General features: G+C 33.2%; 3 non-coding genes across 3 annotated transcripts; all 3 read right to left on the bottom strand.

Moving 5' to 3' along the window:
• Positions 1-38,471: 38,471 nt before the first annotated feature.
• Positions 38,472-38,555, bottom strand: Trnal-uaa (transfer RNA leucine (anticodon UAA)). Its single transcript has one exon. It is a non-coding gene; the product is annotated as a tRNA-Leu (tRNA).
• A 7,281-nt stretch (positions 38,556-45,836) lies between these two features.
• Positions 45,837-45,920, bottom strand: Trnal-uaa (transfer RNA leucine (anticodon UAA)). The gene has a single exon. It is a non-coding gene; the product is annotated as a tRNA-Leu (tRNA).
• A 2,476-nt stretch (positions 45,921-48,396) lies between these two features.
• Trnal-uaa (transfer RNA leucine (anticodon UAA)) lies at positions 48,397-48,480 on the bottom strand. Its single transcript has one exon. It is a non-coding gene; the product is annotated as a tRNA-Leu (tRNA).
• Between the last annotated feature and the right edge of the window lie 23,609 nt (positions 48,481-72,089).

Raw genomic sequence — 72,089 nt, 5'->3', positions numbered from 1 at the left:
GATGCAATCATCAGTTATCCAAGTTTGTTAATTTTATACGAGGTATGTCAATAATATGAATTTAGAAAGAATTTAGAAATAATTATTTGACACACTCGTATAAAATTAACAAACTTGGATAACTGATGGTTGCATCTTGAGGTTTAGACCATGCACAGATTTTTATGAAGAATAACTTTTTTTCCTAAAATTATTAATAAAAGAGTTATTACATGTCTAATAAATAAAAATGATGTTCGGAATCGGTAATTTAGGAAAATTTCAGAAATTTTTTTTTTCAAGTAGAAGGCTGTGATTGTATATTTGAATACGGTTTTTAATTACAAATAACTTTTCATAATAAAATTGTTTGATATTTTGAAATATAAAGGTAGTTTTCTCTTGAGCGAAATTTATATTTTTTGACATACCTCGTATACTGTTGACAAAATTTCATATCTGATGATTGCATCTTAGGTTTTAGACCATGCAGAGCACTTTATAAAGAATAACTTTTAGTCGTAAAATTGATATAAAAAAGTTTCCCATATGGTTCCAAGTTACGCAGACACCCTGTATATTATATATTATATATTATATATAATATATTATATATTATATATTATATATTATATATTATATATTATATATTATATATTATATATTATATATTATATATTATATATTATATATTATATATTATATATTATATATTATATATTATATAATACCTAGTATAAAAAAATATTATTTTACATTTTTACGATTATTTTTGAAATTTCTCATTATAACTTTTTTTCTTCTACATTTAGGATTTTATTATATTATCTAATAAAAAAGCTTATTTTGTTTACTTTAAAATGGTGTATTACAAAAAAATTCTAGGATAATTTTTAAATAAGATATTATTTTTCAAAATGTAAGAAGTAGGATCTTTGATTTTAGGATTATTTTTTAAATTTCTCATTATAACTTTTTTTTCTTGTACATGAATATACTATATATTGCTCAATAAAGAGGGCTTACTTTCTGTTCTTTAAAATGGTGTATCATCTATATTTAAACAGTGGAAACCGAGTGATTCTTTGATATTTTTACCTGTATTATTTAAAGTTATTTCTTTTACAAAAATTACATAAACATTAGTCTTAGAAAACATCACTTTAGTTAAAATTATTTAAACGTTGAAACGTTAAAAAAACTTTCAAAATCAAAGTCCATCTCTTCGTTTGCATTAACTTCAATATCTTCCTCTGACACCTCAGATATTTTAGAGTTCCCACAATAATTAGTACCCATGCACATTTGCACATGCGCCCTTTGCAGAATATTGAACAACTAATTCCTATCTTCCTACAACCGCAGTTTTTTGTACATCTTTTGCTACATTTATATGCTATTTTTTTCAAGCAAAGCTTATGGTGCATGAACTTTGACAGTAAATATTGGAATTAATCCATATTTTGAAGTTCGCCCGGCCGAGTCAAGTGCATCCAAAGTATTACCTATGAAAAATAGGATTCTATCATAACACACAATCACATAAAAATATTGAGAAATTTAAAAAATAATCCTAAAATCAAAAATCGTTGCAAGTACGTATTACATTTTGAAAAAGCATATCTTATTAAGCTTTCTTTTTTATTATATAATATATACCTAAATGTAGAAAAAAAGTTCTAATGGGAAATTTAAAAAATAATCTTAAAAAATCGTACAACATTATACAGTAGAACATTTTAAAGGTAATTTGTTTCTATTCCTCTTACATGTACCATTGCATATGCCTAAAGTTACGTAGAAAAAAGTTACAGAACAATATTTGCGAAATAACAAGGAAATTGCCCAAAATTGCTGTGAGTGGCGAATTTAAAAAAATCATATTTCGAAAACTGTATATCCTAATGACCTCTACTAAACATCATTTTAAAGAGAAAATATGTAAGTTTTTTTTCTTTGAAGCAATATCTATACCTATATCCCCGTGGACAAAAGATATGGGACAAAAAACAAAATTTCTTTCTTTTGGGTTTCTTTGTGCTTTTTCTTTTGAATATATTTTTGTAAAAAAAGTATCTTTGACTTTAAAAAGTTATATTTAGATAGGAAATTTAACCAGGAACAATTTCTATGTAGATATGTTTGTACCAAAAGTGCATAGAACTCACCCTAATGTAACCTGTGCCCAGGGACTAATTCACCCATTTCTCAAAAATGCACCCCTTTAAATGGTAGCACACCGCGGTTTTTTTAAATATAGAGATTCATTGACCATATGAAATAATAAAACCCCGTTAACGTTGTAGTTCCTTTCTATAGTACATAATCAATAGCCTATGGCACTATCGAACAAGTACATAGAATAGTTAACAAGATTAACGATGACTTTCAACAAAAACGTTATTGTTCTGTTGCATTTATTGATATGTCACAAGCATTCGATAAAGTTTGGCATATTGGCCTCTTCTACAAAATTAAGAAACTACTTCCATATCCCCACTTCCTGTTACTAAAATCATACCTAACCAATAGACACTTACTTGTCAGACAAAACCAAAAATACTCTTCTCTGAACGACATAAAATCAGGGGTACCACAGGGCAGTGTACTCGGACCGATCCTGTATTTGTTGTACACAAGTGATCTTCCTACTACACCGTTGGTTACAATAGCCACATTTGCGGACGATACAGCTGCTCTCTCTTCACACGAAGACCCAAAGATTGCATCAAGACAACTTCAAATCTGCCTTAACAAGATACAAAAATGGCTGTCGAAATGGCGCATAAAAGCTAACGAACTAAAATTTACACATGTAACATTTACACTCCGTAAAGAAACTTGCCCACCAATACAACTTAACAACAACAATTTACCTCAAGCTGAAGATGTAAAATACTTGGGAATCCACCTAGACAGAAGACTAACATGGCGAAAACATATTTTCACTAAACGCAAACAGTTAGGACTAAAGCTAAGCCGTCTATATTGGATTATCGGCAGAAACTCGAAGTTGTCTCTAGAAAACAAACTACTGGTCTACAAAGCCATTATAAAGCCCATTTGGACCTACGGTATCCAGCTCTGGGGAGCAGCTTCTAATAGCAACCTAAATATAATACAGAGGTTCCAAAACAAGACGATAAGGCTGATTTTTGATGCTCCATATTACGTACCCAACTACGTGATCCAACGAGACTTAGCAATTCCAACAGTGCAAGAAGTGATAAGTGAATATAGTGCAACATATCGCGAAAGAGTGTCTGAACATCCTAACGAGTTAGCCAAGCGGTTGTTTGAAGACTTACATGAACATGAGGAAAGAAGATTAAAAAAATTCAAACCAAGAGACTTAATTAATAGGTTTAAGTAATTAGTACTAATATACATATTTTTGTAAATAGTAACATATTGTAAATATTAGAGGTAATGCCACAAAGTTAGCAATAGCTACATTATAAAACAAGGTACTTAATGGAGCATCCTGTACATGTCATAATCATTTATCAACAAAGACGCTTATTGTCATTACTGATAGATTGCAGAATAAAGGAGTTAAAAAAAATTAAACAGTTCGTGAAGTATGCTTTTTGCGAACGCACGCGATATTTAGAGCACGAGCGCCAACGGAGCGAGTACTATAAATCGCGTAAGTTGGTAAAAAGTACTTCACGCAGAGTTTCATACAATATTTTATCTACGATAAACAAATATAAAAACTGTAACTCTTCGTCACTGGAATTCATTTCTATTCTACAATTTTTAGAACTTTGACATTTAAAAATCCTAATTACTTTCAAACCACTAAACTGTCAAAAATTTTGTTGTAAGTCATTGCTCATATTGTCATCACCATGACAACGCGAAAGTTAAGGATATTTGATTATATGAAAGTGTGCCAAAAACCCATCGAAAGTGTGCGAAAAAGTAAATCCCATTTAAAATACATTGTTACTTCCCGCACACTTTAAACTCTTCACGCACTGCTATCTATAATGACAGTTTTCACAAACTAATAACTTATACATAATATGGCAGAATAGATAATAGTTATTTATGAAACAGTTGAAGTATGCTTTTTGCGAACGCACGCGATTTTTAGAGCACGAGCGACAATAGAGCGAGTGCTATAAATCGCTTAAGTTCGCAAAAAGTACTTCACGCACAATTTCATACAATATTTTGTCTACGATAAACAAATAAAAAAGCTGTAATCTCCGTCACTGGAATTCATTTCTATTCTACAATTTTTAGAACTTTGACATTTAAAAATTATAACTAATTTCAAACCACAAAACTGTCAAAACTTTTGTTGTAATTCATTGCTCATATTGTCATCACCATGACAACGCGAAAGTTAAGGATTCTCACCATGACAACGCGAAAGTTAGAAACAGTGCGAAAAAGTAAATCCCATTTAAAATACATTGTTACTTCACTCACACTTTAAATCCTTCACGCACTGCTATCTATAATGACAGTTTTCACAAACTAAAAACTTATACATAATATGACATAGAGTAGAAAAAGTACTTTTTATAATATCACGGTTTTGTTATTGTACATGTACATAATATGTAGGACACAACATATTTGGAAAGAATAATTAAATTATAAAATATGAATTTTTAGTAGGTGTATTAACTGTTATTTATAATTATGATTCCAAAAATTAAAAATTACACTAGTATAAAATAGTATTTTTTAAAATACCACTGTTGTTTAAAATGGTATATATAATTTTAAGTATATAAAGTTTTAATTATTTATTAAAACAATTAAAAAAAGATACGCAACAGCCGGGTTCCAACTGGGGACCTCTCGATCTGCAGTCTAATGCCACTGAGGCATCATCAATTTGTAGATATCGATTTATTAACGTACTTTAAAATATCATTGCATTAGTCATATTTTTAAAATAGTTTGAAATTAAAAAAAATCGATTTATCCATACAGTGTGATTGGTCAGTAAAGCTTTGTAGATCCGTTATAAGATAAGTAATAGATAGTAATAAAAGTTAATAACAAAAATTGTAGACAACTTTCATTACAGATTGATAATCAGTAATCGTAAATTGTAAGTTTTAGACAATTATTCAGTCATGGCTTACTTAAAATTTGGAATGATTTAGACCCGCAATTATTAATAATTTTGCTCTGAAAAATGAAAATATCTCGAAAACTAATAAATTTACACATAGGGAATGTTATACAAAAATTATAGTATGGTAATGGTACTTTTCGATAATGATATAAAATACAGGGTGTTCTATTTAAAATTACTGAGAGAATAATGTACTTGCGTTTTGACTCACCCTGTATTCAATTAAAGAAAATTAGCAAAACAAACATTTAAGAAAATTTTGACAATAAATAAAAAAATATGACGTCAATAAACCATTGACCTTGTGCTTGCTTTTATTTATACAGGTAGTTAAACTTGTTACGATTTTCATATAAAATTGGTTATAACTTTGTAAATACCCCATATAACATACCAAACCTTTATATTTTTGTAATCGAAAAGTTACGAAGATATCGAATATATAATAAAATATAGGGTGTTCTATTTAAAAAAAACATAAGTTTGGTCTGCCACTTTGTTATCGAACACCCTGTAACATTCTAACTAATTTTGTAATGTGAAGCTCAAATTTCGCTACAATTTTTGTTATTAAGTTTTATCGCTATACATTACTATAACGGATCTACGGAGCTTCACCCCACTAATAATTAATCACCCAGTATAATAGCAGTTGAATATTGCATTGTTAGCTAGTTTTAAGCTATCCTGAAAATTTCAGGTGTCTAGATAGCCTAGAACTATTTTTAAAATGGATTACAAAATTTGCGAAGTCTGTGACACCAACCAAGCCAAGTATATAAAAAGGTTTTAATAATAACTATGATAGATTTTTTCCAACATGTAATAATAAATACTATTATTTTTTCTACAAATTGTCCGTGGATTAGGCCTATTGGGGATACCACACAAAAAACACGCCTCCAGACTATACCTCCTAGGTGGCGGGAAAAAGGGTCAAAATAGCTTAATAATAGCATAGCAATGTTAACATCATAATAAATAAATACATAAGATTTTGTTTTTATTGTATTACCATGAGAATTAAAGAATCTGATCAAATTTGGAGCACTGTAAAATCTAGATAAATAAATAAAATTAAACAACTTTACAGTGGAAATTCTTCGTTGAAAAATTCTCTACAAAATCGCTATGTTATTTTATTCTGAAATGAATGGAAAAAGTTATAACCTCCAAAAGGAAACTTATTACAATACTTATTATAACTTTTTTGTTGGTCTTCTTCTTTGAGTGCCTCTCCTATCGGAGATCGGATATCATTAGGGCGATTCTAATTTTATTTACTGCTGTTTTGAACAATTCGTTAGTGGTACAGCCAAACCACTCTCTCAAATTTCTCATCCAGGACATTCTTCTACGGCCTGGATTTCTTCGTCCTTGGATTTTTCCTTGCATTATGTTTTGTAGGAATGTGTACTTTTGTCCCCTCATCAGGTGGCCTAAGTATTCAAGTTTTCTCTTTTTTATATTCAGTAGAACTTCTGGCTTGTTATTTATTCTGCGTATTACTTCTTCATTTGTAATTTTATCCACCCAACTTATTCTTAGTATACGGCGGTAGCACCACATCTCAAAGCTTTCAAGATTTTTAATATTCCTCTGTTTAAGAGTCCATGACTCAACACCGTAGAGCAAAGTACTGAATACATAGCATTTTAACATTCTAGTTCGTAGATGAATACTAATATCACGATTACAAAATAATTTTTTCATTTTTATAAAAGTAGACCTGGCAATTTCAATACGTCTTTTTATCTCGTGATTTTGGTCACCTGTTTCATTGATAAGGGTTCCCAAGTATTTGTATTCGTTTACTTTTTCAAGTTGGGTACCGTTTATTGTGATACTAGTGTCATTTATTGGATTCTTACTGAAGGTCGTATATTTGGTTTTTTTGACGTTCATCCTTATGCCGTAGTTATTACATATCTCATTCATACTTTCAACTAGATGTTGTAGATCTTCCGCTGTTCTTGCCATTATCACAGTATCGTCAGCATATCGAATGTTATTGATAACTTCTCCATTGACAATTATCCCTTCGTTTGCATATGAGAGAGCTTCTTGGCATATTTGTTCGCTGTAGATATTAAACAAGAGCGGTGACAATATACAACCCTGTCGTACCCCTCTACGTATTTCTATTTCGTCCGATGTTTGGTCTTCTATTTTTATATTAGCTCGCTGATTCCAGTACAGATTTAATATTATTTGTATGTCTCTGGTGTCAATGTTCTTACTCTCCAGGATTTCTTTGAGTTTACTGTGGCGGACTTTGTCAAAGGCCTTTTCAAAGTCTATAAAGCAGGCGTGTACCTCTTGGTTAACATCTAGGCATCTCTGTGTTAGAACGTTCAGGGCAAAGAGAGCATCCCTTGTACCTAATCCTTTTCTGAATCCCATCTGTGTATCGTTAATATCGATGTCTAGTTCTTGATAGATTCGGTTGTGGATGACTCTAAGAAATATTTTAAGCAGGTGACTCATCAAGGAGATTGTTCGATGATCTGAACATTGCACTGCCTTAGTTTTCTTCGGTATGGTGACAAACGTAGACAGCAACCATTCTTGTGGTATTATACCAGTACTGTATATTGTATTGAATATATGCAATATTATGGTTACGGATTGAACATTCAAAAGCTTCAGCAGTTCTGTAGGGATTTCATCAGGTCCGTTTGCTTTTCCATTTTTAGCGTTTCTTATTGCGTATTCTACTTCTTCTTTCAATATGTCTGGCCCAGTTGCATTGATTATCTGAGTTAAGTTGTTTCTATCGTCTTCAAATAATTCATTCAGGTATTCTGTCCATCTTTTAATTTTATTCTCTAGATCTACAATAAGGTTTCCATCTTTGTCTTTAAGTTTACCTATTTGGCATTTCTTTATGCTTCCTGTTATCTCTTTTACTTTTTTGTGCATATTGAACGCATCGTACTTTTTCTCATAGGTTTCCATTTCTTCACACTGTTCTTTAATCCACGCTTCTTTGGCTTCTTTTATTCTCTTTTTTATGTGTTTGTTTATTTCTTTGTATTTGTCTAGGTAATTCTTCATATTTCTTCTTTGTTCCATCAAGTCTAGTATGTCCTGTGTCATCCACCCCTTGTTCTTTGTTGTCGTTTTTGTCAGATGTTTCTTTCCTGCTGTTTGTATAGCTGTATTTATGTACTTTAATTTTTGGTTAACGTTATCTGTATCATTAATTTGTTGTTGCACTGAACTGAGGTTTTCATTTATTTCTTCTCCTGTTTCTTGTTGTATATTTTTGTTTCTAAGTTTAACTAAATCTAGTGTCTTTCTTTGTGGTCTCCTTATCTTTTTTGGTCTCGCCTCTATCACAGTAACTACCGGATTATGATCTGAGCCTATATCAGCTCCTGGGTACGTCTTAGTACATTTAACAGCATTACGATACCTCCTTGCTATCAGAATGTAGTCTATTTGATTTCTCACTATTTTTTCTTTGGTATGTTGTGGAGATGTCCATGTATATAATCGCCGAGGAGGTAATTTAAAAAGGGTGTTTGTTATTACGAAGTCTTCGCTCTGGCAAAATTGAATCAATCGATCTCCTCTGTCGTTTCTGTTTCCAAGTCCATAGTTTCCTACATGTTCTCCTACCTTACCTTGACCGACCTTGGCATTAAGATCGCCCATTATTATGTTAATGTGTTGCTTTTTTATTGCTTTCAGCATCTCTTCTAAGTCGTTGTAGAATTGTTCTATTTCATCGTCATCTTTATCTGCTGTTGGTGCATAGGCTTGAATAAGATTTATTAAGTTATGTCTTTCTTTAATTTGTATTAATATTAAGCGTTCTGAGTAAGGAGTACAGGTAATCAGAGAATTTTTCCATTTCTTTGAAATGATGATTCCAACTCCGTACCGATGGGTGTTGTTGTCGATTCCGGAGTAATAAAATACGCCATCATTTCGTGTTGAACATTTCCCGGATCCTGGCCATTGTGTATCGCTGATTCCTAAAACATCGATGTTTTGTTGGTCACTTGACGATAAAAAGTAATCGATATAAAATTGTAGAAAATTTAATTTGCTAAATTTTATGTGTCATTAAATTTTCTGTAGGATTGCTAGTTTAGGAGATACAGCGCGATAACGCACCCCTTCTTCCAAGATGGGGACCGGGGGACAAGGGTGGCGACCCCAAAGACTTGAACTTAAGCTTCTACTGAACCCTCCTACACATTAAAAAAATAAAATTGACTCCTCTAAGAAATGCAACCCTAAATGTAACATTTCAATGGATTATCACACTTTTCGAAGTTTGCAGTCTTCATAGAATACCAACGAGTCTAACGGAGTAAAAAACTTTTTCTACCGAAAGTCCGTAAAAACTTCTATAATGTTTATTTTAATAAGTTACAGGGGTGAAAAACTAAGAGAAAATTTAGTGTGATTTTTAATTTCAAATATCTCATTCAAAAGAAACTTTTTATTCATTCTAAGGGACTTTTCGCCCTCGGTAATAAAGTAATCTTTTATTCTGCGTTTAAATTTTTCAAAAGTACTTGTCAAAATTTTGGATTTTGTTCCTTTCCCCTTAAGTAAAAAGAAATATTTAAAATTAGGTAATTTATAATTAATTCTAGAGTCAAATATAAACGTTAGGAAAATATTGACCTTTTCCTTTTATTATTGAGTCCTTTACGGGAAAAACACAGTAACCGTTAATATAAAATATTAGGGTGATTCCATTTCAAATCACTCAATTTTGGATCAAAAAAACTTTTTGATCTCCGATTTTTCTCAAAAATGGTATATAGCATCTGCGGGATGTAGAAATAAAACATTTAAGGTCGAATTGTCTTCTTCTTCTTCTTCTTCTTCTTCTTTTTCTTCTTCTTCTTCTTCTTCTTCTTCTTCTTCTTTTCTCAAAATGTTATTTTAAGCGATTTTACAGTGAATTGGTATTTATTTAAACAAATTTGTATTTTCTATCGTAAATAATCAATGAGAAACCTAATATTTTAATATAAGGGACTCAAAAATGTCATTATATCGCATTGTAACAAGTTATTTTGATTCAAAACAACATTTTGATCAAATTTTATAGTGCAGAAAATTTAAAAATTCCGTTTTTTACATTTTTATCCATTCCCAATATACATCATAATCGATTTGGCGGAAAATTTCCCCACAGATAGCCAAACCATAGGACTTTAAGCGGTTAGAAGGATTTGAATTATATTACAATACCAAAAAAGTTATATGAAATATCATAGTCAAAAATATAGGTGTCTACTGTAAGTACAATTAACTCGGAAAATAGCGACCTCACGACGAAAATTGTTATAAAGAAATTATAATAATTATAAACACGATTTATTTGAAACAATTTCAGTTCCTACCATTTTTGCCGAAAAGTTAAAAATGGCGGGGATATTCAGCAAAAATGGTTCTCCTTTAAAATCAATATGGCGGCTAATGTAACGGAGTAATTCATTCGCGATTTTAAATTTAGGCTACTATTGACCCCCTAGGTCCTAAAGATTAGAAAAATAAATTTTTGTGCAGCTCGGCATGCAAGGTCAAATGCTATCCCGATTGGGCTAATATACCTTTGAGTCTGATATTATTACATGTACCTTTTTTGGTATTGTAATATAATTAAATTTAATTCAAATCCTTCTAATCATTTAAAGTCCTATGTTTTGGCTATCAGTGGGCAAATTTTCAACAAAATCGATTATGATGTATTTTGGTAATGGGGGAAAATGTAAAAATGTATTTTAACGTTTTCTACACTATAAAATTTGATTAAAAAATTGTTTTGAATCAAAATAACTTGTTATATTGCCATATGATGACATTTTGGAGTCCCTTCTATTAAATATTATTTTTTCCATTGATACTTTACTATATAAAATGAAAATTTGTTTAAATAAACACCAAATCACCGTAAAATCGCATAAAATAACATTTTGAGAAAAAAAGAAGACTTTTTGACCTTAAATATTTTATTTTTACGTCCCGCAGAAGCAGAAAAATCGGAATCCAAAAGTTTTTGCCTGAGTGATTTGACATGGAATGTACCTTTACAGGCGAAGTTTTAAATAAAGTTTCCCTTGCTATTAACGAATGAAGTATTCAAAGTATTTACTTCTTAAATAACTACAAAAATATTTCCTTTATACTTGTTGCGATGAAAAACAAAGTACGGAAAAATGAAAGAATACCCATGAACGAACATATAAAACACGCTGTATTTTCCTGTCACCGTGTCACAAAGAAAATTTTCCAGTGCAAGTACATGTAACAATAATTATTACATGTACTTGCGCTGGCCAATTTTTTGTGTGACACGGTGACAGGAAAATACAGCGTGTTTTATATGTTCGTTCATGGATATTCTTTCATTTTTCCTACTGTATAAGACCTCTGGTGGAATAAATTTAAACTTCTATAAGTGGTATAAACAAACCAGAAAATTGTTGATTTTAATGGAATTTGATCAATATTAAGAAATTTTTAGTAAATTTTAGCATTATGAGTACATTAATAGTTATTTATGATATAGGTGTTAAAAGTACACGTTTAAGGCACGCATGTGAAAGTTTGCAGAATGAGCGATAGCGAGTTCTGCAATTCACATAAGTGCCTTAAAAATGTACTTTTTAACACGCATATCAGACAATATTTTTTCTACAAACGTAATTACAGGACAATATCTACAAAAACTTTTACTTGAATTTGACTGACATTCCATTTTTATATTTTTTTGACATTGCATAAAAATTGCCTATACGGTCAACACGAATTGTAGTGCCATTAAAAATTTAAAGCACTAGTGCCTTAAAGTAGCATTTTTAACGCTCGTATGGAGTGCTAATATTGCATTTTTAACACGGTTGTAGAAAAAATATTTTAAATCAAATCGGTATTGTTCTGTTCCTCGATTGACTGTTTGTTTATACTGGTTTATACCATTTATATCGGTCATTTTCAGTGGCGTAGCTGAAGATTGGGGGGCCTCCCCGCGAAAATTATAGTGGGCCCCCGTATTATAAACATAACGACAACAACTAATATCAGTATAATTCTTAAAATATGTGTAAATGACAATATTTGGCCTTTCTTTAACCCGGGAGTTGTCGCGCTCACTTCCGTAACGTGAATAGTCGCGTGTTAGATTCTATCTCACAATACGAATCTAAACACGAATTTGCAATAAATTTTTATTTTATAGTATTTTTATTTACTTGTTATGTTAAAAATATTATTTCTAACAGTTATTAAAGCTAATTAGCTCTTCCCAAAGCCATAAAATCCACAAAAAGAAGAAGAAAAATAAAAAAATTCCTACGCATTACTACATCCTTCCTCGAGGTACTTACGAAAATTTTTCAAAATTGCAAAATCTTTCATCAAGTTATCGCAAAAAAGGATAAAATGTGAGATTCTATCTAACAGCGCGACTACTCGCGGGTTAATAAGTCTTCATCAGTTAGTGTAAATAGATTTTTTTGGAAATAGACACGACAATCTATTATAGGTACATGTCTCTTAATCCGACAAACGTATTAGTAAGTTATTGCAATATTATATGTATCTAAATTTTCATTGAAAACATTACAGTTTATTCGCATGAGACATGCATTGGATATAAACATTAGTTTATAGCGATGTCGTCACCGGTAACATACGAGATAGTTATTTCCGTTCAGGTTTTAAATATTTTTGGATAGCAGTTACTTGTATAATCGCGTAAATTATTGAATTATTTCTTTTCTTGTATATCAAGGGGTGCTGATTAAGAGACTCACTTTTTCTTAAAATATTTTGCCCCGGAACACCCACATATTTGTGATTAATCACCGCAGGGTTTCTTCTTGATTCCTGTTACAGTTGGGGAAAAAATTATTTTTCTAAAACATCTTTTTTAAAAACTTGTCAATTTTGGGGCGCCAACCTCGCTAAACGGTGGGTGATAGACATATGCTGTCGGGAAATAAATAGTAGGTAATATAGTCCTCTACATTTTACTATCAAGTAAATTTTTTGCAAAACGTACAGGAAGGGCTACGTTTCGCAAAAACTAAAAAGTACCTCATTTAAAGGGATGAAAATGGTTATTCCGGGGCGTAATCTTAAAAAAAGTAAGGCTCATAATAAGCACTCCTTGATATACCAGAAAAAAGCCGGACTTGTGTTGAGTTTGCTAAGTTCAACCTCTGTTTCCTACGCTAGCAATAAAATCTAATAATCGAGAAAAAAACAAAGTGATAACGTGATGTTAATAATATACTGTTATTATGGAACGAGTAGATTCATTTTAAGTACCTTAACAACTGTAATCTTTGTTTATATGAAATGCATGTCTTATTTGAATTTAGTGTAACTTCAAAACTGTTTATTCTACAAGTTCTGCTATTCTTGCTGCTTCTGCTAAAGTTTCGGAAAACGAATTTGTCATTTCTCGAAGATTATCAAGAAGACTTTTTTCAAAAAGTTGAAGGGACAACTCTACCGTTTCAGATTGCAAAAATTTTAATCCTAATTAATAAAGTTAAGTATTTTAGATTGAATAGTAATGTTAACGGAAAATTTAAAATTATTCATATGCTCCAATAATATATTAGTTCCTAATTTTTCATCTTTTTTTTTTGTTAGCAATGAAATTTTTGATAAAGATTTCATTACTTGTCGGAAAGCTCAACGCAAAGCCTAACAGCATCATGTCAAAGTCGTAATAGTACCTACATAGTAAATCCCATCTTTTAATACTTGCACTAAAAAAATCATATAATCTCTTAATTATATCGTAAAAAAAAACAAATTCCTATACACCAGCAACGGCATCATTTAACACTAGGTTCAGGTTATGGTATGCACAATGAACATAGGAAGATGTTTTTTCAATGTCAGTTATGCGCCTTTGTACGCCAATATAAAGAAAGCAAGTATTAAGCTTGAAGGCTTTAAGGGACCCCTCCTAACGTCGGAGCCCGTCAGCTACGCCACTGGCCATTTTCCAGCATTCGACCTGCCCTCTATATTCCGTTTCAATCGCGAGGAAGACATCAGAGATCCAAAACAAATTGTCACTTTTAAAATTTTCATTTTGATTTGATGTTTAGTAGTTTAGTTAGGATGTGTTTCCCGAAAGAGGATTCAAAAATTGCTTGCATCATTCAAAAATCGTGCTAAAGGCTATAGCGGGATAAGATGGTCAAAATTGCACCAGGATCGATTCAGTTTTGGGTTTAGCCATTCGAAAATATATAATTGAAAACTCACTCAGCCAAATTTTCAAGTCCCTAGGTGATCCGGGGGGTCCGCTATGGAAAAAAACGTGTTTTTTTAAAAACATTTTTTTCCAGACGCTGTATTGCTGCAAAAAATCTAAAAAAATTAATGAATGCGTATCTTAACAACACAAAGCTGTCTGATTTTTTTTCAGATCTTTAGCTTCCAAATTGAGCGCAGAAAAATTTTTTGAAATATTCAAAAAAATTTTAGGTTATGTTGTAAATTTTTCGCCAACAATTTTTGTATATTGTTATTTTGTGTATTTTTCCATTCTTTTGAATGGCATAGGCATCATTATCATTTTCGACGTGGAAAATACCTAAAAATCGAAAAAACTGTTTTTTTTTTGGCATTTTCTGAAGTTTTTGACTCATAAACTCAACAACATACAGCTAAATTATCATCATTTACATTTTTATATATATTGTTACATTTACAATCAAAATCAGCTATTAGAACTTATTTTTTTTCCTACAGCATGCTCAAAAACCCCGTTTTTCGGAATTTTTATTAAATAGCCTCATAAATCAGTAAAAAAATAATTCTTTTAACGTTTAAAATATTAAATTTTGTTGCTCTCGATAGAATGTAATACAATTTATACTTACATAAATTATTTTTTTTTGTTTTGCACGATTGTTTGAATTTCATATATAATAATATCGTCCCATAAAGGGTACCCTGCCATAGGCTTATAAAAAAAATTAATAAATTAATTTTTTTAACGTTTTAACGTTTAAAAAATAAAATTTTTGTAGTATTCGATAGAAAATGTTGCCCTTTATAAAATGCTCGTTGCGGTTGTGATTTTCAAAACGCGCTAAGGTTAAAAAAAGCTCGGCACTTTGGTGCCGTACGTAAGTAAGCGCTTCTAGCCACGTTTTTGGAAAAAACTCAGGATAAACCAGTCCTCAAGTACCCGCCGTCAAAGCCACTAACTACTTACGTAATAAAAATATTTTTAAAATAATAAAATAAGAAAATCTGCGGTTTCGTTTTGATTAAAAAATAAAAAATAAATAAATTAAAATAATATTTTTATTAAACATTATTGAGGAATTATTATTTACATAAATAATTATTAAATTATTTGAATTACTTAATTGATTAAATAGTGCAACCTAAAGAGTGCAGAGTGTTTAAAGGGATTAATAAATTAATTATTGAAAAGTTACTACACAGTCATGAAATTACAAAATTCAAATTAATATACAGCATGGTGCAAAGAAAGGAATAAATTCGTTATTTCGTAAACTGGCGATTTCGGAAAAATCCCGAAACGGGTCGAGTGTGATACAAGTGACGTCATCTATCTGGGCGTGATGACGTAATCGATGATTTTTTTAAATGAGAATATGGGTCGTGTGGCAACTCAATATGGATATTCAGTTCTCTATTCATTAATATAAACACTAACACAATTATTTATACAGGGTGACCAAAAAATAATGAATTAAATTAATTGACATAAAAAGAAGAATTTAAGAAATGTATTTACTTCAAAATATATTTTACTGCTGTTAGAAAACAGAAGAAAATGTTTGAGATATAAACATTGCTTTTCACTTAAAGTCAATGTTCAAGCCAGCTCCTGCCAGCCACCTGCCTCTTGGAGGTTTGAACATTTTATTTAAGCGAAAAGCAATGTTTATTGTTCGAATAAACATTTTTTCCCTTTTCTGAAAGTAGAATATATTTTGAATTAAATAAATTACATACATTATTTTTTTGTAAATTAATTTATTTAAAAAAAATTTGGTCACTCTGTATAAATAATAAGGGTAATGTTTCCATTGTTGTCAATCTGGTGGGATGTAGAGTAATATTTTTGATGTTATTTTATATGCTATTAGATTGAAAACTTAGTCCTTTCTAATAATGGTAATGTTTATACTACTGAATAGAGAATACCTTTCGAATAACCAAATTATAGTAAAGTCCCAGTGATTGGCTGTGTACCACATAGTTAAAAAACTTCACAGAAATAAAAAACTTCGGTTTGTATAATGGTATAAAATTCTATTAAAAAACTTTTAAGAAAGTCATCCAAATAGATTATAGAAAAACATCAGAACATTTTCTATCTAGTCAGATCATCTTCAGTGACATTCTGTATAGTAACTGAAACTAGCCCGCTAGTTGATATATTAGTATGTATTTTTCAAAATTACATAATTATTTATTAAAATTTCCCATATAAATAGTTAATCATAAAAATGCCACAAGGAAATAGCTTCAGAACAACATCAAAATTATACTTTTGAAATGCGGCACAATGTCGATATTAATGGATTTTACTAAATCTCAAAAGCAGCATGGCTTCCCTGTTCGAAAAACTGAAGGGGTACTTGTCACAACGAGTTCGAGGTCAAGACGGAATTCGGTCTGTGTCAAGGCCGCGTCTCACCATCAAATAATTTGATCAAACAGTTTGAGCAAACTCCGGAAGTACGTCAAAGTGACGTCACAATTGCAGTTTTTTTGAAATTCTAAAAATCTGTGCTCTCACTATCAGTCTAGTTTGATCAAATTTTTTGTATTGAGTTGTCTAACTTGTTTGTACTTTATTTAAAATTAAAATTTTTCATTATCCACAATGAACACTCAGGATGTGACGTCACTAACTGTCACTTTCAGTTTGCTCAAACCAGTTTGATCAAATTGTTTGATGGTGGGACGCGTCTTGATCGTCTTGACTTGTCATTCCAAAAGTATAATTTCCTTGTCTTCACTCGTCTTGACTTGTCATTCCAAAAGTATAATTTTAATAAAATTTTTATTTTAATAAAATTATGTAATTTTAAAGACTATATATCAACTAGTAAGCTAGTTTCAATTACTACACAGAATGTCACTAAAGATGATTTGACTAGATCGAAAACGTTCTGGATGACTTTTTTAAAAGTTTTTTAATAAAATTTTATACCATTATACAAACCAAAGTTCTTTACTACTATGGTTTTTCAAATAACCGTAACTCTCATTAAAAAATTCATCGATTACGTCATCACGCCCAGATGGATGACGTCACTACTAGTATGATATATATGCCAAAAAATCACAATTAAAAAATCGACCTCTTTCGGGATTTTTCCTTAGAGTCGACAGTTTAATAAATAACGAATTTATTCCTTTCCTTTGCATCCAGTGCCGGATTAACCATTAGGCAAAGTAGGAAGTTGCCTAGGGGCCTCGACCCCAAAGGGGGCCTCGCAGCCCTCGCAGGGCCGGAAACGAAAACTACTTATAAAATTGTTAAAATATAAAAATTTGCCAAATTTTTACCTTTACCCAAGTGACAATATAATCTAAACAATATGTTTCTACGAGTTGTATCTGTTTTGAGTAATACCTATTTTTATACCTAAACTGTTGAAAAACATTTCAGGTAACCTAGTAAATATAAGATTTTATGCATCGTACACATGAGAGCGATTGACTGGCGGTCTCAGGGCCGATTCTCACTATATAGGCTATTGATTATATTCAAAATAAGATAGCTGAAAGGAACTACAACGTTAACGAGGTTTTATTATTTCATATGGTTAATGGACATCTGTATATGAAAAAACCGCGGAGTACTACCATTTAAAGGGGTGCGTTTTTGAGAAATGGGTGAATTAGTCCCTGGGCACAGGTTACATTAGGGTGAATTCTATGCACTTTTGGTACAAACATATCTACATAAAAATTGTTCCTGGTTAAATTTCCTATCTAAATATAACTTTTTAAAGTCAATGATACTTTTTTTAACAAAAATATATTCAAAAGAAAAAGCACAAAGAAACTCAAAAGAAAGAAATTTTGTTTTTTGTCCCATAACTTTTGTCCACGAGGCTATAGGTATAGGCATTGCTTTACAGAAAAAAAACCTACATATTTCTTCTTTAAAATATTGTTTAGTAGAGGTCATTAGGATTTATAGTTTTCGAAATATGATTTTTCAAAGTTCTCCACTGACAGCAATTTTGGGCAATTTTCCTTGTTATTTCGCAAATATTGTTCTGTAACTTTTTTCTACGTAACTTTAGATATATGAAATGGCACACGTAATAGGAATAGAAATCAATTACCTTTAAAATGGTCTACTGTATAACGTTGTACGACTTTTTTTAAAGAGATTATGGTTTTTCAATGCTTTATACTTTTAACGATTTTTTATAATATAATATAAAAATAAAATAATATTATTATATAATATATAATATAATATTATATTTTATATACTATATACCTAATAGATACCGTAATAATATATACTAATACCTAATATAAAAAAATATTATTTTTTACATTTTTTACGATTATTTTTTAAATTTCTCATTATAACTTTTTTTCTTGTACATGAATATACTATATATTGCTCAATAAAGAGGGCTTACTTTCTGTTCTTTAAAATGGTGTATCATCTATATTTAAATAATGGAAACCGAGTGATTGTTTGATATTTTTTTACCTGTATTATTTAAAATTATTTCTTTTACAAAAATTACATAAACATTAGTCTTAGAAAACATCACTTTAGTATTTAAACGTTGACATTTACAAAATTTTCAAAATCAAAGTCTATTTCTTCGTTAGCATTAGCTTCAATATCTTCCTGACACCTCATTCAGTCATCTTAGAGTTCCCACAATTAGTACCCATGCACATGCACATGCACCCTTTGCAGAATATTGAACAACTAATTCCTATCTTCCTACAACCGCAGTTTTTTGTACATCTTTTGGTACATTTACATGCTATTTTTTCAAGCAAAGCTTGTGGTGCAGGAGCTTTGATAGAAAATGTTGGAATTAATCCATATTTTGAAGTTTGCCCGGCTGAGTCAAGTGGATCCAAAGTATTACCTATAAAAAATAAGATTCAATCATAACATACAATCACATAAAAAAGTTATAATGAGAAATTTAAAAAATAATCCTAAAATCAAAAATCGTTGCGAGGACTTATTACATTTTGAAAAAGCATATCTTATTCAAAAATAATCCTAGAATTGTTTATAATACACCACTTTAAAGTAAACAAAATAAGCTTTCTTTTTTATTATTATAATGTACATATACCTAAATGTAGAACAATAAAAGTTATAATGGGAAATTTAAAAAAATAATCGTAAAAAATATAAAAACTCGTTAAAAGTATAAAATCTTGAAAAAGATAACCTCTTTAAAAGAAGTCGTACAACATTATACAGTAGAACATTTTTTTTTATTTATTTAACCTCCTTTAATACACAAAATAATTGTTATTACATTTAAATGGTGCTTACTACTGCTAAAAACTAATTCCTATATTAAGTACTAAACCTAAACAGAATAGAACAAGTAAAAACAAGTAAAAAAAACACTACAAATACATCTAGACAAATAAATACATCTAAATACAAATAAATACATCTAAATAAAATTTTACAACAACTTTTTTAGACTAGAAATTTGTTTCAGAAGCAACTTTTATTTGTTTCACAGAAGAATTTAAAAAGTATATATCACAGTTAATTATCATATGGTTACATTCTTCTAACATCTTATTTATGGGTGAACAATCAGTCTTATTAGTTGAGAACAGTCGTTTGTTATTAATTCTTAAATGTGTTTTTGGAACATGAAATTTAATATTATTTATAAAAAAGCAATCTTTATATTTAATGTGATTTACAACATAGTATATAAAAAGGGCTGAATGAAAATGTCTTCTATTATCCAGTCGCTGAACTTTAAAACAAGTTAGCATAGCATTATAGGAAATCATGTAGTGATAGATACCAAACTTTCTGACATAAAGAAACTTCAAGAATCGTTTTTGAACTTTTTCAATCAGATCAACATTGAATTCGGCTTGTGATGCCCATATAATAGAGGCATACTCCAAATGAGGTCTTACAAGTGCATTGTATAATGATATTAGAGTTTCAGTTCTTTTAAAAAGTTTTGAATTACGAATTACGAAGCCAAGAGTTCTGTATGCCTTTCCAATGATGATCCGATAATGTTCACTAAATCTCAAATTTTGCTGAAACATTACTCCAAGATCTTTGCAACTGTTCTTTCTTCCAAGTACAGTGTTAGAAATTTTGTATTGGTTCTCCACGTATTGTGTTTTTCGAGTGATAGTAAAAACATGACATTTTAAAGGTAATTGATTTCTATTCCTCTTACATGTACCATTGCATATGCCTAAAGTTACGTAGAAAGAAGTTACAGAACAATATTTGCGAAATAACAAGGAACATTGCCCAAAATTGCTGTGAGTGGCGAATTTTAAAAATCATATTTCGAAAACTGTAAATCCTAATGACCTCTACCAAAGATCATTTTAAAGAAAAAATATGTAAGTTTTTTTTATGTGAAACAATATCTATACCTATATCCCCGTGAACAAAAGTTATGGGACAAAAAACAACATTTATTTCTTTTGGGTTTCTTTGTGCTTTTTCTTTTGAATATATTTTTGCAAAAAAAAGTATCTTTGACTTTAAAAAGTTATATTGAGATAGGAAATTTAACCAGGAACAATTTTTATGTAGATGTGTTTGTACCAAAAGTGCATAGAACTCACCCTAATGTAACCTGTGCCCAGGGACTAATTCACCCATTTCTCAAAAACGCACCCCTTTAGATGGTAGCACTCCGCGGTTTTTTCATATATAGAGATTCATTGACCATACGAAATAATAAAACCCCGTTAACGTTGTAGTTCCTTTCTATAGTACATAATCAATAGCCTAATACCTTCCATTTACTTTCCATATCCGCGGCATTCCGTTTCCATAAAATATTATTAAATACAAATCATATAGTATATGCCCACTTTCCGTTACGTTTACCTACCATTCCCGAAGCTTTGCGTTCAATATCGGCCACGTATTTTTCGGCGACGTTTCGAATACTCTATCGATAGTGTGAATATTGCTATTACCTCGCGGTTCAGTCACGTATTTTTTCTACGACAAGGTGTGACTTGTCGGGTAGAATATGGATTGGGAGAATACATAGCGGTTATGGATAGGGGAATGCATGTTGAGAAAAATTTGGACAATAAAAAATTTATAGAACTTATCTGATATGACTTTTTAATTTTGAAAATAAAAAATACAGTGATAATACATTTAAAGACGGCAATATTTTGGCCGGCTGTTGCCAAGGAATTAAAATATTTTCTTCATCCAATATTTTCTTATTCCTCTTTATAAGCAATTCCGCTGGTTCATCGGCTGATTGATAACCTCTACGGAATATTGTCACTCCATCTTTTGCTTGGTCGGCCGATACTTCTATCGATTGGTGATTTATTTCTTGCTATTTTGACCACACACGTGTCTCTCTATTCTGCTACGTGGTTGTTCCATTATTTTTTCTTCTATTTAGTGTCCATTCGTTTATACATCCTGAAATATATAGTCCTGAACATTTCAGGGACTACTTTCTTCGCTTTCCGGTGACATAATTATAATATGTCTACTTATTCCAACTGCGTCTCTTCACTAGAAACAAAGTTAGAGAACTATAGGTCCTTCCAAGTTGTGCGTTACCTTTTTTGCTTTCCGGTGACACAATTATAATATATCTGCTTGTTCCAACTCCCTCGCTTCACCAGAAGCGAAGTTAGAAAACTATAGGCTCTTCCAAGTTATGCGTTACCTTTTTTGCGTTCCGGTGACACAATTACAATATATCTGCTTGTTTAAACCGCGTTGCTTCACCAGAAACGAAGTTAGAAAACTATAGCTTTTTCCAAGTTGTGCGTTACCTTTTTCGCTTTCCGGTGACCCAATTATAATATATCTGCTTGTTCCAACTCCGTTGCTTCTCCACAAGTGAAGTTAGAAAACTATAGGCTCTTCCAAGTTGTGCGTTACCTTTTTCTCTTTCCGGTGACACAATTATAATATATCTGCTTGTTCAAATTCCTTTGCTTCACCACAAGTGAAGTTAGAAAACTATAGGCTCCTCCAAGCTGTGCGTTACCTTTGTCGCTTTCTGGTGACCCAATTATAATATATCTGCTTGTTCCAACTCCGTTGCTTCACCACAAGCGAAGGCTTCACCAAAAACGAAGGTAGAAATCTATAGGTTCTTCCAAGTTGTGCGTTACGTTTTTCGCTTTCCGGTGACACAATTATAATATATTATCTGCTCGTTCCAACTGCGTTGCTTCACCAGAAATAAAGTTAAATTTTTAATTTATGAATGTTTTTTATATTGATAACGATTTCCGAAGTGAAAGTCGAAACGTCAAGTAAACTTGATTTCAAACTCGAATTGTGGCTTATGCTCAAATAAAATAATAAATATTATTTTGTATTTCTCACGCCGCGGCGCGGTAAGAAGACAAATGTGAAATAACCTTTTTTTACATTGGTCCGCATGTATATTTTACATTTCTATTATTAAATTTTCTTCAGACCACATTATTTCATCAAGCCGGAAACAACACGTGTATTCGAGTCAAAAATTTAGGATAAAATGTTACCAAACCGGTACAAAATGTGCGGAATATAATGGGGAAAGTAAACGCGACATCTAGTGAGAATGGTGGTTAAATTAATGGGAGGTGTATGGAACGGGTATGGGAAGTAAACGGAACATATAGTGAGAATAGAATTTTTAATGGAAGGTGTATGGAATGGCTATGGAAAGTAAACGGGAGGTATAGTGAGAATCGACCCTTAGACCGCTCGGTCAACCTGACTATACCGAAGTAACTATACATTTCCATACAAACTACCTTAATTTCATAATATTGCACAATATTAATCAATCTCAAACTTTAATGCCTATATTTCGGACGACAAACAACTAATAAAGTTGTATACATATTAACTTCATTAACTTTCATCTTTTTATATGAATTTATGGGCCAAAAGCCAGAAAATTATCCCCTAAATGTCACTATTATATTATTGCACAATATTATATCACATTGTGTAATATTGTGAAATAAGATGGGAGTAAAAAAAATTAAAATCTTCTTGTTACAGAGAGGTAAGAATATATTAATCAGATGGAGAAAATTGTATCAACATCGAAAAACCGCCAAAAAATTTGTGTCAGGTGTGGGGTTCGAACCCACGCTCCCTCTCGGGAACCAGAGCTTAAGCCCCGACGCAAATTGATCCTAAGCCAGACACAACCTGCGTCGACGGACTGCGTAGACCGTTCTGCGCATCCTACTATCAGTTCATGCGTTCGCAGGTCGAGCTTGGGAAGGCCTGTCGTCAACGTACAGTTTTCTGGGCCTTGGGACGGGTGACTCACCGCCAGATGTATATTTTTACGTGTTTTTTTTTGCGAGATGGAAATATCTGAAATGAATAAGCGGCGATATATTTTACACTATCTTGAATAAATAACATTTTATTACTCTGTTGTATCAATCAGCACTACTCTACAAGTTTTCGTTTATTCGTTGTAATATTTTATTGCAATAGTAGGGAATATAATATATCTGATTAAAACAGTGAATTTTTTACGTTAATTATTTTTAATTTCTTGTGAAGTATCTAGTTAGTGTGGCTTTAGCCAATAAATCAAAGTTTTGCGTTTACAAGAGCATATTATTTGAAAAATAAGGAGTACTATAATGTTGTAAAAAAAAATAAGAAAATTTCTGTTGGAGTGAAAGTAAAAAGAAAGATATACTCCAACAGAAGTAAGGAAAAAAATCAAAGTAACTAGTAGTACAAAAATGAAGGGGCTTGGGACATAGAATGAAAATAGGTGGGATGTAAAGAAGAGAGTGAAGTGGCTTCTACGTTGAGAAGCCGCAGTAGGAAAAATACTACTTTCCAGTAGTATTAGTGGAGGAAAGTGGAAGGATAATAGGGATAGAAGTAGAAGTATGAAGAGACAGAGGCAAACGGAATAGAGTTGGCTAGCGAGAGATGCAAGAGAACAACTTGACACTCAAGGATGGATACGGCTCGTTTGCATGCCTGTCGAAGAACAGTAGCTCTAAGTAGATAGTAATGATGACTAAAAGGTGAAATAATAAAATAAGAATAATGTACTGAAAATGAATGAAGATGAATAATTTCTAAAGACGAACAAAATAAATAAAACTAACAAATCATGGGCGCCATGAAAATGATCTTCGATCATTCTCCCAGGTATCTTATACTGCTGTTAAATATTAAATAAATTAAATAAATAAGTAGATGGAAATATAAAGGAAATAAGAATTAAGGATATACAAAATAAATAAACATTTATTAAAATTAACTACCAGATTTTTAACAATCTCTGAGTTAGACAAATTGCATATCATGTGACTCTAAAATGACATAAGTTATACTTTAAAGATGATATTATCCAATACAACAACACTACTGTTATCTTTTACAAAATTTAATACCTCTTGCTTACATATAGGGTACAACTCACATGAGTCTTCTACCAAATGGTTATAGTACGCTTGCTACGTACCACTAAATTGAAACCGACGAAGATGAAAATCTTCTTCTTCAGGTGCCATCTCCGCTACGGAGGTTGGCAATCATCATAGCTATTTTAATTTTTGAGGCAGTAGCTCTAAATAGTTGTTTCGAGCTGCATCCAAACAACTCTCTCAGGTTCTTCAACCATGAAATTCGTCTTCTTCCGATGCTTCTTCTGCCATCTATCTTTCCCTGCATTATGAGTCGTAGGATACCATACTTCTCGCCCCGCATCACATGTCCGAGATACTGTAGCTTCTTTTCTTTAATTGTAAGTTCAACTTCCTTTTCTTTACCTATTCTTCTCAGTACTTCATTGTTTGTAACTCTATCTACCCAGGAAACCCTCATAATTTTTCTATAGGTCCACATTTCAAAGGCGTTAAGTCGTCTCATTGTCTCTACATTTAACGTCCATGATTCCACTCCATAGTATAGAACACTGTAGACGTAACATTTTGTTAGGCGTACTTTAAGAGCTAATGTTAAATCTTTGCTACATAGGACCTTTTTCAGAAAGAAAGATGAAAATAATACAAATAAATAGGCCCAAGCCTCACTAAGAGAAAATACAATAATGAATAAGCAAAGTTAAATATACAAATGAACGTGCCCCACGTTGGGCGGCAATTGTAACAAAAAGAGGATGTGATGTGGCAGAATAGATATAAGCTTTGACGGGGTAGTTACTTAGTTATGGAAGTTTTCTGAAACTAGGCTAGCTGGATATTTAAGAAGACTGGTCCTACGAGTTTGGGACGATGTCCTACGATAGGTTAGGTTAGAGTAGTGTAGTATTCGTAGGTCCTTATTTTATTTTAGATATTTGGTTTATTCACGCCTGTGTTGGATCCCACAGCGTGTGATTTTTCTCTATGGAAACTTGTATTGCTTGAGTATTTATAGGTATGTATGTATAAAAAAATTGTTCATTAGATCAATTTTTTCTCCCAGTTAAGGGGGAATGTAACGATCAGCGTTCTAATCGTTACTAAATGGTATGCAACCAATTATACAGCGAGTCGTTTGAGGTATTGCGTTGATTTTGAGTAGGGTTTGACGGAATATTTGGTAACATTGAAATTGGTAGTTGGCAATCTGTCAAGTAATGTCCGCGGAACTTATTTGACAATGTCAAAGACTTTCACTTGGCACTCCCTTCGAAGCCTCCGGTAAATCTGGACGTTATTTATTTTCCAATGGCCGGTGATTTTTAGAATTTAATTTATGTTGGGAATTGTTTTTTTCGGAGAATAACTTAAGTTAGAAGTCGTGTTTTAGTTTTGGTGAAATTTAGGAGAGGAGTTTCGTTGGTTTTGCAGGATCACCGGGTATGTAGAAATATTTTCTTCTAATTTTTTGTTCCCTTTCTAAAAAAAATACCATCTTTATCTTTTCCTAATAGTAGATTTATATCATATTAAAATAAATGTTACACATCAACAAGTAGATTTCCATGCTTCAATACGTCTAATCTATGTTCTACAGATTAAAAAATTCTGAAAATTAGATTCTCACTCCAAATAAGTTTAAAATCCCTGACATTTTCATTCTCTCATTTAATTAATTCTATAAAGTAATCTTTTATTATAATATCCATATCTATTTGTTCCAAATACTTCCTCAAATATTGCTCGAAAGCCGATTCCAAGCCAAAGGTTATAGAAGGTCAAACAAATACTTCAACGATTGTCACTAGGCTTTACTTTTTATATCATTTCTTATGATAAGGTTTTATACCTTCTCTTATAGGCCCTTTCCATATATACTAAAAGGTTTTTTTTTATATTCTTTTAGTCATTGGAAAAGAAGAAGGAAATTGAGTCACAATTTTGGTTAATTTATTTTTTTAATGGAAACAAGAATTAAGAAATAAGAATTTTGGGAATTTTGGTCGAATTTGGATTAATCTTTTAATTAATGGTTTTGGAGAAATGGAATATATCTTGATTTTACGGTACTAGACGTGTGCCTCCTTGTTGCTGACAAGTATTTCCCCTCCAGTGTTGGTGAACTGGAAATTGACTGGTCTTATCCACCATCTTGGCCGTCAGGTTGCAAGGATCTAGGCCCTCACTCCTGGAGGAGTGGCAGGTTTTTTTATATTTTAGTTTTAGTTTATTATTATATTTTAGGAATTTTAGTAATAAGCATAATCAAGACAAGGAAACAGTTCCAAATTCTATACCAGGTTGTACGTTTGTAAATAATAATAATATGTCTATGTTAATACCAGATAATTTTGAAAATAAATCAGATATTTTGGATTTTGATATAAATTCTTTATTAGTTAGGAAACATAATGATAACCGACCTTGTCTTGAAATTGAAATTTTAGGACAATCTTGTTTAGCTCTATTAGATAGTGGCTCTAACATATCTTTAATAGGTTCGTATTCGCTGAAATTGTTAGAAAACACTGATATTAATGTTATGCCTATTTCTTCTCTGCAAGTCTCTACTGCGGATGGTGCTATCCAGTCAATTACAGGTAAATTTGACACAGAAATCGTAGTTGCCAATATTCGGAAAATGATTACATTTTATGTTATCCCTTCAGTTAAAAATTCTATAATTCTTGGCATGGATTTCTTAAATGCATTTAATAGTACATTAAATTGTTCAGATTTTTCGTTGTTTATATCTTCCTTTAATGTCGCAACTGTAAGTGCCATTCGTGAGTTCTCTAGTTTGTCTAGCTTAGAACAAAAACAGTTAGAGAATATTATCTCTAAATTTTCTTCTATCTCTTCTAAAGATAAATTAGGTCGTACACATTTAATATCTCATACTATCGAAGTGAACACTTCAACTCCGTTTAGACAATATCAATATCCCATACCTCAGGCATGGCAAGCAGATTTAGGTAAAGAAATTGATTCGATGCTCTCTCTAAACATTATCGAACATTCGAATTCTTCATATTGTTCGCCGTTATGGTTGACGAAAAAGAAGGATGGATCATTCCGAGTCTGTTTTGATGGCCGTAAACTTAATAGTATCACTACTAATAGAGATGCTTACACCATCCCTCGGATAGATATAATTTTGAGCAAACTCCAGAATGCCAAATATATCTCTTCTATCGATTTATCCAAAGCCTTCTTACAAATTCCGTTGAGTGAAGAGAGTAAAAAGTATACTGCTTTCGCTGTCAGTGGTAAAGGTTTATTTCAGTTCGTCACGGTGCCTTTCGGTCTAGTTTCAGCTCCTCAAACAATGTGTCGTTTAATGGACTTGGTTATTGGTCCACAACTCGAACCATTTGTATTCTATTATTTAGATGACATCATAGTTGTTACTCCTGATTTTTCCTCACATATTGAGATATTGGAGAAATTATTTTCACGCCTTAAAGAGGCTAATCTCACTGCTAATTTAGAGAAATGTAAGTTTTGTCGTCCTAATTTGAAATTTCTAGGATATGTTGTTGATAATCAAGGTTTGAGAACAGACCATGATAAAGTAACCGCTATTAAGGACTTCCCCATTCCTAAAACTACTACACAATTACGTAGGATCTTGGGCATGTGTGGTTACTATCGTCGATTTGTACCTTCTTATTCTACTTTATTATCACCCCTTACTGACCTCCTTAAGAATAGGAAAAAGGACCAGACTATCACTTGGACTCCTGAAGCTGATGATGCTTTTCATCGCATTAAAGAAGCTCTTACCAGTGTTCCTGTCATGACTTCACCTGATTTCAGTGACGGATTGTTCGAATACCGCTTCAGGTGGCGTACTCTTTCAGATGAAAGATGGTTCTGAACACCCCATAGCATATACTAGTAAGAAGCTTAATAAGGCTCAGAAAAATTATTCCACTACAGAGCGTGAACTCCTTGCTATTATTCATGGCTTGGAGGCTATATATATAATCGGTTTAAAACGTCCTCCGACGTCTTCCGATGCCCAATCTCCATGCATCTCTATCTTCCCAAAGGTCTTCGTCTAAACCTCTCTCTCGGATCTCTCTGTCTATTCCTTCTCTCCAGCTCTTTCTGGGTCGGCCCCTTTTTCTCTTTCCATGTGGTGACCAATCTAGAATCTGTTTTGGCAGACGGTGTTCTGGCATTCTCTGCACATGTCCATACCACTTTAGTTGTTGTACTCTTATATCTTCTACAATCGTATGTGTGACTCCCATAATCTCTCGTATACGTTCGTTATTAATTCTTTCGAGTTTTGATTTTCCTGCGGCACGTCTCCAGTAGTCCATCTCCGTGGCTTGTAGTGTTCTTTCAGTAGTTGTCTTTAACTGCCACACGTCACTTCCATACATTACTATGCTCTTTATAATAGTGTTGTATATTCGATGTTTATTTTTTTTTTGGATATATGTTGATCCCAAATAATACTATTTAGTTGAGATATGGCCCTTCTACCTTGAGTGTTTCGTTTTTTTATAGCCTGATCTGATTTGCCGTCGTCCGTGATTTCTACTCCTAAATAAGGATATTTATTGTTGTACTTAATGTGTTGTCCGTCGTTTAAAACTAGATTCTGTTCGTTGCCACCGATGTTCATGTACATTGTTTTCTCTATGTTAACTTCTAATCCCCATTTTTTGTACTCTTCGATTAATTTCCGAGTCATGTATTCCAGATCGTCATATTCGTTGGCAATCACAATTTGATCATCAGCAAAACATAGAGTGTACAGGTTGTTATTATTTAATTGTATACCCATGCCGCTGCACTTCCGCTTCCAAAGTTTTAATGCTTGTTCCAGATATATTTTGAAAAGTGTCGGCGATAGGCAGCATCCCTGCTTCAGTCCTTTGTCTACTACAAAACCTTTGGAAACATTCGTTCCTATTTTAACTTTGACGTTGGCGTTATCATATAGTTTTTCCACTGCTGTTATGAGATTTGAGTTGATGTTCGTTTGTCTTAGAGTGTTCCATGACTTGTTTTGGGGGATGCTATCGTAGGCCTTTTTTAGATCAACAAATAAAAAGTGGACTTCTTGATCTACAGCAACCTTTTTTCTATAAGTTGAGTGATACAAAAAAGGTGGTCTATGGTCGATCTACCAGCTCTAAAACCCGCCTGTTCTTCTGCCTCCATATCTGTTTTGATACAATATTCTCTTTCTATTCTATTTTTGATCATTTTTCCATAGATTTTACTAATGGTACTAGTAACTGCTATTCCACGATAATTGTCGCAGTTTTGTTTGTTTCCTTTTTTATGTAAAGTTGAAATGGTAGAGGTTTTAAATTCAGCTGGAACCTCTACTTTGTTTATGCAGTTTTGAAAGAGTATTGTCAGGTGTTTATATAGTTTTTCAGTTCCATATTTTATTAGTTCTGAGGGTATATTGCCAGGTCCGGGTGCTTTTTTGTTTTTGAGTGAAGTACAGATATTTACCTTTATATTACAGACCTTTACTTCCTTTTTCGTGATTCTTATAGGAGATGCTTCAACGCGTATGTTTTGGTTATTTTCTTTTATTTTGAATTCCCTTCGATCTTCTTGTAACAGTTTACTGAAGTACATGTCCCATGTTTCTAACGAAATTGGTGAGATTAAATATTTTTTCTTTTCGTTGGTCCTAAGAGATTTAATAAGTTTCCAGCTTTCTGTACTTCTGGTTCCTCCTATATACGTATTTATTTTTTGACAGTTTTGATCCCAGGATTCATTTTTTTCTGTCTTATCATTTGTCTTACCTTTGCTTGATGGTTTTTGTAATTAGACCAATTGGTATCTGTTTTTGCACTTCAATAGTGTTCATACTTTTGTTTCTTTTGTTTTATCGCTGTCTATTTCTTCATCCCACCAGTATGGACCCACCATATTTTTGTTTTTCTTTTCGTAATATCCAAGGGCTCCTTCTGCTGCAGAGTGAATACTTTCTTTAATGTAATTGTAGTGGTCTTCGATGTTATTGAAATTTATGTTTTCAAGCTTCTCGTTCAGTCTGTTTTGATACAATATTTTTACATTATCTTGTTCGAGGCTTATAAGATTATATATTACATCTTCTGCCATCTCTGAGCCAACTACTGGTTGTTCCTTCTGGCATCTTCTTAAAAACATTATTTTTGCTTTTAAGAAATGGTGATCGCTTCCACAAACTGCACCTCTATAAGCTCTTACGTCGTAGATTTTAAGATTTGATCTTTGGCGTACAATCAAGTAATCTATTATAGATTTTAGATTCCTTGTTCTCTGTCCCCAGGTGTATTTATGTACTTCTCGATGTTGATAGCATCCATTTGTAATACGGACCTGGTTCTGTTCGCATATTGTGATGAGTCTGGTCCCATTGTCATTTGTTATGTTTTCTCCGTAAAGACCAACTATTTTACAGTTGTTTGTTTCCGACCCTGCCATTAAAATCTCCAAGCAAGATTAATTCCCTCGTATATCCTATCGATGTTATTTCTCGGTTTAGTTTCTCGTAGAATTCTTCTTTCTTGTTAACCAGTGCATCGTCGTTAACTGCATATACACCTATTATTGTTAGTTTATGACCATGTATATTCAGGTTTATTTTAATTAGTCTTTCATCTATGGCTTCCCAAGTGGTGATATATCTTCTTAAGTTTTTACGAATAATTATTGAGACTCTTTGTTGTGCTCTTTTTTCTTTTGATATGCCGCTATAGAAATGGTCGTAATGTCCTAAGTTTTCTGACCCTGTACCTTTTTTCTTGGTTTCTGTTAACACCACTATGTCCATATTGAGCTTCTTTGTTTCATGCATTACTTCATTGATACTTGATTCAAAGCTTGGAGGCTTTCCGTTACTATTTAGAAGGTCGTAAGTGTGTACCCTTATTACTGACCACAGTTCATTATTGTGGATGCATTCTATGCGTAACCCCTTCCAACGTTTGTCCCGATGGATTTGTAAGTTGTCAGCATTTGATTATAATATTGTTCATCGTAAGGCAAATGGTGTTGTAGTAGCTGATGCTTTGTCTCGAACATTTGATGTCAATCTTCTTGACTTATCCACTTTAGTTCCGGATGCATGGTATGAGAAAATGTTGGAAAAGGTTACTCAAACACCTGATCAGTATCCTGATTTTAAAGTAGAAAATAATATCCTTTATAAGCATGTCGTTAGTTCAGTGGAAGCTTTGTCTAATATGTCTGATCGGAAGATTGTTGTCCCAACAGCAAACCGGGATGATACTCTTCGTACATTTCATGATAATATGACATCTGGTCATTTTGGTTCTTATAAAACATTTAGTAGGATAGCAGAATTATATTATTGGCCTGGCATGCGCAACTATATCCAGAAATATATTTCTAGATGTAGAGTTTGTGCTACTTGCAAGCCAAGTACTATGCCACAAGCTGGATTAATGGGTACTTTTAGGAACATTGACTTCCCATGGCAGATGATATCCATGGATCTGATTGGGCCATATCCTCGTAATTACAATGGCTATACCTATTGTTTGGTGGTTGTGGACTACTTTACTAAATTTCCACTAGTTTTTCCTCTTCGTATTGCCACTGTCCTTGCCATTGTGAAATATTTGGAGGAACAAGTCTTTTTGTTGTTTAGTGTTCCCCAAATTGTGTCTTGTGACAATGGTCCTCAATTTGTGTCTAGGGCCTTTACGGATCTTCTACCTAAGTACAAAGTTCAGAACATCTTTTATAATGCTGCATACCATCCGCAAGCTAATCATAGTGAGCGAGTGAACCGCAGTATTGTACCGGCCCTTAGATCGTACACCTATCCAGATCACAGAGCTTGGGGCCAGTATATTCACTCCATAGCTCAAGCCATAAGAACTTCGGTCCATGAAGTTACTCAATGTTCTCCAGCTTATCTGAATTTTGGAAGAAATATTGCTTTGTCTGGTGATTATTTTGGTTTAATTTCGGGCAATTCCACAAATCTCCCTCAGATCTCTGAGAAACTTCATCGTTTAGATGATCTTCAGACTTTGCCCCCAATATTTGCAGACATCAGGAAGAAGTTAAAATCTTCTTACCTTAAGTCACAGAGTAAATATAATTTGAGGAAAAGAGATTTGCGATTCTTTGTTGGTGATCGGGTATTGAAACGTAATTTCGTTAAGTCTAGTAAAGGTGATGCTATTTCTGCCAAATTTTGTCAGAAATATGTCCCATGTGTTGTCAGTAAAGTAATCTCTCCTTTAATATATGAATTAAAATATAGTTCGTCCAACAGAAAACTTGGTCGATTTCACATAAAGGACTTATTCCCAGATAATACTGTCAACGACTTAGAATCTACGTCGTCAGAAGAAGATTAACTTAATAGTATTGATTAAGTTAATTCCTCTTTGATTTTTATTTTAGTCACCGGATAGGGACACTATGTTTTATCTATTTTAGTAATTTTTCTAGCTTTCCATATTCTATGTATCTTAGATGTCATTGGTTTATTATTGAGATTTAGCTTAATTTGGCTTATTGTGGAACTGGTATGGAACTGTTAACACCTTGTATGTGATTATGCTTATATATGTCATCACTTGTAGATTAGTGTATCTACATAATAGGTTTAGATTAGGATTATCTGGTTTTGTATTTGATTTTGTAGTTTCTACTGGAAAGTTATTCCAATGCTTAGCATGATTCCTTGGTACATTAGCTTATTTTGGTCTAAAGAAGTCATCGTGATATTTGTTTGGGTAAATGCAATTTTAGTATACAGTGTGATTCCAAAGTTATACTTCATTTGTCAAGATTTTAATAAAGTGAAGTGAGATTAAATTTATGATAAAGACCATTTCATTATTTATTGTAGTGAACATTTCTTAGGAAAGTGGTTTGCCTAGCTTGGCTATGCAAATACGTGGATTCGAGACTTGTTGCTTATCGACTGTGCACCTGATAGGAAACAGATTTCATTGCCCACCGTTGCCTAGTTCCAAGCCATACCTTAATTAGTTCAGATGCTGAACCTTTTTGATAGAATGTTTAATCATCATTTTAATCATGCACTAGGCATTCTTATTCAAATTTCAGTTATGTTCATTCTAAAGAGACTTAGTCTTAACTTGTATGTTTATCTATTCTTCTTAAGTTTTACTATTTTATTGTTCTGATAATAATGGTAACTTCTTGAATATCAGTTCTATGGAAATATATCTTTTGTATGCACCAAGTATATCTTTCCAAGAAACTCATCTTTTTTGGTCCATATGTAACTTAGAGTCAGGATCCATATCCTGTTCTCTGTGAGGGACTAGGGAACATTTCCTTAATCTGTAGTTTCTTTAGAAATTGATTTACTTGTTCTCTGGTATTTCCTTAGTTGGATTTATTTATAAGAGTTATTAATATGTGACTTCTTGATTTATTTCATGAGAGATGATTCCGAAATATTGGTTAGCTTTTTCTGGCTATTCTTATAAATCTGTTGTAGCTATAGCTATAGTTAGAGAATCCCAGAATGAGTTAACTTCTGTTATGTCAACTATTCAATTAGGTACCCTTGGATAGACCTTCCAGTGCATCTGATGCAAATCTGATGATCAGTTGAGTGAGGTTCATGGTACCTAATATGTAATTATTATTAGTACATTTAGTGCTAAGTTGTAGCATTGCTCAATTAAATCTGCCTGATTGTTCCACCTTGGATATGCTTCAATATAAATCTGTTGTCCACTGTCGGATCAATTTAGGATAAAAGGCTTGCTACAATAATTTCTTTTCTTGTCAATAACTCTTATATTTATTTTGATATATACTATGGTCTATGTTGGCTTACTGCGAATTGGCTACAAAATCTACTACTTGTTCACTTTGGATATGCTCTATTTAAATCTGTTGTCCATCGATAGAACAATTTTGTATTACTCGTCCCATTCGACATTTTTTTTGAGATCAGGACTTATCTGAATTATGTAATTTAGAAAAGGGTTATAATAAACCTTAAGTATGTATGTTGGTACCATATGAGATATATTGGTCATTAAGACAACTCCATTTACATGACTCATAATTTGCGGTTAGGTATAATCGATCGAGTCAAGTGTAAGTGTGTAAAAGTTAGTCGTTGTATAGGTTTTGTTAGTTTTGCATTTATGAATATGGTTGTTATGGTGTTCTTGTTGACTATAATTTGGGCTTTTATAGAAATCTACTAAATCAACTTGAACACAATTTGGTCTTTAGGATATATATCAGAGGACTGGTCCTACGAGTTTGGGACGATGTCCTACGATAGGTTAGGTTAGAGTAGTGCAGTATTCGGAGATCCTTATTTTATTTTAGATATTTGGTTTATTCACGCCTGTGTTGGATCCCACAGCGTGTGATTTTTCTCTATGGAAACTTGTATTGCTTGAGTATTTATAGGTATGTATGTATAAAAAAAATTGTTCATTTGATCAATTTTTTTTCTCCCAGTTAAGAGGGAATGTAACAATCATGGTTCTAATCGTTACTAAATGGTATGCAACCAATTATACAGCGAGTCGTTTGAGGTATTGCGTTGATTCTGAGTAGGGTTTGACGGAATATTTGGTAACATTGAAATTGGTAAGTTGGATATCTGTCAAGTAATGTCCGCGGAACTTATTTGACAATGTCAAAGACTTTCACTCGGCACTCCCTTCGAAGCCTCCGGTAAATCTGGACGTTATTTATTTTTCAATGGCCGGTGATTTTTAGAATTTAATTTATGTTGGAAATTGTTTTTTTTGGAGAATAACTTAAGTTAGAAGTCGTGTTTTAGTTTTGGTGAAATTTTAGGAGAGGAGTTTCGTTGATTTTGCAGGATCACCGGGTATGTAGAAATATTTTCTTCTAATTTTTTGTTCCCTTTCTAAAAAAATACCATCTTTATCTTTTCCTAATACTAGATTTATATCATATTAAAATAAATGTTACACTTCAACAAGTAGATTTTCCATGCTTCAATACGTCTAATCTATGTTCTACAGATTAAAAAATTCTGAAAATTATATGCTCACTCCAAATAAGGTCAAACAAATACTTCAACGATTGTCACTAGGCTTTACTTTTTATATCATTTCTTATGATAAGGTTTTATACCTTTTCTTATAGGCCCTTTCCATATATACTAAAAGGTTTTTTATATTCTTTTAGTCATTGGAAAAGAAGAAGGAAATTGAGTCACAATTTTGGTTAATTTATTTTTTAATGGAAACATAAGAATTTTGGGAATTTTGGTCGAATTTGGATTAATATTTTAATTAATGGTTTTGGAGAAATGGAATATATCTTGATTTTACGGTACTAGACGTGTGCCTCCTTGTTACTGACAAGTATTTCCCCTTCAGTGTTGGTGAACTGGAAATTGACTGGTCTTATCCACCATCTTGGCCGTCAGGTTGCAAGGATCTAGGTCCTCACTCCTGGAGGAGTGGCAGGTTTTTTTTATATAATTAAATTGCATGTCAATTCTTTTAATAATATTTGTCCAACTTTAATAATAATTTTTTTTTGTCAATAACTTTTGAATAAATAACGTAAATAATAGTATAAATTCACTTACCTAAACATATTTTAACGTTCACTTTGTAATATTCATTATTTTTTCGATAAATTAATCTGTTCACCGTTCATTATTTAAAATAGTTTCGAGGTTATAAAAACCATCTGTAAAGATATTGTGCACAATATACTCTGGTTTATCCCCTTTTTTCATAACATTCATTTCACTTATTAGATATTGTACTTAGGTTTATCCTTTTCGATCAGATACGAGACAGTCAACCCATACCGTAACTAATATCAATATTATTTTTCGTTCAGGTACCTAATTTATGATTATAAATAACTTTCCTGGTCTAATTAACTGAATTTTTGTTTTATTTTTTTTACTGAAATTCTTATTGTCAACAGGAGCGTACTCTTCTAGTACGACAGTTTAGCTAGTTTGTATAAAATTTGTATATAGGGGCTATAGGTATTTTATTTGGTTAAATTTGGTTGTACATACTTATATGTTTTATTATCCTACCATTTTAATAGTATTTATTAATAGTATTAGTTAGGTACAGCAATACAAGTCACTCGGCGAAGAATTCATTCAATCCTTCCCTGGCGCCCTCATACGTTCTCAGTAATAGGGAGTTTTGGTTGCTACGTAACGTACGCATCTCCGTATACGTAAAGCAACTAACGTGTCGTAGAGGATGAATGTTAAAATAGGTAGTTTTTGTAACTGCCTTAACGTAACGTAAAGCAAATCGTAAAGTCATTTTTAAATTCCGTTGACATTCAAAAAAATAAAACAATGTTCACACAATATACAATTAATATACAAATGTAAAAAAAGATAAATGAATGATGAAATTGTATGGTTTTAATTGCTTCTATTTAAATATAAAAATATTCTTTTTCCTTAGGTTAAAATTTTTTTATTTTTGTTTATACCTACTTTTTAGTTGTAAATTATTGTATACCTACATCAGAATTCCAGTAGATATAATGTAAATAGTGTGGTAATATTTATTTGAAAATTTTACTGAAACTAGGTCATTTGTTTATCTAGTTATTAATTGTGGTGATCACTGTATTTCTTAAATTAATACAAGATTTGTTTGTTTTGCTTTATTAATAGACAACTTAAAAACAATAAAATTTTAAATCTATTATGAAGTTCCAATTACAAACACAGAATAATTTTACTCAAATAGACTAAACCAATAACCAATATAACCTTAAAATGTTTATAAACGGGTAGTACGCTGATGAAATGTTCATTTGGTAGGTAATCGGGCAAGATCCTCGTGTGCATTCGGTGACTTTCGGCTCGATAGGGATGCGTATGAACCTAACGTACCAGCCCGTAACCTTAGGTAATACGTATCGCGATACGGGAGTTCAACCATTAATGCGCAAGCGTATATGTCAAAAAGATGCGTTACGTTTACGTATTTGTGTGCACAAAAACTCCCTAATATCTTCTCGGCCAGTAGTTCTCTTTCTTTTCATTACTCCTTATACTAATTTATTTTCTTTATCATTCCAGTATTTCATTATGTACCGTCTTATTAGGGCATGCAAATTGGCTAATCCTCCCCTGTGCCCTACTGATAAAGTCTCTTGAATTTCCATCTAGCCTATTTCCATAAAACTTCAAAAATTAACTAAACTACCCTTCAAAGCTTATATCTATTCTGGAACAGCAAAACCATCTTCGTTACAATGTGTCATAATTATAATCTCCTTTATACAGATCAAAAAATTGTATAGTACCTATGTATTTCTAAATCCACACAATCATTGAAAAATGATTCATGGTAAAAAATACCTATTAATGACACTGTTATCGACAAAGTCGATCAATTTTAAACTTGTCATCATATATTTATTAGACTTTTGTTTATCGTTAAAAATTGCCTACTCAATTCAGTACAAGGATCAGATACATCAGTATTTGTACTCAGTACCACTGAGAACCGGTATCAATAGTAACCGTTACACGTTTGCACCTATTTTGCCCGTATCTATTCGTTACGGCGACAGCCGACGGTCGGGTTAGCTTGTGTTCAATATGCGGCACGCTAGAAAAATAACTGCACAGGTCACCCGTCACACCGGCGCAGGTTGTGACTCGCTTAGGTTCAATATGCGCCGGGGCTAAATCTGGCGATGGGAGTAAAAAAAAAATAAAATCTTCTTGTTACAGAGAGGTAAGAATGTCTTAATTAGATGGAGAAATTTTATCAACATCGAAAAAGCCCCAAAAAATTTGTGTCAGGTGTGGGGTTCGAACCCACGCTCCCTCTCGGGAACCAGAGCTTAAATCTGGCGCCTTAGACCGCTCGGCCAACCTGACTATAGCGAAATAACTGTACATTTTCATACAACCTACCTATATTTCAAAATATTGCACAATATTAAGCAAGCTCAAAATTTAATGCCTGTACTGTGGCTTAAAAATAACTAACAAAGTTCATTACCTTTCAAGACATTACAAGACATTACTTGCATTACAAGACACTACAAGACATTACAAGACATCTTTCATTACAAGACATTACTTGCATTACCTTTCATCTTTTGGATGAATGTAAGGGTCAAAAGCGAGAGAATTGTTCACTAAATGTTATTATTATATTATTGCACAATATTATTATCACATTTTGTAATATTGTGAAATAAGATGGGAGTAAAAAAAATCTTCTTGTTGCAGAGAGGTAAGAATGTCTTAATTAGATGGAGAAAATTTTTATCACCATCGAAAAACTCACAAAAAATTTGTGTCAGGTGTGGGGTTCGAACCCACGCTCCCTCTCGGGAACCAGGGCCCAGAGCACGCCAAATAGAATTCTATTTTGCTGACGTCACAAAATTGAATTTCATAATGGGAGAATCGGCGGTTGCTAGGCAACGTGACGTCACTCAAATAGAATTCTATTTGGCGTGCTCCCGCACCAGAGCTTAAATCTGGCGCCTTAGACCGCTCGGCCAACCTGACTATAGCGAAGTAACTGTACATTTTCATACAACCTACCTTAATTTCAAAATATTGCACAACATTATACAATCTCAAAATTTAATGCCTATATTTCGGACTATAAACAACTAATAAAGTTCTATAGACATTACTTGCATTAACTGTCATCTTTTGGATAATTGTAAGGGTGATATCGGACGTGATAAACAAACCTTGTCCAAAATTCATTAGTGTTATTTTAATATTTTATATTTTAAAATTTTTGGAGAAATTCTTCTTGAACATGCAAGGTTTTCCTTTCATAAGAATGACTTATGTAGTTTTCAAGAGTGTTTGTGTTTTTGCTCCGCTAAAAATATTGTTTAGTGCTAATTGGTGATAAACGTTCGAACTTTGTGTTAAAACATTATACCTTTTTGTGTTGTAATTGTTGGCGAATGTAAAGGTGGGAAGCAACGTTCCAAAATAACGGTCAGTATTATTTCAGTAAATAAATAAATAAACAATAGATAATACTATTTTCACAAAATAGTACATGAGAAATATAAGAAAAAAATATAAAACACAAAAAATAATAAAAATAAAAAATTTAAAAACCATAGGGGTTAATTTTCTGCAGGGTTGACCTGAAATTGACTCCTTTCGCGTTTTTTTGCAAAAAAAAAACTTGTAATGTTAATTTTTGTAAAAGTAAGACTTAAGGTAAATATAGAGTGAGTCAAAAATAACAGATCCATATAATTACACAAATTATTCATACCTGCAACCAAACCATGTCCCTACTGATAATAATGGTCAAATGTTAGTGAATCAACCAATACCTGTGTACCAACCTACATCTTACCTAAACACGCAACCAATTATGCCATTATCACAAAATTCCATAAATAGACAACCCTTTAACCAAAACAACTTCCCTTCTGGAACAAACAACAGTTTAACTGCAACTGCAACTACTCAGGACAATGAATGGCAAACAGTGAACTACAAAAAAAGGCAAATAAGCCCTGAAGATAACAGGAACGCTAAAAGACAAACCAAAATAAAAGATTATTGGTTGTCTAAACCTAGCACCAGCACCAGCAATATATATAACAATCTCCAAGAAGAAGATGAGGATAAAATAGACCAATCTAAAACAGAAACGGAAAAAACAGAACCCAAACCACCACCGATATTTGTATCCGGTGTCGAAGATATGAACCCCTTAAATATACTTCTTATTGAAATTGCTAAAGATCAGTACACCTTAAAAGCCCTGGGTAAAAGTCAAGTAAGAATGCAACCAACTTCGAGTGAAGCATATACTACTATAGTGAAAGCATTGGACAGTAAAAAAACAGAGTATCATACATACCAGTCTAAACAAAGCAAGCCCTTTAGAATAGTAGTAAAAAATATTCATTATTCAACAAATCCTGCCGATATTAAACGGGACATAGAAGCTCTTGGACATGAAGTTCTAAATATATGGAATGTTAAACAAAACATAACAAAAAAACCATTGCCCATGTTCTTTGTCAATCTAAAAATTAAAGAAAATAATAAAGACATCTATAATGTCAAGAAACTAGGACACTCGATAGTTACAATTGAAGCTCCTTATGCTAGAAGAGTTATTCCACAGTGCACCAAATGTCAGAGATTCGGTCATACAAAAATCTTTTGCCATAGAGAATCCAGATGTGTAAAATGTACAGGGTCACATCACACTTCAGAATGTACCAGGAAAATAAAAGATGAAAATGTGACATGTGTAAATTGTGGAGAACAGCATCCCGCAAATTACAGAGGGTGTATTATACACAAGCAACTTCAAGAGAAAATGCATCCAAAACTTAGAGAACGAAATGGACAAACACCTAAAGGAAACAGGGCTACAACACAAGGAATGACATATGCACAGGTAACCAATCAAAATAATCAACAAGAAGGTAACATTATCTTCTTCTTCTTCTTCCTCTTTATAAGCAATTCTGCTTGTTCATTGGCGGATTGATACCTCTATGGAAGGTTGTCGCTCCATCTTTTGCGCGGTCGGCCGATACTTCTTCTGCCGATTGGTGATTTATCTCGTGCTATTTTGACCACACGTGTCTCCCCCATTCTGGTTAGATGGTTGTTCCATTCTTTTTTTCTATTTAGTGTCCATTCGTTTATACACTGTACGTTACATTGTCTTCTAATATCTTCGTTCCTCTTTCGATCTCTCAGTGTATTTCCTGTAATTCTTCTCGGTACTCTCATCTCTGCCGTTTCCAGTAGTCTTTGTGTTGTGGCTGTATCGGGTCTTATTTCTGATGCATATGTCATTATTGGTCTTACACTGGCTTTATAAATTCTTGACTTCATCTCAGTGTTAATATGTCGGTTTCGCCATATAGTGTTATTAAGGCATCCTGACAATCTATTTGCTTTTTGTACTTGATTTCTCACTTCTTTGTCTAGGTCTCCGTAACTTGACAATGTAATTCCAAGGTATTTTACTTCCATTACTTGTTCAATACTGATACCATCAATTTCTATTTTGCATCTGATTTGTTTCTTTACTGATTACTAAAGTTTTAGTTTTTTGAGATGAAATTGTCATATTGAATTCTTTTGCTCTTATGTTAAATCTGTGGACTAATCTTTGCAGACTATCTTCATCTTGGGCTATCAATATTGCGTCGTCTGCGTAGCAGAGTATTTTTACTTCTTTGTTTCCCATTCTATATCCTCTTCCTTTGTTGACGTTTTTGATGATTTCATCCATGAGTAAATTGAAAAGCAGAGGACTCAATGAGTCTCCCTGTCTTATTCCGCTGCTTATATCTACAGGTTCTGTAAGTTGTCCATCTATTCTGACTTCCATCTTGTTATTTTGGTAGATGTTCTCAATAGTTTTTATGATATCTAGAGGGATTTCTCTATTATACAGAAGGTGGATTACATCCCTGGGTCTTACTCTGTCAAATGCTTTCTTTAAGTCAATCAGACATAGAAATGCTGGTCTATTATACTCTAGTGATTTCTCAGTAATTTGCTTTATGACGAATATTGCATCTGTACACGATCTTCCAGTACGAAAACCCTGTTGTTCATCTGCTAAACTTATCCTCTGATTCATTACGTCTTGTAAGATTTTAGTTGTAAGTTTTAGGGTAGTATTTAACAAGTTGATACCTCTGTAGTTCTCTGGCTGCTTTTTATCTCCTTTTTTGAATAGTAGGATTAGTTCGCTCGTTCTCCATTCTTCCGGTATTTTACCGTGTTTTATGATTTTGTTAATTAATGTTGTTAATTGTTCTGTCATTGCTGCTCCACAATATTTCAGTAGTTCGTTTGGTATTCCATCCTTACCTGCAGCTTTTTTTTTAGAAGGTAACAGAAGGTAACAGAAGGTAAGAAGGTAACATTATGTACCAACAAAATAGTATAAGTCAACCTAATGATATCTCTGACCTAAAAGCAATGATGAGAGATCTCATTACGCAAATGGGAACAATAATGAATCTTATCACCGCTCTTGTCTCAAATAGGTCATAATAGTCCAAACACTAAAAATAGCATTATGGAATGCAAACGGCTTAAACCAGCATACTCATGAACTCAAAAGTTTCATAACCAACAATGAAATAGATGTCATGCTAGTTACTGAAACTCACTTCACAAATAAAAGTCACCTAGCCCTAGTTAACTACAAAATTTACTTTACCAACCATCCAGATGGGACTGCACATGGAGGCACAGCAATACTAATAAGAAACTCGATCAAACATCACGAATTGGAAAGATTTACAGAAAATCACCTACAAGCCACTACCATTGCAATAGAAGGAGTTACTGGAATCACCAAAATATCTGCTGTATACTGCCCTCCCAAGCATAACAATAAAAGAGACAACTATCAGATTTTCTTCAAAACGCTTGGAAACAAATTTATAGCGGGTGGAGATTACAACGCTAAAAACACAGTATGGGGTGCGAGAGTTACAACTACTAAGGATCGTCAACTACTAACTGCAATGCAGTGCAATAATCTAAACTACCTGTCAACAGGAAAACCCACATATTGGCATTCGGACCCTTATAAAATACCAGACCTTCTTGATTTCTATATCACAAAAGGAATTGACAGTAAACTAGTCACAGCAACATCCAGCTTAGACATGTCTTCGGATCACACTCCAGTCCTTATGAATATGTACTCCGATATAACTCAGAATCCAAATCTACCCGCTCTGTGCAATAAAAAGACCAATTGGGATACTTTTTTAGAAGTATTAAATGAAGCAATAAATTTAAAAATACCATTAAAAACACCTGCAGATATTGAATGGGCGATAACTAACTTCATAAAAAACATACAGAAAGCTTCATGGGCAGCAACTTTAAACTAAAAACAGTCAACAAGAAAAGAATCCTGCCCTCCAACTATAAAAGAAAAAATTTCAGAGAAAAGAAGGCTAAGAAGAAATTGGCAACAAAACAGAACAGTGAGCAATAAAAATAAATTTAATAAAGCAGCAAGGGAACTAAAAAAAATATTACTTGAAGTAAAAAATGATTTTATACAAAGATACTTATAAGAGCTTACACCAACAGAAGCCACCGACTACTCACTATGGAAAGCCACAAGGAAACTAAAAAGTCCTTAGACACCAATACCACCAATAAGAAAAAACAATGGCAAATGGGCAAGAAATAACATGGAGAAGGCAGATGCCTTTGGTGGCTATCTCTCACAAGTCTTTCAACCAAACAGCTTGGAATCGACACCTGAAGAATTGGAGGAAATAAATAGAGTACTAAATGAACCTTACCAAATGGAGCTGCTTCTACCGAAATTTAAGTACAATGAAGTTAAGGATGTTATAATGAAAGAAATTAATCCTAAAAAAGCTCCTGGTTATGATCTGATAACGGGTAGGATACTACAAATTTAACAAAGAAAGGAATAACGGTAATATTACAAATTTTTAATGCAATAATAAGATTAAATTATTTTCCGCAACAACTGAAAATGGCAGTTATAATTATGATCCCAAAACCAGGAAAAAAACTAGAGGAATTAACATCATATAGGCCAATAAGTTTACTGTCTGTGCTTTCCAAAGTGCTGGAAAAATTAATAATGAAAAGCATCAAGCCAATACTAGATAGCAAAAATCTCATACCAGAACATCAGTTTGGGTTTAGACAAGAACATGGAACCATAGAGCAAGTCCATAGATTAGTAAAACATATCAGCAACGACTTTGAAAATAAGCGATATTGCTCAGCAGCGTTTCTTGACATAAGCCAAGCGTTCGATAAAGTCTGGCACAAAGGTCTACTCTATAAACTAAAAAACCTATTGCCTCATCCGTATTATGAACTTCTAAGTCTTACTTATCTGACAGATTCTTTTCAGTTAAATACCATTCAGAATATTCAGAATTATACCAAATAAAATCAGGAGTACTGCAAGGCAGCGTGTTAGGACTAATGCTGTACCAGCCTTTAACTGCAGATCTACCAACTTCAAGAACTAAAGTAACAGCAACCTTCGCAGATGACACTGCAATACTCGCCTCACATCATGATCCAGTAACTGCCTCAAGAAACTTACAAGCCAGCCTTAATAATATCCAAGCATGGTTAAAAAAATGGAAAATTCGAGTTAATGAGACCAAATCAATCCATGTCGCCTTTACACTAAGAAGAGGTATATGTCCAGCAGTGTTATTAAATAATCAAATAATTACTCAGAGAAATGAAGTCAAATATTTAGGTTTACATCTTGACAGAAGATTAACATGGAGAACACATATATTTACAAAACGAAAACAATTGGGTCTCAAACTAAGACAACTTTACTGGCTTATTGGCAGAAAGTCACAATTAAATCTCACAAATAAGCTCTTAATTGTATAAAGCCGTACTGAAGCCAATATGGACGTATGGAATTCAATTATGGGGTTCTGCTAGCAATTCAAACCTAGAAATCCTACAAAGATTCCAGAACAAAGTTTTTCGAATTATAGCCAATGCTCTGTGGTATGTTTCGAACAACATAATAGAAAAAGACCTCCAAGTTCAATCCATAAAAACTGAAGTCACAAAGTACAGTGAAAAATACAAAAACAAAGCTAGTGCTCACTCTAATCACTTAGTGCGCGAACTGTTTAATGTCAACGATGAAGTGCGTCGACTAAAGCGTTTTAAGCCTACAGACTTATTAAACAGATTTAAATAAAATTAATTAACATTTACATTTACATTATTAACTTTGTTTGTTAATTATATGTTAAAGGAAGCCTCTCACTGGAGAGAATTCCTACATGTCATTTGTTCTTCTAATAATTGTCATAACATTTACTTATTGTTACGAGTGATAACAGATTGTAAATTAAATGGAGCTCAAAAAAAATATTTCGAACTATAAACAACTAATAAAGTTCTATAGACATTATTTGCATTAACTGTCATCTTTTGGATAATTGTAAGGGTAAAAAGCGAGAGAATTGTCCATTAAATGTTACTATTATATTATTGCACAATATTTTCTCACATTGTGTAATATTGTGAAATAAGATGGGAGTAAAAAAAAACAAAATCTTCTTGTTACAGAGAGGTAAGAATGTCTTAATTAGATGGAGAAATTTTATCAACATCGAAAAACCCCCAAAAAATTTGTGTCAGGTGTGGGGTTCGAACCCACGCTCCCTCTCGGGAACCAGAGCTTAAATCTGGCGCCTTAGACCGCTCGGCCAACCTGACTATAGCGAAGTAACTGTATATTTTCATACAACCTGCCTATATTTCAAAATATTGCACAATATTAAGCAAGCTCAAAATTTAATGCCTGTACTGTGGCTTAAAAATAACTAATAAAGTTCTATAGACATTACTTGCATTACCTTTCATCTTTTGGATGAATGTAAGAGCCAAAAGCGAGAGAATTGTTCACTAAATTGTATTATTCTATTTTTCTACAATATTATTATCACATTTTGTAATATTGTGAAATAAGATGGGAGTAAAAAAATCTTCTTGTTGTAGAGAGGTAAGAATGTCTTAATTAGATGGAGAAAATTTTATTAACATCGAAAAACCCCCAAAAAATTTGTGTCAGGTGTAGGGTTCGAACCCACGCTCCCTCTCGGGAACCAGAGCTTAAATCTGGCGCCTAAAGCCGCAGTCTCTCTTATGCGATTGTCGCATGCGTTTGACGCAAGCAGCAGTCGCAAGCGATGTTCTGTGCACTCCTCAAATGTAAACTTTATACGGCCGGTCTGTCTTGTGCGTCCGACGCGAGGAATCGCATGCGCCTGCTGCATCGACTGGTGATGATAGCAGTGCTTTGCAGTGACTGCATGCGTCCATTTCATAAAACAACAAAAAATTTGACATACCATTTAAAAGTTTGTTGTTTATTCAGTTTATTGTTTATCAACTTATGAAAACGAGGTTCGAGGTTAAGAAGCTTTGTTAATTAATATTTTAATAATACGTAATTTCCAGATATAAATAAGCAATGCTGTTGTTTTCATAATTGCACAGAGAATAAACATTTTGTACGAACTAATGTCACACCAAGTTTTTCTTCTGGTGTTATCACTCTCTTTACCATTCTTGTAGGTGATTTCGTTATGTCTTCCTTAATAGCACATAACAAGAAATTAATGCAACTGGTTCTTCGTCACGCGAAAGAAACTATGAAACTTGGTCTCATTATCAACCATATATTTACTTATTAAATTGGTTTGGTATCCTTCTTCAACCCTATTCACATACATTTCATCAGTTCTCTTTTTGGTTTACCTTCATATGAGAGCATCATTTTTAAAATGTTCTCCTCCATTTCTTGCTCTTTTAATATGTGAAGATAAACCTGTCTCTGTAGATGCCCCATTATTATTATCACTAAATTAATTACTAATTACTATTACCGTTGATTGATAAATATAGAGGGGTATATTCATCCAGTATATTCATCAATCAACGCTATTACTATTACTACTACCTACTAATTATAAATTACTAAATATTACTATTATTATAAATGACTAATGAATATTATTAATTACTAAGTATTACTATTATTATAAATTACTAAATATTCCTAATATTATTAATTACTAAGTATTACCATAATTATAAATTACTAAATATCAATCGTATTATAAATTACTATGAAGCAAGTTTACTGTTATCGGTGCTATCCTTTATCAGATAATATATAACATAACCTTTAACCTATTATTTTTAAAATTCCCGCTTTTCATCAGCTGTTCTATCTGATGCGTCTAAACGCACAAGAGAGACCACCCCAACCAATGCGTTAATTTCTTGCGACTACTGCTTGCGTCGAACGCATGCGACAATCGCATAAGAGAGACTGCGCCTTTAGACCGCTCGGCCAACCTGACTATAGCGAAGTAACTGTACATTTTCATACAACCTACCTAAATTTCAAAATATTGCACAACATTACACAATCTCAAAATTTAATGCCTATATTTCGGACTATAAACAACTAATAAAGTTCTATTGGCTCCGTGCGTCTCCCCTCTACGTACAGTCACGTGATACGCTGTCAGATTTTGTAAGGACGTTTTAACATTGAGTCTTATGGGATTATTTTGTTAAACTTGAATATTTTATTTTGTAGTGATAATAACCGAATACAATTGTTAGAATTCATTAGTTATTAATTTATACTGTAATTTATAGTGCAACAAAATATTGTCTTTTTCGTTAATAAATATTTATTGACATAAACTGCGATAGTGAGGTTATGCATACAAAATCAAACTGATAATCAATATTGGAAAGTGAAGAATTTATAGTGCGTTTTTATTTTCTGTTTATATTAATACATAATATCACTAGCGTGACACGACATTTTTTTAAATGTCTCATTTAAACATACACAAAACGTCCTTATAAAATTTCAAAAAACCGCCACCATGAGCAGGTCGGTCGATTTTGCTTTGACACTTTGTTAACGCTCGGAGCGAATAGACATTATTTGCATTAACTGTCATCTTTTGGATAATTGTAAGGGTAAAAAGCGAGAGAATTGTCCATTAAATGTTACTATTATATTATTGCACAATATTTTCTCACATTGTGTAATATTGTGAAATAAGATGGGAGTAAAAAAAATAAAATCTTCTTGTTACAGAGAGGTAAGAATGTCTTAATTAGATGGAGAAATTTTATCAACATCGAAAAACCCCCAAAAAATTTGTGTCAGGTGTGGGGTTCGAACCCACGCTCCCTCTCGGGAACCAGAGCTTAAATCTGGCGCCTTAGACCGCTCGGCCAACCTGACTATAGCGAAGTAACTGTACATTTTCATACAACTTACCTAAATTTCAAAATATTGCACAACATTATACAATCTCAAAATTTAATGCCTATATTTCGGATTATAAACAGCTAATAAAGTTCTATAGACATTACTTGCATTAACTGTCATTTTTCGGATAATTGTAAGGGTCAAAAGCGAGAGAATTATCCACTGAATGTTACTATTATATTATTGCACAATATTATATCACATTGTGCAATATTGTGAAATAAGATGGGAGTAAAAAAAATAAAAATCTTCTTGTTACAGAGAGGTAAGAATATCTTAATTAGATGGAGAAAATTTTATCACCATCGAAAGACCCCCAAAAAATTTGTGTCAGGTGTGGGGTTCGAACCCACGCTCCCTCTCGGGAACCAGAGCTTAAATCTGGCACCTTAGGGTCGATTCTCACTATACCTCCCGTTTACTTTCAATACGCATGGCATTCCGTTTCCATAAAATATTATTAATTTGTTATTAAATACAAATCATATAGTATATGCCCACTTTCCGTTACGTTTACCTACCATTCCCGAAGCTTTGCGTTCAATACCGGCCACGTATTTTTCGGCGACCGACGTCTCGGATACCCTATGGATAGTGTGAATATTGCTATTACCTCGCGGTTCAGTCACGTATTTTTTTATACGACAAGGTGTGACTTGTCAGGTAGAGTATGGATTGGGGGAATACATAGCGGTTATGGATAGGGGGAATACATGGTGAGAAAAATTTGGACAATAAAAACTTTATAGAACTTGTCTGACATGACTTTTTAATTTTGAAAATAAAAAATACAGTGATAATACGTTTAAAGACGGCAATATTTTGGGCGGCTGTTGCCAAGGAATTAAAATATTTTCTTCATCCAATATCTTCTTAAGCAATTCCGCTGGTTCATCGGCGAATTGATAACCTCTACGGAATATTGTCACTCCATTTTTTGCTTGTTCGGCCGATACTTCTATCGATTGGTGATTTATTTCCTGCTATTTTGACCACACGTGTCTCTCTATTCTGCTATGTGGTTGTTCCATTCTTTTTTCTTCTATTTAGTGTCCATTCGTTTATACATCCTGGGAAGGTAGTCCCGGAACATTTCAGGGACTACCTTCTTCGCTTTCCGGTGACACAATTATAATATGTCTGCTTGTTCCAAATGCGTCGCTTCACTAGAAATAAAGTTAGAGAACTATAGGTTCTTCCAAGTTGTGCGTTATCTTTTTCGCTCTCTGGTGACACAATAATTATAATATATCTGCTTGTTCCAACTCCATTGCTTCACCAGAAACGAAGTTAGAAAACTATAGGTTCTTCCAAGTTGTGCGTTAACTTTTTTGCTTCCCGGTGACACAATTATAATATATCTGCTTGTCGCAACTCCGTTGCTTCACCAGAAGCGAAGTTAGAAAACTATAGGCTCTTCCAAGTTGTGCGTTACCTTTCTTGCTTTCCGGTGACACAATTACAATATATCTGCTTGGTTAAACTGCGTTGCTTCACCAGAAACGAAGTTAGAAATCTATAGCTTTTTCCAAGTTGTGCGTTACCTTTTTCGCTTTCCGGTGACCCAATTATAACATATTTGCTTGTTCCAACTCCGTTGCTTCACCACAAGTGAAGTTAGAAAACTATAGGCTCTTCCAAGTTGTGCGTTACCTTTTTCTCTTTCCGGTGACACAATTATAATATACCTGCTTGTTCAAACTCCGTTGCTTCACCACAAGCGAAGTTAGAAAACTATAGGCTCTTCCAAGTTGTGCGTTACCTTTTTCGCTTTTTTGTGACCCAATTATAATATATCTGCTTGTCGCAACTCCGTTGCTTCACCAGAAGCGAAGTTAGAAAACTATAGGCTCTTCCAAGTTGTGCGTTACCTTTCTTGCTTTCCGGTGACACAATTACAATATATCTGCTTGTTTAAACTGCGTTGCTTCACCAGAAACGAAGTTAGAAATCTATAGCTTTTTCCAAGTTGTGCGTTACCTTTTTCGCTTTCCGGTGACCCAATTATAATATATCTGCTTGTTCCAACTCCATTGCTTCGCCAGAAACGAAGTTAGAAAACTATAGGCTCTTCCAAGTTGTGCGTTACCTTTCTTGCTTTCCGGTGACACAATTACAATATATCTGCTTGTTTAAACTGCGTTGCTTCACCAGAAACGAAGTTAGAAATCTATAGCTTTTTCCAAGTTGTGCGTTACCTTTTTCGCTTTCCGGTGACCCAATTATAATATATTTGCTTGTTCCAACTCCGTTGCTTCACCACAAGTGAAGTTAGAAAACTATAGGCTCTTCCAAGTTGTGCGTTACCTTTTTCTCTTTCCGGTGACACAATTATAATATACCTGCTTGTTGAAACTCCGTTGCTTCACCACAAGCGAAGTTAGAAAACTATAGGCTCTTCCAAGTTTTGCGTTACCTTTTTCGCTTTTTTGTGACCCAATTATAATATATCTGCTTGTTCCAACTGAGTTGCTTCATCACAAGCGAAGTTAGAAAACTATAGGCTCTTCCAAGTTGTGCATTACCTTTTTCGCTTTCTGGTGACCCAATTATAATATATCTGCTTGTTCCAACTCCGTTGCTTCACCACAAGCGAAGTTAGAAAACTATAGGCTCCTCCAAGTTGTGCGTTACCTTTTTCGCTTTCTTGTGACCCAATTATAATATATCTGATTGTTCCAACTCCGTTGCTTCACCACAAGCCAAGTTAGAAAACTATATTCTCCTCCATGTTGTGCGTTACTTTTTCGCTTTCTGGTGACTCAATTATAATATATCTGCTTGTTACAACTGCGTTGCTTCACCAGAAACGAAGATAGAAATCTATAGGGTCTTCCAAGTTGTGCGTTACCTTTTTCGCTTTTCGGTGACACAATTATAATATATTATCTCCTCGTTCCAACTGCGTTGCTTCACCAGAAACAAAGTTAAATTTTTAATTTATGGATGTTTTTTTATATTGATAACGATTTCCGAAGTGAAAGTCGAAACGTCAAGTAAACTTTATTTCAAACTCGAATTGTGGCTTATGCCCAAATAAAATAGTAAATCTTATTTTGTATTTCTCACGCCGCGGCGCGCCGGTAAGAAAACAAATGTGAAAATTTTTTTTTACATTGGTCCGCATGTATATTTTACATTTCTATTATTAAATTTTCTTCAGACCACATATTTCATCAAGCCGGAAAAAACACGTGTATTCGAATCAAAAATTTAGGGTAAAATGTTACCAAACCGGTACAAAATGTGTGGAATATTAAGTAAATGGGGAAAGTAAACGCGACGTCTAGTGAGAATGGTGGTTAAATTAATGGAAGGTGTATGGAACGGGTATGGGAAGTAAACGGAACATATAGTGAGAATAGAATTTTTAATGGGAGGTGTATGGAATGGTTATGGAAAGTAAACGGGAGGTATAGTGGGAATCGACCCTCATTCCTCCCCTAGTAAACTTACAACCGCCGCGGTTTGACGACGGATCGGTTGCATGTGTACGATGTTGAGCGGTTGCATTTGTTACTATGTTAACTTGAACCGCGGCGTTGGGTTGTTCAGGTAAACCGCGGCGTCAAACGTTGGCAAACCGCCCTATCTGAGCAAGGTTGTCTGAAGTTTTTTGTGATTATTTTGCTACAGTAACCGAAGAGAAACTGTCAAATCATTTTGGGAATTCTCGATCTAATAGTTGCACATCTTCTACTATTCTTAAAAACAGTTTCTTCTTTAGACCTGTTGTTGGTAATGAGGTAATGAATGTGATCAATAATTTAAAAAATAAAAAAAGCACTGGACTTGATTCTATCTCGATACGAGTATTAAAGGCTATGTCATCTGATATAATAAACCACATTGCATATTTGATAAATTTATCAATAGGTAAAGGAGTCTTTCCAAGTATTCTAAAAAAAGCAATCGTTATTCCTATTTACAAAAAAGACGATCCGGAAGACATTTCAAATTATAGACCTATTTCCTTATTGGGTGTACTTTCCAAAGTATTTGAGAGAATTGTGTATAACCGTATGTCTGAGTTTTTGGGTAGATTTAAAATTGTAAGTGATTGCCAACATGGCTTCCGTACCGGTAGATCCACTCAGTCTGCTGCTTGCAGATTTTGTGAAAGGGTCTACAGATCTTTGGATGCAGGTGAATATGTGGCAGGTCGCTTTTTTGATCTAACCCGTGCCTTTGATTGTCTTGATAGTCGTTTTGTTAGCAATAAACTGTATAATATTGGTTTTAGAGGCATATTTTTAGATTGGCTAATCAATTATCTATCAGATAGGATAATTTCTGTTAAAATCAATGAAGCTATTTCGGAGGAACGTTTTATTAATCTGGAAGTTCCACAGGGCTCTGTATTAGGACCCCTGATTTTTTTGTTGTTTATTAACGATGCATCTAACCAGTTTGATATTTTGGACCTGACGTTATTTGCAGATGATACTTCTCTTGTGGTCTCAGCACAGACCTATGAGAAATTGGCATCTACTTGCAATAGTTTTTTAGCTCGATTTAATGACTGGTGTCGATCTAATAACCTAATTTTAAATGTAGACAAAACAAAAGTAATATATTTTAATAACTTAAATTCTGTAAATCCTGTACTACATCTAAGTTTTAACAATGTACTACTGGATTCCTCAAATCATACAAAATTTTTAGGTATCCATCTCGACTCAAAATTAAAATGGTCAGTTCACATAGACATGCTCAGTAAGTCCCTTAATAAGTCGTACTATGCATTATCTCGTATTAAAAATATTATGCCCATCTCTGCGCTGTTAAATGTATACTATAGCCTTGTTTATAGTAGACTTTGTTACAACATAGTTTTATGGGGGAATGCAGTCAACAGTGACAGAATATTTATAACACAAAAACGTATAATACGAAAAATGTTTGGAATTAGACCTCTTGAGAGCTGTAAGCCCATATTTATTAAGAATAATATTTTAAGTTTTCCATGTATTTATATCTTCAGAATGTTACTATATGCTATTGATAATATTCATATGTATGACAGAAATTCTAGTTTCCACAATTATTCGACGCGAGGTGGCGACTTGCTGAGTGTACCTGGTCATAGATCGAGTAAATTTGAAATGTCAGTAAAGTATATGAGCATTAGATTGTTTAACGTTTTACCAAAAAAATATAGAACAATGAATAAATATTTATTTAAGAAATCCATTAAAAGCTTATTGCTTACCAAATGTTATTATACTGTGGAAGAGTTTGTTTCGGACAGAAATATTACCTAAATGTTATCAATTCTATCTACCTTAAAGTGTTTGTAAAATTTATAAATAATGTATTAATTTTATTGTTTGTTTGTTTGTAAAACTAATGACATGTCCTATACATTGTATGTCTTAAAGGATGAATAAATATTATTATTATTATTATTATTAAGGCCTTAGCAATTAGTACCTACTATGGGGTAAGGTTATATCAACCATTTATTTGAATTTGGACATTTGTCACGTACATTCTATGAAGTTTTATAATTCTATTGTATATACTAAAACTTAATATTATTGGCGTTGGGTGGTTTTATTTAAACATCTAATGGTTCTTTCAATCTAATATTTATATCGAAGTCATCTTTTCTTAGTTAGGTTTTGTTCTTTGGAAGAGAATAATTGTTATCGTGTAGTTAGGTGCAATAGTTGATTTTATATATTTGTGCACATGAGATTGATTAATATTTTATTCTAATAACTCTTCATTTTAAAGCAGTGCCAGGGCACTTTTAAGTGATCGCCAGACACCTTAATTTTTGACTTAGTGTATTTATCTGTTGTGCTTGGTTTAATATTGGAATATATTGGTTTAATATTAATATTAACGGTTTAATATTAATATTGCTTGGTTTAATATTAACGCTCTGAGCTTCGCTGGTGTCGCTCCTAGCGGTTACGAATTCAACTTTTAACGGTAATTTTTAAATTTATTATTTAATTGTTATCCCTTAATATTTACAACGCAAAAAAGTAATTAAATTGTAATCGATTTTTTTAAGATTTTTCTAATCATTTTGACGTTCTATTGATAAAATATCAATTTCTTACTTTGGATACTTTGACAATAATCGTGTAGATGGCGCTAAGATTTTAATATATTATTTATAATTAGATATTACGGAACATTAAAAAAACTTAAATTCAGTATTTAAAACGTAAGTATATTTAAGGTAAAAATATATACCACAGCTTTGACCAACTAATATTGTTTATTATTAATGTTTTTAATTTTAATTTTAAATTAATCACTTTGACATTTATGTCAAATTTCCGGTAAACGTTTACAAACTTGTCACTACTGGCGTTCGCGAATTTGTAAATATCCCCTCTACGTACGAGCTCACAGCGTATACAATATTTAAAGGGCCCGGATTACGTACAGTCGATACGCATCGTATCCGCCATGTTTTACCGTAGCGCCTTATGGGAAAACATGGCGGATACGATTCGTATCGAGTGTTCATAATCCGGGCCCAGGTAAGTTATTTTCAATAAAATGTATATAGTCCAGGGTAATACCTAAGGTTTTTTCCATGACACTTCAAGAGGAAGGACACTGAAGCGTTTTTTCGACGAGTAATGCCTATAAGAGCAAATTGTAACTATTTCCTGCGTAGGATCTGGCGGCAATTATTTATAAACAAATTAGTGTCAAAAAACGGCACTTTTCCTTTTTTTTTAAATCAATTGAAAACAGTGAAACTGGGTTTTTAGTACAAACATATTCGAGAGTATGGAAAAAACTTTAAAATGAATTACTACAAAGTTTGATACACTCAATTGATACTCAAAGTTTGATATACTAATGGATTATTACAAAGGTTAATATAATTGCGAAAAAGGTAAAAATTGCAAAAAAAATAATTTCGCATAACTATTGTAAAAATTAATGTACAGCTTTGAAATTATTGTCAAATGAGGGTTCTTTGGTGCTTAATATGTGACAAAAATTTCAAAGCGATTCATTCAATAGTTTAAATTTTATTCAAATTGTTTATCCCAGAGAGCATTTTTTTGCAATACCATGTCAGAAAAAAATGATGTTAGAACCAATCCAAAATGAAAGAGCATGAGCTATATTTTCAACTTGGTTTAAAAAAAGTAAATAAAAAATGCATTTATTAGTAATAAATAATTATGCAAAAGTATCATTAATCTTTCCTTATAAACTTTATTTTTTATAGAATACATTATATATATATTTATTACAATTTTTTATCAATTATATATAAATAATATTACTTACTAATTGTGCATCTAAAACAGAGTAAAAAAATAGATTTTTTTTAAAAAGTTATTCAAAAAGTTTATAATGAAAAATTGACGATACTTTTGCATAATTATTTATTACTAATAAATGCATTTTTTATTTACTGTTTTTAAACCACTTTGAAAGTTTAGCTCATGCTCTTTCATTTGACACCTGTAAAATTTTTATCACCAATTACCTATTAAGCACCAAAGAACCCTCATTTGACAAAAATTTTAAAGCTGTACACTCATTTTTATAATAGTTATTGTGAAATTAATTTTTTCGCAATTTCGACTTTTTTCGCAATTATGTTAACAATAATTAACTATTTAGATGGAGAATCAGCCACAATTAAATTGAAAAAATAATTGTGGCTTATTTTTATATTATATTATATTATAAAAAATAATTTATTCACAATAAATGAGCATATCAAACTTTGTAATACGCCATTTTAAAGCTTTTTCCATGCTCTCGAAGATGTTTATATTAGAAAAACCATATTTTCTATTGATTTGAAAAAAAAAGGAAAAAAGGCCGTTTCTTGACACTAAATTGTTTATAACTAAAAATGGCCGCTAGACCCTACGCAGGAAATAGTTACAATTTGTTCTTATAGGTATTACCTGTCGAAAAAACGCTTTAGTACCTTGGATGGATTACCTTTTAAAAAATTAAAATCTTTGAGCTATTTCAAAATAACTTTAAAAAATGCTTTTTTTCAAAATAACTTAAAAATTATTAGAGATACAAAAATCTCAAACCAAAAAAAGTAACTTTTTCTTAAGGGGCCTCATAGCTTTGGTTGCCTAGGGGCCTCAAGATTCTTAATCCGGCACTGTTTGCATCATACAGTATATTAATTTGAATTTGAATTTTGTAGGTTCATGAGTACGTAGTAACTTTTTAATAATTAATTTATTAATCCCTTTAAACACTGCACTCTTTAGGTTGCACTATTTAAGCAATTAAATAATTCAAATAATTTAGTAATTTATTTATAAAATAATTCCTCATTAAAGTTTAATCAAACGATTTTTATTACGTAAGTAGTTAGTGACTTCGACGGCAGTACTTGAGGAGGGGTTTTTTTTCTATCGAACACTACAAAAATTTTATTTTTTAAACGTTAAAAAAATTAATTTATTGATTTTTTATAAGCATATGGCAGGATACCCTTAATGGGACGATAATTTTATATATGAAATTCGAATAATCGTGCAAATAAATCACTTATTTAAGTATGAATTGTATTACATTCTATCGATAACAACAAAATTTTAATTCTTTTAAAGTGGAAAAAATTATTTTTGACGGATTTTTGAGGCTATTTAGTAAAAAAAAAATAAGTTTTATTAGCTGATTTTGATGGTAAAGATAAAAATAAATACAAAAAGGTAAATGATGATTAATTTAGCTGAATGTTGTTGAGATTATGAGTCAAAAACTTCAGAAAAAGCAAAAAAAAAACAGTTTTTTCGATTTTTAGGTATTTTCCACGTCAAAAATGATAATGATGCCTATGCCATTCGAAAGAATGGAAAAAATTCACAAAATAACAATATTTTAAAGTTAATGAAAAATTTCCAACATAACCTAAAATTTTTTTTGAAAATTTCAAAAATTTTTCCTGTGCTCAAATTTGAAGCTAAAAATCTAAAAACAATCAGGTTGCTTTGTATTGTTAATATACGCCTTAATTAATTTTTTCAGATTTTTTGCAGCAATACAGCGTCTGAAAATATTTTTTTCAAAAAAACACGTTTTTCTCCTAGCTCCTAGCTCCTGGGATCCTGTTATTTTTTAATCAAAACGAAACCGTAGATTTTCTTATTTTAAAAATATTTTTATTACGTAACTAGTTAGTGGATTCGACGGCGGGTACTTGAGGACTGGTTTATCCTGAGTTTTTTTCCAAAAACGGGGCTAGAAGCGCTTCCTTGCGTACGGCACCAAAGCGCCGAGCTTTTTTTAACCTTAGCGCGCTTTGAAAATCACAACCGCAACAAGCATTTTTATAAAGAAGCAACATTTTCTATCGAATACTACAAAAATTTTATTTTTTAAACGTTAAAACGGTAAAAAATTAATTTATTGATTTTTTTTATAAGCCTATGACAGGGTACCCTTAATGGGACGATATTATTATATATGAAATTTAAACAATCGTGCAAAACAAAAAAATTATTTATTTAAGTATTAATTGTATTACATTATATCGAGAACAATAGAATTTTAATTTTTTAAACGGCAAAAGAATTATTTCTGAGGCTATTTAGTAAAAACGCCGAAAAACGGGGTTTTTGAGCATGCTGTAGGAAAAAAATAAGTTATAATAGCTGATTTTAAGTTAGAATAGCTTATTTTGATTGTAACTGTAACAATACATATAAAAATGTAAATGATGATTAATTTAGCTGTATGTTGTTAAGTTTATGAGTCAAAAACTTCAGAAAATGCCAAAAAAACAGTTTTTTTCGATTTTTAGGTATTTTCCACGTCGAAAATGATAATGATGCCTATAAAAAATACACAAAATAACAATATTTTAAAGTTGGCGAAAAATTTACAACATAACCTAAAAATTTTTTTGAAAATTTCAAAAAATTTTCCTGTGCTCAAATTTGAAGCTAAAAATCTAAAAACAATCAGGTTGCTTTGTATTGTTAATATACGCCTTAATTAATTTTTTCAGACTTTTTGCAGCAATACAGCGTCTGAAAATATTTTTTTTTCAAAAAAACACGTTTTTATCCTAGCTCCTAGCTCCTGTTATCCTGTTATTTTTTAATCAAAACGAAACCGTAGATTTTCTTATTTTAAAAATATTTTTATTACGTAACTAGTTAGTGGATTCGACGGCGGGTACTTGAGGACTGGTTTATCCTGAGTTTTTTCCAAAAACGGGGCTAGAAGCGCTTCCTTGCGTACGGCACCAAAGCGCCGAGCTTTTTTTAACCTTAGCGCGCTTTGAAAATCACAACCGCAACAAGCACTTTTATAAAGAAGCAACATTTTCTATCGAATACTACAAAAATTTTATTTTTTAAACGTTAAAACGGTAAAAAATTAATTTATTGATTTTTTTTATAAGCCTATGACAGGGTACCCTTAATGGGACGATATTATTATATATGAAATTCAAACAATCGTGCAAAACAAAAAAATTATTTATTTAAGTATTAATTGTATTACATTATATCGAGAACAATAGAATTTTAATTTTTTAAACAGCAAAAGAATTATTTCTGAGGCTATTTAGTAAAAACGCCGAAAAACGGGGTTTTTGAGCATGCTGTAGGAAAAAAATAAGTTATAATAGCTGATTTTAAGTTATAATAGCTTATTTTGATTGTAACTGTAACAATACATATAAAAATGTAAATGATGATTAATTTAGCTGTATGTTGTTAAGTTTATGAGTCAAAAACTTCAGAAAATGCCAAAAAAACAGTTTTTTCGATTTTTAGGTATTTTCCACGTCGAAAATGATAATGATGCCTATAAAAATACACAAAATAACAATATTTTAAAGTTGGCGAAAAATTTACAACATAACCTAAAATTTTTTTGAAAATTTCGAAAATTTTTCCTGTGCTCAATTTTGAAGCTAAAAATCTGAAAAAAATCAGACAGCTTTGTGTGGTTGTGGAAAAAAAAGTTTTCAAAAAACACGTTTTTTTTTTCATAGCTGACCCCCCGGAGCACCTAGGGACTTGAAAATTAAGCTGAGTGAGTTTTCAATTATATATTTTTGAATGGCTAAACCCAAAACTGAATCGAGCCTGGTGCAATTTTGACCATCTTATCCCGCTATAGCCTTTAGTTCAGAAAATATGGCAACGTCGGCACGGTTCCTCGTGCACAACATTGTGCACAGCGCTGGTGTAGCGGAAGTAGAAGTGCATTTCCTGTTTCTTGTTGAAGATGAAATTTGAAATCTGAAATCCATAGATGAGGGGGTGGGGCTGAAATCTTAGCAAGCAAAGCTGCGAGAAGCGAGAAGCGATGAGGAGCGGCCATCCATGCCCCGCGCACTCTAATAAAAAACATGTAATCGTATTTATTTTCCTTCCTCAGAGGCGCTGATGTCGGCATTGTGATTGGTGGAACATGACTTTTGACAAATCCTGCGCTATCTGTGAATCTGTGTTCAGTGTTCGTGTTCGTTCGTTCGTTGTCGTTTGTCGTTCATTCAGTTATTTTATATGGTCGGTAACGGTAATGTGATGTGTTTGTGTCATCATAAAAAGCTGATATTCAGTCGTGTTTTTTGATATTTTTGTTATTTTGTAATCGAGTACCTTTTTAAAAGTAAGTTTTTCTGACTGTAAGGTAGAGATTTTCTGATTGTAGGCACTGTTTATCCAACAGTTTTAAAATACACATTTTATTTCGCGTTTTGTTGTTAGGTCTAATGGCTCCCATCAGGTGTTGTGTGTAGACGGTGGAAAAATTCAACGATAAACATATATTTAATCCAAATTAAATACTCATATTTCTATGTAAAATGTCACATTATTGTATAAATAAATAATTAAGAAACAAAAGTTGTTTGTGTTGTACCTTTATTGTCCACTTGAATAAAATATTAAATATTGGAAGTACTGTATGGAGGCTAGATTACACCACACTTCCTATCCAATCAACAACAAGAACGTTTAAAATTTCACACCTATCATGTCGAAGCTACAGACCACTTATGTGGAGGCCAGATTTGTAGTACCCTTCCATTTAACCAGGTGCTGAGATGGCGCTGAAATACGTGACGTATTTTTTAAAGAGTTAAGGGCTATTTATAAACTCAACGTCAACGTCGAACGGCAACAGTGAACGTCAAAAGATGGTCTTATGGGAAACTCATGCTTCCATTTATAAACTTCGTTCGCCGTTGACGTTGACGGTGGGAAGATCCATCTTTTTTGGCCGTTAACGGCACGATCACAGGACATGAACAATAAGCTGTAGCGTAGCGTCATAAAAAATAAAAACTGACAAGGTTTGTCAAAATCAAAACAATCTAAGTAATTATTTGTTTATGTTTGTAAATACAGAAAACATTCTCAAGTTTTAAAATACCTACCTATAATATTTAATATGATATTGAAGTACAGTCAATTATATTTATGGTAAGAAATAATTTAAAAAAGATTTGTCCTATATTTTATTAATTTCTATTGTGTGTGTGTGTGTGTGTGTGTGTGTGTGTGTGTGTGTGTGTGTGTGTGTGTGTGTGTGTGTGTGTGTGTGTGTGTGTGTGTGTGTGTGTGTGTGTGTGTGTGTGTGTGTGTGTGTGTGTGTGTGTGTGTGTGTGTGTGTGTGTGTGTGTGTGTGTGTGTGTGTGTGTGTGTGTGTGTGTGTGTGTGTGTGTGTGTGTGTGTGTGTGTGTGTGTGTGTGTGTGTGTGTGTGTGTGTGTGTGTGTGTGTGTGTGTGTGTGTGTGTGTGTGTGTGTGTGTGTGTGTGTGTGTGTGTGTGTGTGTGTGTGTGTGTGTGTGTGTGTGTGTGTGTGTGTGTGTGTGTGTGTGTGTGTGTGTGTGTGTGTGTGTGTGTGTGTGTGTGTGTGTGTGTGTGTGTGTGTGTGTGTGTGTGTGTGTGTGTGTGTGTGTGTGTGTGTGTGTGTGTGTGTGTGTGTGTGTGTGTGTGTGTGTGTGTGTGTGTGTGTGTGTGTGTGTGTGTGTGTGTGTGTGTGTGTGTGTGTGTGTGTGTGTGTGTGTGTGTGTGTGTGTGTGTGTGTGTGTGTGTGTGTGTGTGTGTGTGTGTGTGTGTGTGTGTGTGTGTGTGTGTGTGTGTGTGTGTGTGTGTGTGTGTGTGTGTGTGTGTGTGTGTGTGTGTGTGTGTGTGTGTGTGTGTGTGTGTGTGTGTGTGTGTGTGTGTGTGTGTGTGTGTGTGTGTGTGTGTGTGTGTGTGTGTGTGTGTGTGTGTGTGTGTGTGTGTGTGTGTGTGTGTGTGTGTGTGTGTGTGTGTGTGTGTGTGTGTGTGTGTGTGTGTGTGTGTGTGTGTGTGTGTGTGTGTGTGTGTGTGTGTGTGTGTGTGTGTGTGTGTGTGTGTGTGTGTGTGTGTGTGTGTGTGTGTGTGTGTGTGTGTGTGTGTGTGTGTGTGTGTGTGTGTGTGTGTGTGTGTGTGTGTGTGTGTGTGTGTGTGTGTGTGTGTGTGTGTGTGTGTGTGTGTGTGTGTGTGTGTGTGTGTGTGTGTGTGTGTGTGTGTGTGTGTGTGTGTGTGTGTGTGTGTGTGTGTGTGTGTGTGTGTGTGTGTGTGTGTGTGTGTGTGTGTGTGTGTGTGTGTGTGTGTGTGTGTGTGTGTGTGTGTGTGTGTGTGTGTGTGTGTGTGTGTGTGTGTGTGTGTGTGTGTGTGTGTGTGTGTGTGTGTGTGTGTGTGTGTGTGTGTGTGTGTGTGTGTGTGTGTGTGTGTGTGTGTGTGTGTGTGTGTGTGTGTGTGTGTGTGTGTGTGTGTGTGTGTGTGTGTGTGTGTGTGTGTGTGTGTGTGTGTGTGTGTGTGTGTGTGTGTGTGTGTGTGTGTGTGTGTGTGTGTGTGTGTGTGTGTGTGTGTGTGTGTGTGTGTGTGTGTGTGTGTGTGTGTGTGTGTGTGTGTGTGTGTGTGTGTGTGTGTGTGTGTGTGTGTGTGTGTGTGTGTGTGTGTGTGTGTGTGTGTGTGTGTGTGTGTGTGTGTGTGTGTGTGTGTGTGTGTGTGTGTGTGTGTGTGTGTGTGTGTGTGTGTGTGTGTGTGTGTGTGTGTGTGTGTGTGTGTGTGTGTGTGTGTGTGTGTGTGTGTGTGTGTGTGTGTGTGTGTGTGTGTGTGTGTGTGTGTGTGTGTGTGTGTGTGTGTGTGTGTGTGTGTGTGTGTGTGTGTGTGTGTGTGTGTGTGTGTGTGTGTGTGTGTGTGTGTGTGTGTGTGTGTGTGTGTGTGTGTGTGTGTGTGTGTGTGTGTGTGTGTGTGTGTGTGTGTGTGTGTGTGTGTGTGTGTGTGTGTGTGTGTGTGTGTGTGTGTGTGTGTGTGTGTGTGTGTGTGTGTGTGTGTGTGTGTGTGTGTGTGTGTGTGTGTGTGTGTGTGTGTGTGTGTGTGTGTGTGTGTGTGTGTGTGTGTGTGTGTGTGTGTGTGTGTGTGTGTGTGTGTGTGTGTGTGTGTGTGTGTGTGTGTGTGTGTGTGTGTGTGTGTGTGTGTGTGTGTGTGTGTGTGTGTGTGTGTGTGTGTGTGTGTGTGTGTGTGTGTGTGTGTGTGTGTGTGTGTGTGTGTGTGTGTGTGTGTGTGTGTGTGTGTGTGTGTGTGTGTGTGTGTGTGTGTGTGTGTGTGTGTGTGTGTGTGTGTGTGTGTGTGTGTGTGTGTGTGTGTGTGTGTGTGTGTGTGTGTGTGTGTGTGTGTGTGTGTGTGTGTGTGTGTGTGTGTGTGTGTGTGTGTGTGTGTGTGTGTGTGTGTGTGTGTGTGTGTGTGTGTGTGTGTGTGTGTGTGTGTGTGTGTGTGTGTGTGTGTGTGTGTGTGTGTGTGTGTGTGTGTGTGTGTGTGTGTGTGTGTGTGTGTGTGTGTGTGTGTGTGTGTGTGTGTGTGTGTGTGTGTGTGTGTGTGTGTGTGTGTGTGTGTGTGTGTGTGTGTGTGTGTGTGTGTGTGTGTGTGTGTGTGTGTGTGTGTGTGTGTGTGTGTGTGTGTGTGTGTGTGTGTGTGTGTGTGTGTGTGTGTGTGTGTGTGTGTGTGTGTGTGTGTGTGTGTGTGTGTGTGTGTGTGTGTGTGTGTGTGTGTGTGTGTGTGTGTGTGTGTGTGTGTGTGTGTGTGTGTGTGTGTGTGTGTGTGTGTGTGTGTGTGTGTGTGTGTGTGTGTGTGTGTGTGTGTGTGTGTGTGTGTGTGTGTGTGTGTGTGTGTGTGTGTGTGTGTGTGTGTGTGTGTGTGTGTGTGTGTGTGTGTGTGTGTGTGTGTGTGTGTGTGTGTGTGTGTGTGTGTGTGTGTGTGTGTGTGTGTGTGTGTGTGTGTGTGTGTGTGTGTGTGTGTGTGTGTGTGTGTGTGTGTGTGTGTGTGTGTGTGTGTGTGTGTGTGTGTGTGTGTGTGTGTGTGTGTGTGTGTGTGTGTGTGTGTGTGTGTGTGTGTGTGTGTGTGTGTGTGTGTGTGTGTGTGTGTGTGTGTGTGTGTGTGTGTGTGTGTGTGTGTGTGTGTGTGTGTGTGTGTGTGTGTGTGTGTGTGTGTGTGTGTGTGTGTGTGTGTGTGTGTGTGTGTGTGTGTGTGTGTGTGTGTGTGTGTGTGTGTGTGTGTGTGTGTGTGTGTGTGTGTGTGTGTGTGTGTGTGTGTGTGTGTGTGTGTGTGTGTGTGTGTGTGTGTGTGTGTGTGTGTGTGTGTGTGTGTGTGTGTGTGTGTGTGTGTGTGTGTGTGTGTGTGTGTGTGTGTGTGTGTGTGTGTGTGTGTGTGTGTGTGTGTGTGTGTGTGTGTGTGTGTGTGTGTGTGTGTGTGTGTGTGTGTGTGTGTGTGTGTGTGTGTGTGTGTGTGTGTGTGTGTGTGTGTGTGTGTGTGTGTGTCCCAGGATATTTATGGCAACTTGTGTGTGAATAAGCCTGCACTCTGGTAACTTCTAAAATTGTGGCAACTTACACACGTTGCCAGAATTTTTTTGGTATTTATTTCACTAACATCACATCATTTCGTCATGATTTTGAAGCAATAAACTGAAAATCTGGTTTACATTTCAGTAGGTACTCGTTTTTTGAAGAAATGTCCATAAATTTGTTTTTAATTTAATTTCTCTAGAATGTGTGTTAGTTTCCATTATTTAGTTTGAGGCATGTTACTAACACAAGCCAAATTGTGGCAACGGGGGCGTGGTAAGATAGTGGCTCCCTCTACCCAACAATGCGATGTTGCTGGACCGTTATTTTAGTTCTAGTTAGACTTTAGAGTTGAGTTGCCGCAATTTGGATTGTGTGTAGGTGAAATATTAACATGTACAAAACGAGATTACAAAAGCTGAAAAATGCTGTTAACAAAATAAATGCTGCTAATGAAATTACATCTAAGACAAAACAACAATTACTCGAAACCAAATCATGTGATAAGTTGCAAAATAACCTTACATTTCTTCCAAAATATGAATCTACAAAATGTCTAAATAGAGAGGAACGTGAACAAGTGTTGGATTCCAAACACGTGCTATTGAATGATACGACTTTAAATGGTAAGTATATGTAATATTTTTGTACTTTAGTTTGACTATTCAATTCAAAATATCTATCCACCTATTTCACCAGTCAGATTTAAAAATCACTAAATGCAATTTACGTTTCACCACGCCATATATACAGTGCGTCTATAAAGGCATTCATTCATTATTAGTTAAATAAACGATAAAATTAGAAATACCCGAAACAGGTTGATTTTAATTTACTATTTGTTTAAATTATAATCTAGTGTACAGGGTGAACCACATTCGTGTGATTACATCATCACCATTTTGAAGCTTGCTTCTTATTGCACTACATAAGAAATTTTTCATTTTCTTAGATCAAACTACAAGTAGTACAAGCTAATTTTTTTAATTATACGTGGACGTTTTATTAAATCGTTTAGTTGTTTATTATTTTTAGTAAGATGGTACAAGATAGTAAGATAGTACAATAAATTTAAACTACAAGTCGCCATTTATTGAAAGCGGCAAATAGCTTTCCAATCGAACTACACACAGTATTTTTTCTACGACTACACGATATTAAAGAAATATGCATTTTCCATTTTCTTAGAACAAACTGCAAGTTGCCATTTACTGAAAGCGACATATAGCTTTCCAAGTGAATTATACTGCATATTTTTTCTACGACCACAAGATATTAAAGAAATATGCATTTTCTAGTTTCTTAGAACAAACTGCAAGTTGACATTTATTGAAAGCGACATATAGCTTTCCAATCGAATTATACAGAATATTTTTTGTACGACCATACGATACTGAAAGAATATAAATTTTTCATTTTCTTAGAACAAACTACAAGTTGCCATTTATGGAAAGCGGCAAATAGCTTTCCAATCGAATTACACACACTATTTTTTTCTACGACTACACGATATTAAATAAATAGGCATTTTCTAGTTTCTTCGACAAGACTACACGTTGTAATTTATTGAAAGCGGCAAATAACTTTCCAATCGAATTACCCACAATATTTTTCCTACGACCACACGATACCAAAGAAATATGACTTTTCATTTCCGCAGAACAAACTGCAAGTTGCCATTTATTCAAAGCGATAAATAGCTTTTCAATCAAATTACACACAATATTCGTTCTACGACTACACGATATTAAAGTTGCAATTTATTGAAAGCGGCAAATAATTTTCCAATCGAATTACACAAATGATTTTTTCTACGACCACACGATATCTATTCTATTGTGCAGAAGAAGCAAGCTTCTGTCGGCGGTCCTACGACCGCTCACCTTTTGTTTTAAATGGAAGCCCTTTTTTTCAATTTCCGGATTTGCCTTGATGAGCTGATTTCAAAAATGTATAACACGTTGCTTAAAATTGGTAGAAGGTGGACAGAAATACAAAAAAAGTTTATGAAAATTGTTTATGGAAAGTAATACGTTACTGAATGTAATAAACAAATTAAATGGAATTATGTACTTTTGCAATTACTGTGATCCACTACCAAAATCAAACAAACGAATATTTACAATAAATGTTCAAATTGTTCTTCATTGATCGTTAGACAATGACTGAACCGGGCATTACTTTCGTATCTAACATTATGTAGTATTGCGGGTATTATATGTCTTTCTTGTCTAATTCGTCTTGTAGTTGTCGGATATTTCCAGGTTTCTTTGTGAAAAGATATCAGATATTAAATATCCCCCATAAAAAGAAGTCTAATGGGCATAATCAGGTGATCTACCGGGACATTCCACTAGTCCCATTATTTCTATCCACCTTTGTGAAGAAGTTCTGTTTAAAAATCGCGCATAGTTACTGCGAAATGTGGCGGTGCGCCATCCTGTTGAAACCAGATTCAGCGGTTTAAAACAGTGGGTATTTGAATATACCAGGAAAAAGCTGGATCAGATCAGGAATTAATAAATTTTATAGGGAATCCAGATATAATGTTCCTGTTGAATTTTCGTCAAAAAATATGGAACAATAATTGTATTTCTCACAATACCAGCCCATGCGTTGGTTTTTTGTGGTCTTTGCGTATGGGACTCTTGCATTCAGTGTGGATTTTCATCAGACTAATAACGAGTGTTTTGCTGGTTAACACTACCTTTCAAATAAAACGTTGCCTCGTCCTAAAATAAAACGTTATCAATGAAATTGTTATTTTGGTTCATCATATTATAGTCGCAGAATTCAGTTCTTTGGTCAAAGTTGTCTTCAGCCAATTCATGGATAACACGTACTTTATAAGGGTGGTATCTTATTCTTTTTGATACTGAAGACTTTCCAATACCAAAATCCCTTGATAATCTCCGCATTGTATATTCATCAACTGTTGGTCTATCTTGCAATTTGCATCCCTCACATGTCCTAATTCTCTGTATTTACTGCTCACCGTAGATTGTGAAATAGATTCACGATCTAGGTGCACAAAGAGCAATCCGGAAATGAAAAAAGAGTTTCCATTTAAAAAAATGGTGATGACGTCATCACACGAAGATGGTTCACCCTGTATGTTAGATTATAATTTGAAAAAAAAGTAAATTGAATTCAAAAATTAACCTGTTTCGGGAACATCTAATATTATTGTTTATTTAGGTAATAATGAATTTATGCGTTACTTTATGGACGCACTGTGTAAATAATATCTAAGAGTGACATTATTAGGTATTTCCTATCACGTAAATTGTATATAGGAATTCCTGTACCTATGTATTACCTAAATTTATGCAATGGTTGGTGGAATCGAACATGAGTGAAGCTGTCGCGTATTGTATGAGTAGCGTGTTAATTTGTATCCACATTTTATCCCAATTTTTTCAGATTCCTCTGAAAGTGAACCTAAAACTAGCGGCAGCGAGTATATTCCATCGTCTCATTGTTCAGACAGTCCGCCATCTAAGAAGATACACGTTATTCAAAATATCGTAATTAGCGAAGGAAATTTGAATATATTAACTGAAAATAATCAAAGCGATAAAAGTTTTGTTATAAACAAGTATCTTACAAGCCTCAACTACAGTGAAAGCCAAAAACCTATTGATATAATATCTAATTGTAATGATGAAGATTTAGCTGTTAGTGAAGGGTTAATTTTAAACCACAATGGAAATAAAATCGTTAACGTAACTGAATTATCTGAAAATGTTTCTAATTGCAATAATAAAGATCTACCAGCAAGTGATGGGTTAAAAACACACTATGAGACATCTGACAAATTTAGTAACAAAATCAAAAATCGTGACAGTGGAGGTACAACAAACAGTTCTCAGCTTACTGATAAGTCCATAACGTACAGGAAAAAAAATTGTCGGAATGAAATTGAAATAAATGCAGCAATTAGAAAAAGTGGTAAAAGAGTAAGAAATAAAATTCATGCTTGTTACTACTGTAGTAAGCAAGTTATACTTATGGCAAGACACTTTGAAACCGTTCATTCCGAAGAATCAGAAGTAAAAAAATGTTTACTTCATCCCAAGGGTTCTCAAAAGAGAAAGCAAGCTTTCTTAGAATTGATCAGGGGGGGAGATTTCTATCACAATTGCAACGTTCTTTCTACAAAAAAAGGTCAGCTGATAGTAATTAGACGGCCAACAGCAGATGAAGCACAATTTGTTAGTGATATCAATTATGGTCCTTGTCCCAACTGTCTAGGATTTTTATTGAAAAAACATATCTGGCATCATGTGAAATATACATGCAAGGAAAAAGTTAATATTGATGACCAGAAAGAATCCCGTCATGTTATTGCCGAAAGCAATGCTCTCGTAGCTGATATATTCGGAATTGGTTTTACTAAAGATTTCACAAATTCAATAATAGCAAAGTTTAAAAACGATGAAATTGGTAACACCTGCAACAATGATATTTTGATATTGAAATATGGAGCCATGCAGTACGAGAAGTATGGTGATACTCAAAACGATTTAATAAGACAAACCATGAGGCAGCTAGTTCGTTTAGTTATATCCCTTAAGAAATTAACTAACAGTAGGTCGCAAACGCTTGGCGATTTTCTGGTTCCTGAGAAATTCGATGTGGTTGTTCAAGCAACTAAAGACATTAGTATGACCATGGCAGCTAGTAGTAACTGTAGACCAGAATTTCATACTCCGAGTTTAGCTTTAAAATTGGGTTATGCTCTTAAGAAATGTGTGGCTATTCAGAGAGGCAGTGCTTTAAGAGCAGGAAATATGAAAAAAAACAAGTCATTGTTATCATTCCTTCAGCTGATGAAAATGGAATGGAGCATACGAATATCTTCCAATGCTATATCCACAATTTACCGAAGAAAATTGAATTCCACTCAACTTTTGCCAACTACGACCGATTTAGTGAAACTTAGTAATTATATCGATACAAACATGTTAAAGGCTAAACAAGAATTAATACAAGACTACACTAATAATTATAAGTGGACACGGCTTGCAACGTTAACTTTATCTAGAATAATATTGTTTAATAAACGCAGATCGGGTGAAGCAGCAAAAATGAAGCTAACTGATTATATTTCCCGACCAACTTGGGCAGAGCAAAATACGGACGAAATAAAAAATTCTCTCACAATAATCGAAAAAAAACTGGCAGAGTCATTGACAGTAGTGGAAATTGAAGGGAAACGTGGCAAAAAGGTCCCAGTAATCCTAACTCCAAATACGAAACAATGTATTGATATTTTGATTCAACATAGAGTTACATGTGGTATTTCAAGTCAAAATGTATACATTTTCGCCAGATCTAATCCATCTAGTTCAAATCTTAGGGGGCATGATTGCTTGAAAAAAATATGTGAAGAAATTGATTTGCAGAATCCTTCAGTAATAACGGGAACAAAGTTGCGTAAATATGTAGCAACTGTATGTCAACTATTTGACATGTCAGAAAATCAATATGACTGGTTAGCTCGTCACTTAGGTCATGACGTCAAAGTACATCGTGATTTTTACAGAATGCACGAAAGTGCGATTGAACTCACCAAAGTAGGTCGATTGCTTATAGCTGTTGATAAAGGTGAAGTGAACAAGTTTGCTGGAAAATCTATTGACGAAATAGGAATTAAAGGTAATGTTTTGAATATTTAACTAGTATTAATTTGTTTGCTTCTATGATTCATTTTCTAGATCTGCCTACTTTAGAAGAAGATGAGGAAGAAGAACCAGAAGCTGAACCGGAAGGTGAAGCAGGAATTGATAATGATGAAAATTATCAGACCATTCACAAAGCAAAATGTAAGTGATTATTTGAACAATCTTAAGTCAAAACTAAAAAAAACAGTCAACAATATATGGAATATTTCAGTTGTAATCTGAGGTAACTGGGGCGTTGTAAAAACATGCCAAATTAAAATGAGAATACTATTTTTTGCTAACAATATAATTTATTAATTTATTGTTTATTGATTTTTTTAGTAACCAAAGCAAAAAAGACCAAAAAGATTTCCAGAGGTCCAGTTCCATGGACGAATCAAGAAAAGGAAGCCGTCTGCAATTATTTTAAACTTAATATTAAGAAGGGAATTGTACCAAACAAAAAAGAATGTGAGAAATGCATTGAGCTACATCCCATATTAGTTGAAAGATGTTGGTCAAAGATTAAATTTTGTGTTAAAAATGAAATTACTAAACTTATGCGCATTAAAAATAGCAAAGAGTAACTAATAATGCTGGATTTTTAGATGTCCTAGCAGTTTTATTTCAAGGTTTTACATTAATTTCTTGGTCCTAATAAGACTAGATTTATTTGAATTATTCACCAAGCATTTTTTATGTTTCAAGTTTTATTGAATGCATAATCGTTATTTTAATTTACATTTAATTTTACAATTTTTTAATTTGGATTTCAGTTTATTTAAAGTATTGTTCAGAATTAACAACAATGATATTTTAATCCTAGTTTTGTAACTCATCAAATAATCAAAAAAATTAATGTAGATCCTACCTAACTGTGACACTTTGTACAACACTTAATTCCTAGAATAACTGTATCTTACTCATTTCTTACGTTTCAAACAACGTTTGTGGATCACATTAACTATGTGACAGCAAAGGCTTCAAAAGTACTGGGTTATATACTTCGCAGTTGTGCTGATCTTTCCCTTAATACAATAAAGGCTGTTTACTCATCATTGGTTATATCTATATTAGAATTCTCCTCTATTGTCTGGTCACCATTTTATAATGTTCATGTTGTTTGTCTCGAGAGAGTTCAAAATAAGTTTTTAAGATTTGCAGCATACAGATTGGGATATAATGTTATTGAACTAAACCACAACTATACCATCATCCATAGTGATCTCAATTTGCACTCCTTAAAAGACCGTAGAATTATAAATGATCTAGCTTTTATTTATAAACTATTAAATAGTGAAATCAATTGTCCTGATTTATTAAAATTAATAAACTTTAATATTCCAAACCATAATCTGAGAAATAATAACTTGTTCCATGTACCTCATCATTCAACTAACTATGGTCTTAACTCACCAATAGATAGAACTTTAAGTCGCCTGAATGATTTGGACATCGATTTATTCTCTTCTTCCAGTCGAGTATTTAAAAACCAACTAAAATCAGTTTTTCCGGTCAGCACTTATGTTTAATATTTAATATTTAATATTATATTTTCAGTGGATTTGTTAATTTTTGCCATGGATAATGCTTTTGTATTATGTAATTTGTTAATTTTTTTATTGTCTGTAGTTAGTTGATTAATGTCAGTTTATATTATATTATTATGTATTGTCACTGCATAACGTGGATTGTGTGTATGTTAAATTTAGTTTTATTGTAATGTACTTACTACAGTTTTATGCTGTCACACTTTCATTTAATTCATTTTATTTTATTTTTAGTTTTTTTACTGTTTTACTGGACTTTACCAATACTACTTTTACTTCTACTTATTGTTTATATATGTATATTTTTTTTTTAAATTGGGGAGACCCGTAAATAAATAAATAAATAAATAAATAAATTTCTAGTATAAACTACATTGATACCGATACGTGCTTAATATAAAATGTTCTAAATATATCGAGATTTTTTCTTAAACATGGCAACACTGCTTTCCAAACACATTTAATTTTTTAATACTTTTGGCAACCTATGTTACACACGATCACATATCTAGATACTTCTGGCAACTTTTTTACACACTATCTGTTGAAGCATATTTGTGGTTCCGTT

Source organism: Diabrotica virgifera, chromosome 9 (genome assembly GCF_917563875.1).
Source record: "Diabrotica virgifera virgifera chromosome 9, PGI_DIABVI_V3a".
Classification (NCBI taxonomy): Eukaryota; Metazoa; Arthropoda; class Insecta; order Coleoptera; family Chrysomelidae; genus Diabrotica; species Diabrotica virgifera.
Note: the sequence above shows the minus strand (reverse complement) of the source record. Positions and strands in the feature narration are given on the sequence as shown.